This window comes from Nicotiana tomentosiformis, chromosome 11 (assembly GCF_000390325.3).
Source record: "Nicotiana tomentosiformis chromosome 11, ASM39032v3, whole genome shotgun sequence".
NCBI classification, from domain to species: Eukaryota; Viridiplantae; Streptophyta; class Magnoliopsida; order Solanales; family Solanaceae; genus Nicotiana; species Nicotiana tomentosiformis.
Window position 1 is genome coordinate 96,016,746 of NC_090822.1, and position 72,089 is coordinate 96,088,834.

Genomic DNA, 72,089 nt, shown 5'->3' on the forward strand with positions numbered 1-72,089 from the left:
ACTAGATTTTCGAATTCAAAGTTTTAAAACTTTTTAATGGTTGTCAATGGAATTTTTGTGATGATTGTATTTAGTGAATTTGTAGTTTTTGAAAATATAATTAAGTAATAACCTCTCTAAGTAGGGTAAATAATTTTATAATACAGCCTAAATAGGTAAAAAATTGTTAACTTGTAAAGCACAAAATACGAACCAACAAGCACACTATACGTATTCTACACTGCTCTAAGATAATTTCTCATTCTGTATCCTTATTCTACACTGCTCTAAGTTGCATATGTTAAACTTTATTCTGTGAGTGCCTACCATCTATACGTACTGGTTCCTATAGAATTAGAGTATGTATGGAAGAAAAATGGGGTCATAGCTAACTTTTGTGTCCATAAACCTAGACGGAAAGTCCAGAGGCGGAACTAGAATTTAAAATTTATGGGTTCTGAATTTGTTATCGAACTCATAGCTCTTCTTAATTACTGGGTTCGCCATTAAATATTTATGCATATTTTTTAATATTCTAATACAATTACAGGGTTAAAGCAAAAGCTATATTGGGTTCGTTCGAACTTGTAGCGAATGCTCTCCCTTCGCCGCTGAGCGAAACTCAAAGGTAGTGGTAGAAACTGAACGATTTTGAAGTGAAGCTCACAGTTCACGGGAAATTAAAAGTGTTAAACATATATTAATTTGTTACCATAATAATCAAATTGTAATTAACATCCAAGGATGTGGCCTATTGGTCAATGAGGTTTTAGGAGAATCATGAGGTCTCATGTTTAAATTTCAGCGAAAGTAATAAAAGACCAGGTGATTTCTTTCCATCTGCTCAAGCCTTGTGAATAGAGTTACCTTGTAATTATGCTGATGGGAGATAGAAGGTACTCGGTGAAATTAGTCGAGGAGCACGCTACTGTCATAAAAAGAAAATCAAATTGCAATTGAAATAACTAATTTTAGCATCCAATGTAGAATAGTTTCGATATTAATACAATTCCTCCATGCTATGATTCAAAGAGCTGATCACTTCTCATTGAGATTGGTTTGCACGTCATTGTTTGAAGCATACACTTCACCATGAAGCGTTAACCTCCCGCTTCACATCGCCTCATCATTTTAACCGATGAAGCATTGACTTTTAATAACATTATGCTTGCCTTCTAAAATGCAATCGACTGTGGGATATTGTTTTTTAGTTGGAAGTAATTTGGTGTCTTTGGAAGGCAAAAAAAAAAAATGAGGTTGCAAGATCCAGCGCAAAAGCAAAATAGTGGATCATGTCAGTGGCAACTTGTGAACTCACATGGATCGAACAACTGCGAAGAGTTGAAGTTCGAAGAGAATAGTTATATGAAACTTGTGTGTGTAATCAAGATATATGAATATTTCATATTGCATGGAATGGTGCTTCAAAGAACCAAACACAAAGATATTGATTGTAACTTTATCAAGGAAAAAGATTCTCTTGCGAGACATTATGGCGATGTTCGCAAAATATTGCAGACTTATTCACCAAGTCCTTGTTGTTCCCTGAAGTACATACACATGTAGCCAACTTGTATGCAATTGTCTGCACCTGCCTGAGGGGTGTTACTGTTAGATAACTATATAAGTAATTGTTCTTTGATATAATATGGTAAAGAGTGTAGTAGGTGTTCCACACTGGATACTGTAACTATGTATGTTGAAATTTTTGAAAATAAGATGAGACAATCCTTCTCTTCACGTGTTCTTCCAATTTCCATTTTATTCTCATGATATTTCTCCTCTTTAATTCTCCTTAATGTACGAAAGGTACTGCTGTAGTCAGATTACAAAATTTTGGATCTTTCTCTTTTCCTTTGCTGGTGCAAGTGTAAAACTTGATGATCCAAGCAATCCATCTTGTTATACATGTGGTGGAATTGGTTTCTGGCATCGGAAACTCAATGGTGGACTTCGATAGCTTCATACTTACGGACAATAGAGATAGAGATAAGAGAATTGAAAATGGATATCAAATGTCACTTTCGGGTCTAATTTTGTAAGTTAGGTTATGTTATTTTCTTTTGTCAAAAACGATTGGAAGTTTGAATAAGTATGATTTCCTTGATAGAGTGCTCGTGCATTACTCTAACTCAAACGAGGTAGGGGTAAGGTCTGCATATACACCACCCTCCTCAAACCCCACTTGTGGGATCATACTAGGTATGTTGTTGTTGTCGAGTGCTCGTGTATTAAGCAAGATCTAATTTTAATTAATTAAACAATTTAACCTCCTTGATTCGACCTAGTGCCACTCGACTAAATAGCTGGTGCTTTGACGCTGCATCTCTGATGAATGGCCCATACAATTAATTAGAATGACAGAGAAGATTCGAAGGTGCTGTGAGGTTTGTAGCAATCTATCCTTTAATGATGTCGTTGATGGATTCTTCTATTGCACTCGTTGCGGCTCTCAAGCGAATGACATCATTGACACAGGTGTTGATGATGACGACCTATTCAATGATGGGGGAATATACTCTGCTAGTCAGCGCCATCAATATTCTCAGGTCAATCAACCTGAACTCTTATCTCAGGTAAAACTTACCCAGCATTTAAAGACTTAGAAAACCTTAGATGAATATGACGAGCATAATGGAGGTGATGGAGTTGGGCCTGCTGTGCTTAGTGATTTTGGATCGTCTCAAAGCTCTTTGACTTATACAGACTATTATTCAGAGATCCAGTTGAGGTATATTATCGGGGTACAAGTTATGATCCAGTTGCAGTGCAAGGCTCTGGTGGAGAAATTTTACATAAGCCCTCTGATTGTTGCGCTTGCTAGGCCTATTTGATTGAGACTCGTGGCACATGAAAAGGTATGAGTCATGAGTGGGCAGACAATGTCATTCACGAATCAGAGTCTCAAACTCAAGGTATTATTTTGATTATCTTTATACACACAAGGTTGGAAATCAGGATATTTTCATTCTGTTCTTGTTTCCCTATGATTTGTTAACAACCATTAGTCACCGAAGCTGAAGTTTTATCGCTGAATTTTAGCCTAGCTAGCATTGCACGTTTGACTAAGTAGTTGCTATGCTTGTTGTCACTTGCATTATACCGAAACACAACTTGTAAAGTGCAAGACTACTGATTCAGCATAACTACTTGGTTCCTAGTGGGCAAACGTGTGTAACGAGAATGAAATGTCATTCTTGAGTGTTGGTCCTTCACTTTTGAATTAATTTATTAAACATGAAGGAACGACATGATCTGTCCTCTCTTACCTCCGGTTTATGATAGGTGGCTGGATTTATGACAAACATCTGAAATTCTGAATCATATACTCAGGCAAAGTGGGTTCATTAAGTTGTGTATGTCTTTAGTGAGAGAAATGAGTTGGGTGTGAAACTCTATGATACTCTGCAGGTTGAGTTTCCTTACTTCACTCAACTTTCCTTTTTTAAGGCCCAAATTTTACTTGGAAAGTGGGCAGTAACCATATGGCATAAATCTTTGAGCAGCAGGATTCCTTTACCTTGTTCTCTGGCTATCTCATAGGGAAGCAATCTTGCCGACAGACATATTGAAGGAAAGCTCCCATATTTTGCTGCTTTTCTTGATTTAGAGAAGCAGCTGGAATTGCCTCCAGTGAACTTCCATGCTATAGCTTCCCATGAGTGGTCTATGCCTCCGATCGAAGTTGTATTCATCAGATAATGAGTTCATTCTGCATGCCTTCTTGTGTTTGCATGATGTCTATACTGATTGTGATAATGAGGATTCTTTATGAGCTCAATGGTGGAAAATGGGGAATGATTTCTTCTTGTTCCAGTGGTTTAGCGTTTGCTGATGAGAATGGAGCTGGAGAATGTAGTTTCAGCTGCAATGCAAGAGGTGCTGCTGCTGCAGACGATTTTACTTCATGTGATTCAAATCCTCATGATAATACATCAGATGTGTATAAATCTACTTTTGATGTTTCTCTCAGTCCTATACTCATCTTTGTTTGTTTAATACTCCATTTAATAGCTGAATTTTACATTATTTTTAAATAAGGCTGGCAAAGCATCAGAAGATGGGAAAACAGACTCCCACACTTATAACGGTTTTCGACATAGTGGATCCAAACATGGCTGCAGCAGCACAGCAAAAGAAAGTGAACGGATGGTGGTGTTTGTAATGCAATTAATTGCTCGCAATGCCGCTTGGAGGGTAAGGCCTATTGCCCTAGTAAAGCATATGGAGATCGACCTTCAGCAGAGTCTTGGAATGAAACGGCATTGAGGCAGCTGAAAGCAGATATTGAAGAAAATCGATTTGTTTATAACCGACAAAGGAAATATGTGAAGAAGGAAAACGGTACATTAGGTATGCTAGAAAGAAAGAGGAAGGGGCTTATGTGTATGTTTACTTCGATCTTGTGCTAAGGTTGCACAAATAGATGTTAGGACTATGCATGTTGGAGTATTCGCTTTTGAGAAAAGATTGGAAATGCAAGAAAGAAGAACAGATTATTGCTTATTTAAGAGACTTGCTAATAGATTTTTGTGAATTTTGTCGCAATGAGTAACGAAAATCATCATGGATGAGCCAGTTTTCTTTGGTTTTGTCGAAAGCGTGTGAATTTTGTCGCAATGAGTAACGAAAATCATCATTGATGAGCCTATTGAATTTGCTATTGTCGCAAGCATAAGTTTTGATTTTGGAGTTCGTTACAAATATTATTTTAATTGTATACCCGTTTCATAAGAGATCCTTTAAAAAAGGGTGATGGTCCAAAGTCCAAACTATGACAAACAATTCAGATAATTATGGTGGTGGCGCAAACTGGACTTTTGACAGCAACGGCTCCCCTTGCCGATCAGAGGTTGAAGCACTGCTCTGTGAAGACAGCACCAAACCAAAGTCAACCTCTACAAAGTCACTTCCTTAGGGAACGTGACATGCCAATATTGCTCCCAAAACAGCATAAACAACCCCCCAGTTATCATTGCTGGCCCAACCAACCAAACTACTTCTGGCAAGGGCTTTACTTACAGTGTCCCAACACCTTGATGTCCCCACTTGGGTAACAAGCTTGCGCTACTAAGCTCGGCAATCTTAATGCCTTGTTGAGCACTTTATATACTGGCCCTATTGCTGGTTTGTAGACGGTGTGGTACAGTAGAAGGGGCTATTCGTTGCCTGGTGGACGTGAAATTGCCTGTTTGGCCAAATTTTTGGAAGCCAAAAGTTCGTGCTTATTTTACATGGTTAAGGTATTTGGCCAAGCTTTTAAGAAAAATAAATTGCTAATCTGATATTGGAAAAATGTTTTTTAAAGTGATTAGTCAAAACATAAATTGCTAGTTTCCAAAAGTATTTTTTCAAAAAAACACTTTTAACCAAAAAGAAAAAAGAAAACATAAACCCAGCATAATCCCACAAATGCGATCCAGATAGGATAGTGAGTACGCAGTCTTAGACCTTGTGCAGATAGAGATTCTATTTTCGATAGACCCTCGGCTCAAAGAAAGCATGACTTTTAACAAAAAAAAATACTTTTTAAAATAAGCACATTTTGAAAATTCGGCAAACAAGCTATTAATTGGAATAATTCTATTCCTTCTAAATTTTGAAAGCCTAAAATCTGTATTTTATTCGAGAGAAAAACAAAAGAATATAGGAGAACTAGGACATGACTCCAATTTCACTAAACATGAAAATACAAGCAAACAGTTTTCCAATAACTTTTTTAAAAAAAATGTGTGTAGAATTTTATCTTGATCTTTTTTAAAGTGGGGTCTTGAACGACACTGAAAGTTCAAGAATTCATCCACTATGGAACAAAAGCTTTACTATGATCATCTACATAAAATCTGTTCAACCGAAGATCCAAATTAAGTTATAAGTCATTGATCTCTTTCTGTCTTCTCTGTTAAATGGATTTCAAGCTCTTCTTAGTTTTTTTCTTTTTTTATTTTGCGACTTTTGTTGGTTCAAGGACGAATTTACTATTAAATTTTCTGTCCTTGAGAACACACAACTTCCACTATATTCCGAAGATAATTGAATTTTGTTGTGAAATGTTGGGCTCAAGTTTAGGAGCAATTTGAGAATAGACATTTTCTTTTGTAAGTGAACATATGAGATCATTTTCTCAAGCGGTTACAAGCTTAAAGGAATGCTTTGGAATGCGAGTTTTATATTCTTTTAGTGGTTTTTGACTCACTGAAATAATTAAGTTAAAGTTAATATTTCTATAGGAAATTTATGGGAGCATTACTACAATCTTGTGCTAAGGTTGCACAAGATGTTAGGGCTATGCATGCTGGAGTATTGACTTTTGAGAAAAGATTGGAGATGCTAGAAAGAAGAATAGGTTATTAATTGCTTATATTAGAGACGACTTCCTAATGATTTTGTTAATGTTTCTCAATGAGTAAAGAAAATCATCATTGATGAGCCAGTTGCCTTTGGTTTCGTAGCAATGTGTGAATTTTATCATCATTGATGAGCCAATCGGTATTGTCTCAAGCAGGAGTTTTGGTTTTGTAGTTCGTTACAACTGTTATTTTAGTTATATACCTTTTTCCACAAGAAATCAATAAAAAGTAATATAGGAAATCTATAGAAACAACACATGAGATCTATGCTCTTTTAATCGATATAATACAGGAGATCTATATGCATTAGCTTTTCGAGGAGGATATTGTTTTGCCAATTTATGATTAACTCTAATTTTAACTGGGATGATTGCATAATTACATATCTGTTTACTTAGAAGTCGTCATTCTATCTATCATGAGTGTCGGGGATATATTAAATATGCACTAAATCCAATTTCATATTTGATAATTTGAACATATTTTTGTGAATGTTATTTGATATAAAAATATATAGCATTTGATATTCTTTTATCATAATTATTATTAATTGCTTGATTAATTTGATAAGGTCCTTGATTAAATTTTGAGACTTGTCATCGTGATGGAGATCATGATAATGAGAGTGAAGTTTCTTATAATTTAATCTAAATTTGCTCTTGATTTTAGGATTATTAATTTGGACATTAGTAATCTGGTTTGATCAATATTTATGTGATCGTCTTTATGGGATAAAGATTAGTTGATCTCATTAACTAATCACATAAATAGAATATGCATATAGAGATATGATCATTGAACCGATTTATTGGATAATTTCTAATGGTTAGAATTACCATAAACTGTCAATAGGATATTCTTTTGAAGAATGTGATGTAAGAGTTTCCTTTGACCTGATATCATCATAGTAATTGATAAGTTATTTATTGTGCTTTGATACTAGACACATATGGCCCTAGGGCGATAGTTGAAAGGATATTGGGTACGATTAAATACTTGTAGAATTAGTGATTGATCAAGATGAAATCTGTCAATTCTTGGTAATGATTTTAAGCTCCATGTTGTCATGAATTATAACCGACCAAATTAATATCTTGGCCAGGGCGATTGAATGAAAGTAGAAAAGAGTTTCTTAGGTCATTCAATGGTCGATTATTTTTTACATTAACAGATAGTTGATCGCCTATTAGGATTTGACAGTTGAACCATATCCTAGGGTGATCCAAAGCTATAAGAACAGAAGGAATTAATGCATTATTCTTCTACGGGTTCTTGAGAGTAAATTGTATACTTCATGATATCCGGTCATTGAGGAGTGTTGCTAGACGACACCCTTAATTAGTATATTGATGTGATCAATTTACTACCGATTTAGTATTGATAACGAGTGTTCTGATCTTTGCTTAAGGATGAATTACTTTATTATTTGATAATTAAATTAAATAATTTAATTTAGTCAAATAAATTTAGTTATTAGTCCAAATGAAATATTGTTATATTCTTTGCTAGCACAGAGAATATAATTAATATTGTGAACAAATTGAAGTTTTATATTTGGAATACAAAATTAAATTATATCACTTGACTGAAATATATATATGTGTGATATATATTTGGTACTTATAATTAATATTTATTTATATATGTGTCACGACCCGAAATTTTCCACCGATGGGACCGTGATGGCGCCTAACATTTCACTTGCCAGGCAAGCCAACGTTAGAGAATCATTAAACCAATTCCTTATTTCCATTCAATAAATAACAATAATTAACTAAAATAAAATATAATACGTGCAAAATATATATAAAAAAACTATATTAATTACTACCACCCGGATCTGGAGTCACAATTCACGAGCATTCTAAAATTGTACTACAAGTAATAGTCTGAAAGAAATATAACTGTCTGAATGAAAGAAAACATTAGGACATAAAAAGATAGATGGGGACTTCAAGGTCTGTGAACACCGACAGATCTACCTTGAGTCTCCGGAAAGCGGACCAATAGCAAATCTCGATCAACCTGAGCCAGTATCAAAATCTGCACAGAAATTACAGAATGCAGCATCAGTACAACCGACCCCATGTACTGGTAAGTGTCGAGCCTAACCTCGACGAAGTAGTGACGAGGCTAAGAAAAGGCACCTACAAATCAACCCGTATAATTTAACAGTGTATACGCAAATAACAGGAATGAAGAACTAAACAGAAAATGTCGGGAGAGAAAATATACTGAGGGGAATAAAAGATAAAGAACTACAACAGAATGATCACCGGAGCAGTCAATATACCATGAATCAATAGGAATAGTGAATACAGTAAGGAAAAATGCACGGCATTACCCTTCGTGCTTTTACTCTCAATCTCACCATAAGATTTATAGAAACGGCACGGTATCACCCTTCGTGCTTTTACTCTCAATCTCACCATAAGATTTATAGAAACGACACGGAATCACCCTTCGTGCATTAACACTCACAATATGACACGGCATCACCCTTCGTGCATTAACACTCACAATATGGCACGGCATCACCCTTCATGAATTAACACTCACAATATGGCACGACATCACCCTTCGTGCATTAACACTCATAATATTGCACGACATCACCCTTCGTGCATTAATACTCATAATATGGCACGGCATCACCTTTCGTGCATTAACACTCACAATATGGTACGGCATCACCCTTCGTGCATTAACACTCTCCCTTACCATAATGCAATGCATAAATAATAACAAGGAGATAGAATAATAAGTACAAACCTTACTTCAACATTTGGTTCCATAATATCAATCTCAACTTTGAAATAAAAACTCAGTTATCACCAGAAAAATCCGTAAACATAATAAGAATGATAATTTGGACAACACTAGTATAACATGAAGCAATTTGGCATAGGAATGAGACAATATCAGAAAAACAGAGAAACATAGAAAAACAGGTAAATTGGCGGCGCATAGGTACTCGTCACCTCACATATACGCTGCTCACATGAATTTCACTTAGCAAATAATCTAAGGTTCCTAATTCCCTTAAGTCAGGGTTAGACACAATATTTACCTCGCTCTGAAGGCCACTTAATTCTCAATCACAGATTTTTCTTTGGAATTCACCTCCAAACCACTCGTATCTATTCAAAAATGACTCAATAATATCAAATATTGCTAAAGGAATCAATTGTATTGCATAAATTAAAATTTTTAATTTTTCCTCCAAAAAGTCAAAAAATCGATCCCGGGCCCGCTTGGTCAAAACTCAAGTTTCGGACCAAAATCTTTTTACCCATTCACCCCTGAGCCCAAATATGTAATTAGTTTTGGAATCCGACATCAAATTGAGGTCTAAATCCCCAAATTTCCGAAATCTCTATTTTATACCCTAACCCCTAATTCTACCATGAAAACTCTATCTTTTAGGTTGAAAATTCTAGAAATGTAATGGGTAATTGAAAGAAAATAGTTTAGAATCACTTACCAACAATTTGGGCGTTTGGTTTTTGAGAAAAATAAGTTTTTTGGCAAAAATCCCGTTTGGATTCTGTTAAGTGCTGGGCTACAGTGTTTATCGCGTTCGCGAGAGCACTGTCGCGTTCGCGAAGTGTATGGCCTACCAAGCCTTCGCGTTCGCGAGTCAGTGCTCGCATTCGCGTAGGCTACCCCTCCCTGGTCTTCGCGTTCGCGAGACATTGCTCGCGTTCGCGATGAAGAAAAGGCCGACTCCCCCTCCCCAGTGCCTAACGCTACGCGTTCGCGAAGGGTAATGCCCCCATCGCTTCGCGTTCGCGACCAAGCCTTCGCGTTCGCGAAGAAGAAATCCTCAGCTGCCCAGTTTACTCTTTGCTTTTGCGAGATTACCTTCGCGAACGCAAAGAAGGACATGCCAGAACACAGATTCTGCAAAAAAACCAGATTTCCAAAAGTCAAAACATCTCGTGGCCTATCCGAAACTCACCCGAGCCCTCGGGGCTCCAAACCAAACATGCACACAAATCTAAAAACATCATACGAACTTGCTCGCGCGATCAAATCGCCAAAATAACTCCAAGAACTCTAAATTTAGCACCAATTCAAATGAAATTCTCAAGAACACTTTAAAACTTCTAATTTCTCAACTGGACGTCTGAATCACGTCAAATCAACTCCATCTCTCACAAAATTTCACAGACATGTCTTAAATATCATAATGAACCTGTAACAGGCTCCGAAACCAAAATACGGACCCGATACTAACAATGCCAAATATCAATCAATTCTTAAAAACAAATAATTTCTAAATTTTTAATTTTCATCAAAAATTCATAACTCCAGGTAGGGACCTCCAAATTCGATTCCAGGCATACGCCCAGGTCCCATAATTCGATACGGACCTACCGGGACGGTCAAAGCATGGATCCGGGCCCGTTTACCAAAAATATTGGCCGAAGTCAACTAAAATTAATTTTTAAGGCAAAAATTCTTATTTTCATTAGTTTTCAACATAAAAGCTTTCCGGAAACCTGCCCGGACTGCGCATGCAAATCGAGGAGGATAAAAATGAGATTTTTAAGGCTTAAGAGCACAAATTTGAGTTCTAAAACATAAGATGACCTTTTGGGTCATTACATTCTCCACCTCTAAAACAACCGTTCGTCCTCGAACGGACATAGAAAAATACTTGGGCTGGTGAAAATGTGGGAATATCTACTCCGTATATCGGACTCGGACTCCCAAGTAGTTGCCTCAATAGGCTGATCTCTCCACTGCACTCGAATTGAAGTGCAACTCTTTGACCTCAACTAACGAACCTGCCGGTCTATAATGGCCACGGGCTCCTCCTCGTAAGTCAAATCCTTGTCCAACTAGACAGAGCTGAAATCTAACATGCGGGATGGGTCACCATGATATTTTCGGAGCATAGACAAATGGAATACCGGATGAAATGAGGTTAACCCTGGAGGCAACTCAAGTTTATAAGCTACCTCCCCCACTCTCTCGAGGATCTCAAGTGGCCCGATATACCTAGAGCTCAACTTGTTCTTCTTCCCAAATCTCATAACACCCTTCATGGGCAATACCCGAAGCAATATTCTTTCTCCAACCATGAATGCAATATCATGAACTTTACGGTCAGCATAACTCTTTTGCCTGGACTGAGCTGTACAAAGTCGATCCTGTATAATCTTGACCTTGTCCAAGGCCTCCTAAACTAAATTTGTACCCAATAACCGAGCCTCCCCCGGCTCGAACAACCCAACTGGCGACCTACACCGTCTACCATATAATGCCTCATAGAGAGCCATCTGAATGCTCGACTGGTAGTTGTTATTGTTGGCAAACTCTGCTAACGGCAATAACTGATCCCAAGAACCTCCAAAGTCAATAACACAGGCGCGGAGCATATCCTTCAAGATCTGAATAGTACGCTCGGACTGCCCGTCTGTCTGAAGATGAAATGTTGTGCTCAACTCAACCCACGTACCCAGCTCATGCTGAACTGCCCTCCAAAAGTGCGAGGTAAACTGCGTACCTCGATCAGAAATGATAGACACAGGCACATCATGAAGACGGACGATCTCACGAATATAAATCTCTGGCAACCACTCCGAGGAATAGGAAACTGCCACAGGAATGAAATGCGCTGACTTAGTCAGCCTGTCCACAATGACCCAAACTACATCGAACTTCTCTCAGTCTGTGGGAGTCCAACAACAAAGTCCATTATGATACGCTCCCACTTCCACTCAGGAATATCTAACCTCTAAAGTAAACCACCAGGTCTCTGATGCTCACACTTTACCTGTTGGCAATTTAGGCACCGAGCTACATAGGCAACTATGTCCTTCTTCATTCGCCTCCACCAATAATGCTGTCTCAAGTCCTGATACATCTTGGCGGTGCTCGAATGAATAGAATACCGAGAACTGTGGGACTCCTCAAGGATCAACTCACGAAGTCCATCCACATTAGGCACACAAATATAACCCTGCATACTCAAAACTCCGTCATCTCTAACAGTAACCTGCTTGGCACCACCGTGCTGCACTGTGTCTCTAAGGACAAGTAAATGAGGATCATCATCCTACCATTCTCTGATGCGCTCAAATAACGAAGACCGAGAAACTATACAAGCTAGAACAAAGCTGGGCTCAGAAACATCTAACCTCACGAACTGGTTGGCCAAGGCCTGAACATCCAATGCAAGCGGTCTCTCACCAACTGGAATATATGCAAGGCTACCCATACTGACTGACTTTCTACTCAAAGCATCGGCCACCACATTGGCCTTCCCGGGATAATACAATATGGTGATATCATAGTCTTTCAATAGCTCCAGCCACCTCATCTGCCTCAAATTGAGTTCCTTCTGCTTGAACAAATACTACAAGCTCCGATGATCACTGAGAACCTCACATGGCATGCCGTAAAGATAGTACCTCCAAATCTTCATCGCGTGAACAATGGCTGCCAGATCTAGATCATGAACAGGGTAATTCTTCTCGTGAACCTTCAGCTGTCGTGAAGCATATGCAATAACCTTGCCACCCTGCATCAATACCGCACCCAGACCAATACGAGATGCGTCATAATATACTGTATAAGATACTGAACCTGTGGGTAACACCAATACCGGTGCCGTAGTTAAAGCTATCTTGAGCTTCTGAAAGCTCGTTTCACATTCGTCTGACCACTTGAACGGGGCACCCTTCTGGGTCAATCTGGTCAACGGGGCTGCTATGGATGAAAACCCCTCCACAAATCGATGGTAATAGCCCGCCAAACCCAGGAAGTTATGGATCTCTGTAGCTGATGTGGGTCTAGGCCAATTCTGGATTGCCTCAATCTTCTTAGGATCCACCTGAATACCCCCATTTGATACAACATGACCCAAGAAAGCAACTGAACTCAACCAAAACTCGCATTTTGAGAACTTAGCATATAACTGGTTGTCTTTCAGAGTTTGAAGAACGATCCGAAGATGCTACTTATGCTCCTCTCGACTGTGGGAGTAGATCAATATATCATCAATAAACACAACCACAAAGGAATCCAAGTAGGGTTTGAACACCCGGTTCATTAAATCCATGAATGTTGCTGGGGCATTTGTCAGCTCAAATGACATCACTAGAAACTCATAATGCCCATACCGAGTCTGAAAAGCTGCCTTAGGAACATCGGATGCCCTAATCCTCAACTGATGGTAGCCAGATCTCAAATAAATCTTTGAAAAAACCTTGGCACCCTTAAGCTGATCAAATAAATCATCAATCCTCGGCAATGGATATTTATTCTTGATGGTGACTTTGTTCAACTGCCGATAATCTATACACATCCTCATCGATCCATCTTTCTTCTTCACAAACAACACAGGTGCACCCCAGGGCGAGACATTAGGTCTAATGAAGTCCTTATCAAGCAAATCTTGCAACTTCTCCTTCAATTCTTTCAACTCTGGCGGGGCCATGCGATATGGCGGAATGGAAATAGGCTGAGTGCCCGGAGCCAAGTCAATGCAGAAATCAATATCCCTCTCGGGTGGCATCCCCGGCAGGTTTGCAGGAAATACCTCTGGAAACTCACGAACAACCAGCACTAAATCCATGGAAGGAACCTCCGCACTAGAATCGCTGACATAAGCCAAATAAGCTAGACACCCCTTCTCGACCATATGCTGAGCCTTCACATAAGAGATAACCCTGCTGGCAGAATGGCCAAGATTCCCTCTCCACCCTAATCGAGGCAACCCCTGAAAGGCTAAGGTCACCGTCTTGGCGTGACAATCTGATATAGCATGATAAGGTGATAGCCAATCTATACCCAGTATGACATCAAAATCAACCATGTCAAGAAGTAAAAGATCTACACGATTCTCAAGACTCCCAATGGTGACCACACACGAACGATAAACACGATCTACAACAATAGCATCTCCCTCTGGTGTGGACACATACACAGGAGCACTCAAAGAATCACGGGGCACAACCAAATAGGAAGTAAAATAGGATGACACATAGGAGTAAGTAGATCCCGGATCAAATAGAACTGAAGCATCTCTACTGCAAACTGAAACAGTACATGTGATAACAACGTCAGATGACTCAGTCTCAGGCCTGGCTGGGAAAGCATAACACCGGGGCTAGGCCCCACCACCCTGAACTACGTCCCTGGGATGGCCTCTAGCTCGCTGGTTTTCACCTCTAACGGCCCGACCTCCACCTCTAACTGTCTGGCCCCTACCTCTGGCTGCCTGACCCCTACCTTTGGCTGGCTGAGCAGGTGGTGCAGCAACTGGTGCCGGAACCATGGCACGAGAACTCTGATATTGTGAGTTGCCCGTTGCCCGAGGGCAAAATCTAGCAATGTGCCTCGAATCACCACAAGTATAACATAACCTCGGCTGCTATGACTGCTGACCCTGAAACTGACCCTGTCGACCTAAATAACCACCCGGATAACTCTGGAGTGGAGGTGCACTAATAGGAGCTGATGGTGCACTATAGGCTAGCTGGTCGGAATAATGCATCTGAGGGCCACGACCACCTGAGGCACCGTGGGATGCCTGGAGCACTGAATGAAATGGCCTGGGAGGATGGCCTCTACCAAAAGTACTTATGCCTCTAGATGAGGCACCGCTGAACTTACCGGAATGACGAGGCCTCATGTCAGACCCCTGGCCTCCCTGAGTAAGAACTATCTCGACTCGTCTGGCAACATTAGCAGCCGCCTGAAAAGAAATCTCACTCCCAGTCTCCTTAGCCATATGCAATCTGATAGGCTGAGCAAGTCCATCATTAAACATCCTCACCGTCTATCTCTCGGTGGGAAGCAGAAGAATGGCATGACGGTCCAAATACATAAAATGGGTCTCATACTGAGTAACAGTCATACTGCCCTGCTGGAGACGCTCAAACTGACGACGACGTTCCTCTCTCAATGTGATAGGAAGAAACTTTTCCATGAAGAGCTGAGAGAACTGGTCCCACGTAAGAGTAGGCGACCCAGCTGGTCTAGTCAATAAGTAATCTCTCCACCATTTCTTGGCGGAACCAGTCATCTAAAATGCAGCAAAATCGAACCCATTGGTCTCCATTATATCCATGTTCCGTAGGACCTCGTGGCAGCTGTCAAGATATTCCTGGAGGTCCTCTGAAGGAACACCACTGTAGTGAACAGGAAAAAGCTTGGTAAACCTGTCCAATCTCCAAAACGCCTCAGAAGACATAGCTGGCCCATCTCCGACCTGTGCCGCAATAACTGATTGAACTAATCTGATTGGCTGAGCAACTAGAGCCTGATACTGGGGAGCTATCTGCTCCGGAGCGGGAGTGGTAGGAGTCTGGGATCCTCCTCCAGCCTGAGAGACTACTGGTTGCATAGGAAATGCGCTAGTCTGGGCCACACTCTCCATAAGGCCCACCAAATGGACCAAAGCGTGCTGAAGTACCGGAGTAGCAATGAACCCCTCCAGAACCTGAGCTGGTCCGACAGGAACAGTCTAGGCTGGAACCTCCTCATCAATCTCTATCTGAGGCTCTACTGCTAGGGCTACTGCTCGGACCCTAGGTTGAGCCCTGTCCCTGCCTCGGCCTCGACCTCTGCCCCGCATAGGAGCTATCACTGGAGGCTCTGGCTGTTGCTCAACTGAGGAAACAGTACGTGTTCTCGTCATCTGTGAGAAAATAAGAGTAGAAGAGTTCAATCAGTATTGAGAAAGCAAAATCGCACGACAGAGAAGAATAGAAGTGAAACTTGTTCCTAAATTTCATAGCCTCTGGAAGATAAGCACAGACGTCTCCGTACCGATCCTCCAGACTCTACTAAACTTGCTCGTGGATCAAGAGACCTAGGCAACCTAGTGCTCTGATACCAACTGCCACGACCTGAAATTTCTCACCGACGGGACCATGATGGCGTCTAACATTTCACTTGCCAGGCAAGCCAACGTTAGAGAATTATTAAACCAATTCCTTATTTCCATTCAGTAAATAACAATAATTAACTAAAATAAAATATAATACGTGCAAAATATCAAAAAATAATTGTATTAATTACTACCACCCGGATCTGGAGTCACAATTCACGAGTATTCTAGAATTGTACTACAAGTAATAGTCTAAAAGAAATATAACTTTCTGGATGAAAGAAAACAGTAAGACATAAAAAGATAGACGGGGACTTCAAGGTCTGTGAACGCCGACAGATCTACCTTGAGTCTCCGGAAAGCGGACCAATAGCAAATCTCGATCAACCTGAGCCAGTATCAAAATCTGCACAGAAAGTACAAAGTGCAGCATTAGTACAACCGACCCCATGTACTGGTAAGTGTCGAGCCTAATCTCGACGAAGTAGTGATGAGGCTAAGGAAAGACACCTACAAATCAATATGTACCATTTAACAGTGTATACACAAATAACAGGAATGAAGAACTAAACAGGAAATGTCGGGAGGGGAAACATACTGAGGGGAATACAAGATAAAGAACTACAACAGAATGATCACCGGAGCAGTCAATATACCATGAATTAACAGGAATAGTGAATACAGTAAGGAAAAATACACGGCATCACCCTTCATGCTTTTACTCTCAATCTCACCATAAGATTTATAGAAACGGCACGGCATCACCCTTCGTGCTTTTACTCTCATATCATGGCACGACATCACCAATCATGCATTAACACTCACAATATGGAACGGCATCACCCTTCGTGCATTAACACTCACAATATGGCATGGCATCACCCTTCATGCATTAACACTCACAATATGGCACGACATCACCCTTCATGCATTAACACTCACAATATGGCACGATATCACCCTTCGTGCATTAACACTCACAATATGGTACAACATCACGCTTCGTGCATTAACACTCACAATATGGCACGGCATCACGCTTCGTGCATTAACACTCTCCCTTACCATAATGCAATGCATAAATAACAACAGGGAGATAGAATAACAAATACAAACCTTACTTCAACATTTGGTTCCATAATATCAATCTCGAATTTGAAATAAAAACTCAGTTATCACGAGAAAAATCCGTAAACATAATAAGAATGATAATTTGGACAACACTAGTATAACACGTAGCAATTTGGTATAGGAATGAGACAATATCAGAAAAATAGAGAAACATGGAAAAACAGGTAAATTGGCGGCGCATAGGTACTCGTCACCTCACATATACGCCGCTCACATGAATTTCACTTAGCAAATAATCTAAGGTTCCGAATTCCCTCAAGTCAGGGTTAGACACAACACTTACCTCGCTCCGAAGGTCATTTAATTCTCAATCACAACTTTTCCTTTGGAATTCACCTTCAAACCACTTGTATCTATTCAAAAATGACTCAATAATATCAAATATTGCTAAAGGAATCAATTATATTGCATAAATTAAATTTTTTAGTTTTTCCTCCCAAAAGTCAAAAAATCGACTCCGGGCCCGCTTGGTCAAAACCCAAGGTTTGGACCAAAATATTTTTACCCATTCACCCTCGATCCTGAATATGTAATTAGTTTTGGAATCCGACCTCAAATTGAGGTCTAAATCCCCAAATTTCCGAAATCTCTATTTTTTACCCTAACCCCTAATTCTACCATGAAAACTCTAGATTTTAGGTTGAAAATTCTAGAAATGTAATGGGTAATTGAAAGAAAATGATTTAGAATCACTTACCAACAATTTGGGGAAGGATAACTCTTGAAAAATCGCCCATCACCGTTTAGTTTTTGAGAAAAATAAGTTTTTTGGCAAAAATCCCGTTTTGGATTCCGTTAAGTGCTGGGTGACAGTGTTCATCGCGTTCGCGAGAGCACTGTCGCATTCGCGAAGTGTATGGCCTGCAAGCCTTCGCATTCGTGAGGCATTGCTCGTATTCGCGTAGGCTACCCTTCCCCGGTCTTCGCGTTCGCGAGACATTGCTCGCGTTCGGGATGAAGAAAAGGCCGACTCCCCCTCCCTAGTGCCTAACGCTACGTGTTCGCGAAGGGTAACGCCCCCATCTCTTCACGATCGCGACCAAGCCTTCGCGTTCGCGAAGAAGAAATCCTCAACTGCCCAGTGTACTCTTCGCGTTCGTGAGAGTACCTTTGCGAACGCGAAGAAGAACATGCCAGAACACAGATTCTGCATAAAAACCAGATTTTTAAAGTCCAAAACATCCTGTGGCCTATTCGAAACTCACCCGAGCCCTCAGGGCTCCAAACCAAACATGCACACAAGTCTAAAAATATCATACGAACTTGCTCACGCGATCAAATCGCCAAAATAACACATAGAACTCTAAATTTAGCACCAATTCAAATGAAATTCTCAAGAACACTTTAAAACTTCTAATTTCTCAACTGGACGTCTGAATCACGTCAAATCAACTCCATTTCTCACCAAATTTCACAGACATGTTTTAAATATCATAATGAACCTGTACCGGGCTCCGGAACCAAAATACGGAGATACTAACAATGCCAAATATCAATCAATTCTTAAAAACAAATAATTTCCAAACTTTTAATTTTCATCAAAAATTCATAACTCAAGTTAGGGACCTCCAAATTCAATTCTGGGCATACGCACAGGTCCCATAATTTGATACGGATCTACCGGGACCTTCAAAGCATGGATCCGGGCACATTTATGAAAATGTTGACCGAAGTCAACTAAAATCAACTTTTAAGGCAAAAAGTCTTATTTTTATTAGTTTTCAACATAAAAGCTTTCCGGAAACCTGTCCAGACTGTGCACGCAAATTGAGGAGGGTAAAAATGAGATTTTTAAGGCTTAAGAGCGCAGATTAGAGTTCTAAAACATAAGATGACCTTTTGGGTCATCGCATTCTCCACCTCTAAAACAATCGTTCGTCCTCGAACGGACATAGAAAAATACCTGGGCTGGTGAAAAAGTGGGGATATCTACTCTGCATATCGGACTCGGACTCCCAAGTAGCTGCCTCAATAGGCTGACCTCTCCACTGCACTCAAACTGAAGGGTAACTCTTTGACCTCAACTCACGAACCTGCCGGTCTAGAATGGCCACTGGCTCCTCCTCGTAAGTCAAATCCTTGTCCAACTGGACAGAGCTGAAATCTAACACGTGGGACGAGTATCCATTATATTTTCGGAGCATAGACATATGGAATACCGGATGAACTGAGGATAACCCTGGAGGCAATGCAAGTTTATAAGCTACCTCCCCCACTCTCTCGAGGATCTCAAATGGCCCAATATACCTAGGGCTCAACTTGCCCTTCTTCCCAAATCTCATAACACCCTTCATGGGCGATACCCGAAGCAATATTCTTTCTCCAACTTTGACTTGGAAAGGAATTAAAATACCATTTTAATTCTTCTTTTTCCATTCACTTATATATAGAGATATATTTGTGAACTTAAAATATATATGAAATCCTATAAGGTGTATGTGTTCCCCAAAAAATCAAAAGAAAATATTATTGCGAGAAAATTGTTTCTTGTTCTTCTACCTTTGAGTTGAGATTTTTGAGAAAATTTCAACACAATATTTTTTGTTCAATTTGTTCGCGGTTTTTATTGATCAAAGAGTTGGTAGTAAAGATCGATCTCGGTGTGGATACGTATAGAGTCTTCGCACTATCGAAGAATATTTGAAACGAGACTCTTTTCACCAGGTACGTCTTAGATCCTATCTTTGACATGTAAATTAATTTTAAACACGAAAAGATCTTCCTAGGATTGTTATCGTCTTCCGTTGCGTGTTATGAACACCCCCCGTAATCCTACAATGAGAACATCTTAAAAACCTTATATGGTTGATAGACACCCATTCTTGTTTGGTTTTGACATCTAGGCCCCTCTCTTTCACAGAATTTCAGCTACACGCTTATAGTTGTTGAAATACATTAATTTAAAACCTTTTGGCATTCGTAAATATACACGATAGATAAAGTATGCCATGACATTTTTTTAATTCTTCCTTTTCCATTCACTTATATATAGAGATATATTTGTGAACTTGAAATATATATGAAATCCTATAAGGTGTATGTGTGCCCCAAAAAATTGTAACGACCCGACCGGCTATTTTGAGTATTTACGCTCCTTTCAACTATTTAAAATCTTGAATAACTTCCTACGAGGTATCATGACTTGTGTGAATTATCGATTTTGATTTTAAGGTATTTCGGGGTTAGCTTGGAAGAATAAAATTTCATGTTGGAAGCTTAAGTTAAAATAGTTGACCGGATGGTGACTTATGTGTAAATGACCCTGGAATAGAATTTTGATGATTTCAATAGCTCCATATGATGAGTTTGGACTTAGGAGCGTGTCCGGAAAATTATTTGGAGGTCCGTAGTGGAATTAAGCTTAAAATGCCGAAAGTTGAATTTTTGGGAAGTTTGACCGGGGAGTTAACTTTTTTATATCGAGGTCAGAATCTGATTATGAAAATTTTAATAGCTTCATTATGTCATTTATGATTTGTGTGCAAAATTTGAGGTCAATCAGACTTGATTCGATAGGTTTCGGCATCGAATGTAGAAGTTGAAAATTTCATAAAACTAAAGTTTCAAGTGAGTTCGCATAAGACCTAACTTAAAATGAGCATAACTATCAGGACACGAAGTGTTATATCGTGTATTACCTATAAAATGAAATATATTTGAGTCTAGTTTCTAACGCTTCAAACCGTTCGTCATTTGGACATTCCTACAAGACGTTATGACCAAATTACTAAAAGCTGGAAAAATGCAATTCTGCGACCAATTATGCAATCGCAAAACAGTTATGCGATCGCAAAACTGCTTCTGCGACCGCAAAAATAAGTCGCAGAATGGACCAGAAGAGCCCAAATTTGGGAACTGATTGTGCGATCGATTTTGCGGCCCGCATACCTATTCTGCGGTCTATTATGCGACCGTAGACCTGCTTTCGGAGGGTTAATTTTTCTATTTTCATAACCCGACCCCATTTTAATAAATAGGCTTTGGGGCTCATTTTGGAGCAAAAATCTGACATTTTTAGAGAGAAGGGAGAGTGTTCTAGAGAGAGGAAGAAGCTCAAGTGCTTTGTTCATCAAGATCATGTTCAAGCTTTGAAATCCAACAAGGAAATATCACAAGATCTTCACCCAAGAGGTAAGGTTCTAACCCCTAGTCTTCAATTTCGAGTTTGGGTAAAGATGGGTGATTAAGAGTGATCCTTGGGTGTAATAATATCATTTATACATATCAATAAGGTTTATGGAAAGATTGTTGAGTTCAAATGGGTATAGATTGGGTTGAAAATTGTAGAAATCTTTAAAAACTTTAATTGAAGATTTGAGGGTCGAGTTGATGTTGGAATTTGGTGAAATTTATATGGTTGGACTCGGGTGAGGACGAGGTTTGTTATTCTGCCATTTTTGACTGGTTTCGAGACGTGGGCCCAGGGGTTGGGTTTGAGCTAAATTTCAGATTTTTATGGGAAATTAGTATTTTTCTTATAGAATTAATTCCAATAAATGTTATTGATTGAATCAAATGAATTGTGGATAGATTCGAGGCGTTTGGAAGCCAATTCACGAGGCAAGGGCATAGCGAAGTAAAGAATTACACGATTTGAGGTAAGTAACACTTCTAAACTTAGTTCTGAGGGTATGAATCCCCGAATTTGGTATGATATAAATTGTTTGGAGGTGGCATACACGATAGGTGACGAGCGCGTGGACGTGCACCATATAAATTGTATCTTGAATAAATCATGTGCAGTTGTAAAGATTAAAGAATCATGTTATTATCTGAACATATGGCACATGTTAGAGGAATTAAGCTGAGGCTAGTAATAAAGATCATGTTTAGGCTATATGCCGATATTTTAGTACCCATGGGGTCGTGATGCTGTTGAATTAATTATTCTAAAATATATATTTCACACTCAGTAATAATTGTCCATTGTGAGGATATTTATGGGATTGAGCTACGCAATGCAACATGCCATTTGGCTTTATATATGTTATTATTAAATGGATCGGGGCTGCCCGCTTGTAGCATGCCAGAATGGCTTTATACATTATTATTATATGGATCGGGGCTGCCCGCTTGCAGCAGGTCTTATAGGCTTTACTATTTTTGGATCGGGGCTGCCCGCCTGCAGCAGGCCTTATAGGCTTTGTTATTATATGGATTGGGACTGCCGCCTGCAATAGGCCATATTGGCTTTGTATTATGCTTGGGCTGAAGGAGCCCCTCCGGAGTCTGTACACACCCCCAGTGAGCGTAGATGATCATCGATATTCGGGATGGACTTCCCAGGGCATGGACTTGCCTAACTTACTGCTTATATATATATTTGGGATGAATTTTTTCAGGGCATGAACTTGCCTTACTTATTTGTATTGTAATGAGTTATGTGGATATGGATCTTGTCATTATCATTTATATTTAGGGATAAATTATCCGAAGGCTGGATTGGCCTTATACGGTACTAGATGACTGATTGTCAGTCGATGTGCATATATATATACGGGTTGGAACACTCCTTGGATGGATTGGCCATAAACAGTACTAAGTAACCGGTTAATTTATGACCACTATTTACTTGAGGTCTTTCTACTGAGATATCATATGCCTCATATCATGCAGTATTGATCTATTTCACTTGTACTGAGTTTACTGTTGAACTTGAAAGCATGCCTATATTTCTGTACCATTATTTTTACTGGACTGTACCTGCGTAGCTCATCATTTCTTTCAGCCCAGAGGTTAGTCTTATTACTTATTGAGTTAGTTGTACTCATACTACACTATGCACCTCGTGTGCAGATCCAGGTGCTTTCGGACACGAAGATTGTTAGATTTCAGAGTACTATCAGTTGGAGACTATCAAGGTAGCTGTTTGGCGTCCGCTGACCTTGTCTCTCTTTCCTTCAGTTATTGTATTGTTATATACTTTCAGACAGTGGCTTTTTATCAGTCAGACATTGTATTCATATTAGATGCTCATATACTCAGTGACACCGGATTTTGGGAGTGATATATTTGAAATTTTGAGATTTCTTCCGCTGAATTAATTATTTTATTTTCAAATTTAAAAGAAATGGTGGTTTATTGGGATTTTTGGCTTGCCTAGTATTGAGATAGGCACCATCACGACAGGTAAGATTTTGGGTCGTGACAAAAATCAAGAGAAAATATTATTGCGAGAAAATTGTTTCTTGTTCTTCTAGCTTTGAGTTGAGATTTTTGAGAAAATTTCAACACAATATTTTTCGTTCAATTTGTTCGCGGTTTTCATTGATCAAATAGTTGTTAGTAAAGATCGGTCTCGGTGTGGATACGCATAGAGTCTTCGCACTATCGAAGAATTTTTTAAACGAGACTCTTTTCACCAGGTACGTCTTAGATCCTATCTTTGACATGTAAATAAATTTTAAACACGAAAAGATCTTCCTAGGATTGTTATCGTATTTCGCTGCGTGTTATGAATACCTCTCGCAATCCTACAATGAGAACATCTTAAAAACCTTATATGGTTGATAGACACCCATTCTTGTTTGGTTTTGACATCTAAGCCCCTCTCTTTCGCAGAATTTCAGCTACACGCTTATAGTTGTTGAAATACATTAATTTAAAACCTTTTGGCCAGCGTAAATATACACGACAGATAAAGTATGCCACGACATTTTTTTAATTCTTCCTTTTCCATTCATTTATATATAGAGATATATTTGTGAACTTGAAATATATATGAAATCCTATAAGGTGCATGTGTACCCCAAAAAATCAAAAGAAAATATTATTGCGAGAAAATTGTTTCTTGTTCTTTCTACCTTTGAGTTGAGAAAATCTCAACACAATATTTTTCGTTCAATTTGTTCGCGGTTTTCATTGATCAAAAAGTTGATAGTAAAGATCGGTATCGGTGTGAATACACATAGAGTCTTCGCACTATCAAAGAATTTTTGAAACGAGACTCTTTTCACCATGTACGTCTTAGATCATATCTTTGACATGTAAATAAATTTTAAACACGAAAAGATCTTCCTAGGATTGTTATCGTCTTCCGCTGCGTGTTATGAACACCTCTCGCAATCCTACAATGAGAACATCTTAAAAACCTTATATGGTTGATAGACACCCATTCTTGTTTGGTTTTGACATAGGCCCCTCTCTTTCGCAGAATTTCAGCTACACGCTTATAGTTGTTGAAATATATTAATTTAAAATCTTTTGGCCTAAGTAAATATACACGACAGATAAAGTATGCCACGACATTTTTTTTGACAAACTATTTTCTATCCACATCATTTTAGTTCCTTCAAAACAAGATTAAAAAGGTGATGGTTCAAACTATGGCAAACCATTCAGACAGTATGGTGTTGGCGCAAACCGGTTTTTGACAGCAACTACTCTCGTCGCCAAACAGAGGAAGAAGCGCTGCTGCTCTGAGAAGACAGCAATAAGGTGTGCTACTAAAGCACCAAACCAAACTCAACCTCTGCAAAGTCACCTCTTTAAGAGGGACGTGACATGCCAGTATTGCTCTCAATACTGTGCTGCAAGTATTGCTCTCAATAACTCGCCCACTGCCATTGCTGGCCCAACCAAACCACTTCTGTCAAGGGCTTTATTAATAGTGTCCCATCACCTTAATGCCCCCACTTGGGTCACAAGCTTGCGCTACTAAGCTCGGCAATCTTTCTGTCTTGTTGAGCGCTTTATATAGTGGCCCTATTGGTGGTTTGTAGACGATGTAGGACAGGAGAAGGGGCTATTCGTTGCCTGGTGGACATGAAATTGGTGTTTGGCCAAATCTTTTGGAAGCCAAAAGTGCTTATTTTAGAGAATTGAGGTATTTGGCGGAAAAACAATAAATGTTTCCCGTAGTAGCATAAATATTTAACCAAAGCTAAAAAAAGTAAGCCCCCACCCCCACCCACCCCTCATTTTTATGCACTTTTGAACCTTCACAAATTGCTAATCTAATATTGAAAACGTGCTTTTTAAAGTGATTAGTCAAAACATAAATTGTTTGTTTCCAAAAATATTTTTTTTGAAAAAGTACTTTTAACTAAAAAAAAAAAAAAAGAATCCCACAAGTAGGATCTGGGTAGGATAGTGAGTATGGTGTTATATCTTGTGCTGATAGAGTATCTGTTTTCGATAGATCCTCCTCTCAAAACAAGCATGACTTTTAACAAAAAACACTTTATAAAATAATCACATTTTGAAAATTCGGCAAACAGGCTATTAGTTGGAATAATTCTATTCCTTCTAAATTTTGAAAGCCTAAAATCTGTATTTTATTCGGGAGAAAAACTAAAGAATATAGGAGAACTAGGACATGAGTCTAATTTCACTAAACATGAAAAGGCAAGCAAACAGTTTTCCAATAATTTAATATATAAAAAATGTGTGTAGAATTTTATCTTGATCTTTTTTAAAGTGGGGTGTTAAACGACACTAAAAGTTTAAGAATTCATCCAGTGTGGAACAAAAGCCTTAGTATGATTTATCTACATAATATCTGTTCAACCAAATATCCAAATTAAGTTAGTCATTGATCTCGTTCTGTCTTCTCTGTTAAATGGATTTCAAGCTCTTAGTTTTTTTTATTTTTTATTTTGCGACTTTTGTTGGTTCAAGTCTGAATTTACTATTAAATTATCTGTCCTTGAGAACACACAACTTTCACTATATTCTGAAAATAATTGAAACTTGTTGTGAAATGTTGGGCTTAAGTTTAGGAGAAATTTGAGAATTCACCTAGTACGGAGACATTTTCTTCTATTCAAATTGTAAGTGAACATATGAGTTTATTTTATCAAGCGATTCCAAGCTTAAAGGAATGCGAGTTTTCTATCCTTTTAGTGACTTTTGACTCACTGAAATAATTATGTTAGAGCTAATATTTCTATAGGAAATTTATGGGAGCATTACTACAGTCTTGTGCTAAGGTTGCACAAGTTGATGTTAGGATGCATGTTGGAGTATTGACTTTTGAGAAAAGATTGGAGATGCTAGAAAGAAGAATAGGTTATTGCTTATTTAAGAGATTACTTCCTAATAATTAAATTTTATCGCAATAAATTGGTAACCTGGTGCATTAAGCTCCCGCTATCCACAAGAGTCTATTGTATGCAGCCTTACTCTGTATTTCTGCAAGAGACTGTTTTCACGGCTCGAACTCATGACTTCCTGATCACATGACAGTAATTTTACCAGTTACGTCAAAGGCTACCCCTTCAATGAGTAAATAAAATCATCATCATGAGCCAATTGCTTTTTGTTTTGTCGCAAGCGTGTGAATTTTGTCGCGATGAGTAAAGAAAATCATCACTGATGAGCTAATTGCCTTTGGTATTTGTCGCAAGCAGAAGTTTTGGTTTTGTAGTTTGTTATGAATGTTATTTTAGTGAGTTTTTGACCAATATTATCCCTTGTCTTTGAGGGTAGGTCTAATTTGGTCCCTCAAATATAACGCTGAGCATATTTAGTCCCTTAAGTATGCTAAAGTGGAGCACCTTTAGTCTCACTGACACAATATGTTCAAAAACTAACGATATTACCCAACTCTGATTCATGAAGCAAATCTTCTGCTCTGAAGCAAAACGTTTCCTCTCCTTTTATTGAATAACACAAATTATTACTTTAATTCCTCATTTTTAGATAATGTCTTCTAAAATTTTGACCTTGAAAATATCCCCTTTTGTGTCAGTTTTCAATAAGAAAATGACACTGTATAGTCGCTATAAAAATAATAGCCGAAAAAATGTATAAAATTTGTATACTTTTTTGTATATATATACATTTAAAAATTTCGATTGAATTTTCCAAAAAGAAAAGTTAAAATTTGAAGGAAAAAAATAGAGCTGCCAGGATTACTTCTAGGCATATTATTGAAGCAAACGAATAACCATGTTGTATTATCACTTTTAACTCGTGCCAGAAACTATATACATCTGGTAACGGAAAAAGTATTTAAAATTTGTATATATATACACATTTTTCGGCTATTATTTTTACGGCTATACAATGTCATTTTCTCATTGAAATCTAGCACATAAGAGGATATTTTCAAGGTCAAAATTTTAGAAGACATTATCTAAAAATGAGAAATTAAAGTGATAATTTACGTTATCCAATAAAAGGAGAGAAAACGTTTCGTTTCAGAGCAGAAGATTTTCTTCATGAATCAGAGTTGGGTAACACTGTTAGTTTTTGAACACATTGTGTCAGTGGGACTAAAAGTGCTCCACTTTAGCATACTTAAGGGACTAAATATGCTCAGGGCTATATTTGAGGGACCAAAATAGACTTACACTAAAAAATAAGGGACAATATTTGCCAAAAACTCTTATTTTAGTTATATACCTTTTTCCAAAAGAGATCAATAAAAAATAACATAAGAAATCTATTTGTCTCCGTTCCCTCATTTATTGTTTCTTCTATACTCATTTGTTATTATGTAACTTGTCGGGATGGTTGATTTGGTTCCGAAAATATTTCTTAAAAGGTGATGGTCCTAACTTATATGGCAAACCATTCAAACATTATGGTGGTGGCGCAAACTGGTCTTTTGACAGCAACGACTCACGTTGCCAGCCAGAGGAAGCAGCGCTGCTCTGAGAAGACAGCAAGAAGGTGTGCTACTAAAGCACCGAAACCAAACCTCAACCTCTACAAAGTCATCTCCTTCGGAGGGACGTGACATGCAAGTATTACTCAAATACTGCATAAACACCCAGTTATCATTGCTGGCCCAACCAAACCAACTTCTGTCAATGGCTATATTTATATAGTGTCCGCATCACCTTAATGCCCCCACTTGGGTCACAAACTTGCGCTACCAAGCTCGGCGTGCTTTACATCTTGTGGAGCTCTTTATATAGTGGCCCTGTTGGTATTCTGTAGACGGTGTGGGATAGGGGAAAGGGCTATTCTTTCCCTTGCCACATAAAATGGAATAATTCTATTTCCTCACTAAAAAGTCAATGTCTGAGCATCTAAAGCAATAAATAGTAATAATAATAACTTCAGTATCTCAGGCAAAATATCCAGTATCCACTATAAAGGATTCTATGAATTCCATTGCTTTAATTAGGGTCAATGGATCTTTAAAAACTGACTAAACCGATATTGAACCGTATCGAATTGATTATGCTTTTTTTTAATAATAAAACCGTAGGTTCTAATAGAAGCTACGAAAAAGGGCCAAAAATGCCCCTAACGTATTGAAAATGGCTCAAAAATACCCTCCGTTAACCTTTCGGTCCGCAAATGCCCCTTACGTTTATTTTTCGCTCAAATTTACCCTTATATCTAACAGAAGGATCAACAATACCCCTAACTTATTGAAAATGGTTCAAAAATACCCTCCGTTAACCTTTTGGTCCGCAAATTCCCTTAACGTTTGTTTTTGGGCTCAAACTTACCCCTATATCTAACAGAACTAACCTGGTCAATTTTTTTACTTTAACTTCGCCATGTGGCATTTTCTTAATCCGCCATGTATATTATTTGTATTAAATTAAACCCACATGTATCTTTTAAATATCCAATGACCCTGACCCGCTCCTATATATTTGGACGGTCGGCTCAAAATAATTACATTCGTTAGTTAAATATATAAAAAAATATATTTATTATACATTAATATTTTAATATATATTTTACATGATATTATTTTTAGGAGAAATTATACGGTATAATTTTTCCTATTAATTATGATCTATAACTCGAATTTATTAAGCAAATCTGACAATGGAACGACAATTTTTGCTAATATTTTAGGTCTATCGTTATACATTAAAACACTATTAGTTCTCATTAAAAAGATCATGTGAAGTCCATTAATGTGCTAAACAGTTGGATATGTATATAATTAAAGGTTTTAAATAATTTCCTTTCCATCTATTTCTTTGCTTCTCCTTTAGAATCATATAAATAGAACATTCTCATTTTTATGTTTGCAAATTAAAATTTATATTTGTTAAACTTGTTAAGATCTGCAAAATTTGAAGGGAAAACTACATCGTATAATTTCTCCTAAAAATAATATCATGTAAAATATATATTAAAATATTAATATATAATATACATATTTTTATATATAATCATTGTATATTTTTTATATATTTAACTAGCGAATGTAATTATTTTTAGCCGACCGTCCAAATATATAGGAGCGGGTCAGGATCGTTGGGTATTTTAAAAGATACATGTGAGTTTATTTAATACAAATAATACACGTGGCAGATTAAGAAAATGCCACATGGCGAAGTTAAAGTCAAAACATTGATTAGGTTAGTTCTGTTAGATATATGGGTAAGTTTTAGCCCAAAAACAAACGTTAGGGGTATTTGCGGACCAAAAGGTTAACGGAGGGTATTTCTGAACCATTTTCAATATGTTAGGGGTATTGTTGGCCCTTCTGTTAGATATATGGGTTGGTTTGAGCCCAAAAACAAACGTTAGGGGCATTTACAGAGGGTATTTTTGAGCCATTTTCAATACGTTAGTGGTATTTTTGGCCATTTTTCGTAGAATCTATAATCGTACCGAATAATTACAACAACAACAACCTAGTATAATCCCACTAGTGGGGTCTGGGGAGGGTAGGGTGTACGCAGACCTTACCCCTACCCTGGGGTAGAGAGGCTTTTTCCGATAGACCCTCGGTTCCCTCCCTCCAAGAACTCCCCACCTTACCGAATAATTAGGATATGTTTTTTTTTTTGAAATAAATCGAAAAAATACCGAATTGTACCGAATACAATATATATTAAGCTTAAAGATAACAAAACATTAAATTCTTTTCCTCGGCCCTTTGGAATATAGAAACGACTACAAGACAACCGGTGATTAACACTCATCCCAACTATCAAACATATTATGCTACTCGTATTATAATTAAATTAGTTTCAGCATCTTAAATAGCCAAGGTATTCCGGCGATCATGAGTGACAACTAACAAAGTATTAGATATCTTTCCTCGCGTATGCTTTAGATTTCTCGATTTAATCTTCTAATAGACTTTATTCTTGAATCCAAACTTGATTCTTTCTCGTATGATTTATATTTGCTTATCTTTGCTTAATTTATTTTACGTTGTTGTAGAATAGTGGGATTGATCTTTATTTCATCACAGTTTAAAACATAAAAATGTCTAAAGATTTTCACCCAACTCATATGCAAGTTTGCATATTATGACGTTCTAACTTCTACTGCAACTCTTATATGACATTTAAGATAATAATTAACCAAAACATACCGATACTGAAAGAAAACCGAGATAATTGGTATAGTTTCGAAATGTCTAATTTGGTTGTACAAAACAGAGTAACCAAAAATTGATATGGTATAAAATTTTTAAAATAACCAGCCAAACTAAACCATTAACAAGCCTAGCTTTAATGCAATCATCTTTTAAGAGTATTACAACTAAGACATCACTCGAGGTCTCAAAATATAACTTATCAATTTGACTAGACATTTCACCTCATGTACACTGCACACTGCTCTGCTCTCTCTTGCAAAATGGTAGTATATAAAGGCATCCTTTTCTTTTAATTTTTTGGTTTTTCTATAATAATATATTAATGATGTTGCTACCATCACCATCTCTTTTGCCTACTCTAAAAGGAACTCTTATTTCCATTCTGGAAGTACAAATTGGTCTTACTTATAATTTTAATCGACAAAATGAATGCCTCTTCTAGCACAAAAACACCTTTACCCCCCCCCCCCCTTCCCAACCCACCTAGGCGAGACGATGAGTTATAGCTCACTCTAGTTCAGAAGGTATATTTAATAACACTTCTTGGCTCCAACCATACTCAAAATATGCTGGTCCTCTCAATCAGGCAGGCGACTTAGCTGTCTAAATCTTTTCAGCGGCAGCAGCTGCTGCTGAAGCTGCATCACTGAAACCCAACTGCTGTAACTCGGAGAAGAAACCATCCATATCGGCTGCGCCTATCTTATATGGGCTGTGAGCAGAGCTAGGAAAGGAACCATTAGTTACTTCTTCCTTGTATTGTAGAAGAGCTTTATTGATAACATCTCCAACTTGCCCGAACTGCTTACAAAACTTAGGAGTAACCTGTAAAAGGTTTAGACATTAGTTCATGGAATATACTTCAGACAAAAAGCACTAAGAGTAAGAAAATCAAAACTGACTTCAGAGTAAACTTAATTGTACTAACCTTGGCATGGTGTGGGTGTTGCATCATCCCAAGTAGATCATGATAAACTAGTACCTGCATTTTTAGGACATGCGATTAAATAATCTTAACTGTCAACTCTAAATTGTCGAAATGATTGTTCTACTGCGGGAGAGTGAAGAAATTGACAAAGCATGCTAATATCATGACACAGGAAATGTAGGAGTGTCATCCTCCATGAGTGGCTTCACAATTTCATCACATGTAATTTCATGCTATTGTAATGAGAAGAGACGAAATGAAGTGGCAATGTCATTCTAGGTAAATCATTCGTCACAGCAAGTCAGATAAACACAGATAGCACAGCTACTTCAAATGATTCACCAGACATTTTATCCAACAGCAGCAGCTTATTTTGTGGTATAAATCCATGCACTCTAAAAAACCAAAAAGGTTTTGCAAAGAGGTGCTCCCACTGTTCAAACTTTTGTACTTAGATTGTCCCAAAATTGTCTATACTTTCCTAAAAAGGCAGCTTCAGAAGTTCTTCAATATTTAATCGTTTAAAAAGAGTGCTTCCGAACTTACTTTTTATACTTAAAAGATGTTCAAATTCTTCAAAGTAAATTTATCTACACTCTTGAACTCATTTTCATATAAAAATATATTAAAACTTTCAACTTTCACATTAGTAATAATATCTAAATAATGGGACACTTAAACCCAAGAGTTAAATGTTTGGACTTCCAACTCTCGGTGAGTCATTAGAAGTATTAGTTTCAAGCATTCATGTTTTCTAAGAACTATATAGTACTGTTTGAACTCCATTTCTCTCTTTGATTTTATATACAACAACAACTACTCAAGCCTGTTTTCCAAACTTCAAATTCTCTATTTCAAGTTTGACGTTGAAGCAATGGACCCGATGGTAAAACAAACACTTAATATCTACGGGCAAACGGTCCGACTAGTATACACTTTTGGACTATGCGTCGGTACACCATTTCCCTTTTAATTGGTGTGCGTATGTAGAAAGTGATAAAAAAATCACTCGAAAAAAATTAGAATAAACTTATTACCACAACATAAGAGGAAAAAAAGTAGAAAGTGTAAAAGAATTGGATTAAAACATTTTATTAAAACAATATAATAAGTGAAAAAATGTAGGAATTCCAACCAACCTGACCACTGCAGAAAGGCCCAGCACCAATTCCAATAGTGGGGATCTGAAGAGCAGATGTTGCTGCTGCAGCCACAGGTGCAGGCACACATTCTAAAACAACAGAAAAACAACCTACTTCCTGCAATGCCATGGCAGTTTCCACAACCTGCAAAATACATAAAAACAAGTATAAATGCATGCCTTAAACATACGAGTGGTGTACCCAATCAGCTTTTAATAGGTATACCTTGACTGCGCTATCAACATTTCTGCCTTGAGGCCTAAATCCTCCAAGTACACTGATTGCCTGTGGTGTTAATCCCACATGCCCCATTACAGCAATCCCGGCTTCAACAATAGCTTTAGCTGCTGTAATTCTAGATGGCGCCCCACCTTCCAACTTAATTGCATCCATACCTCCTTCCTTTAGAACTCTTACAGCTGTATCTACTGCCTGCTCATAGTACAATACCACCAATCCATTCACATCCCATTGAAACTTAACAAGAAAAGATCACCCGTGCCCCGATATGAAGAGGCAACATTTAATTGATTGTCGTATGTGCAAGTAACAACCATCAGATGCAAATGCGAGTTCAATAGCGACGTCCTCAAACATTTGAATAAGACAGATAAAGCAATATCTTCAAAAGTTCATTGCTGAAAGCTGTGTTGTCATGAAGTTACAATTCTTGACTTCCTAAACAGGAGTAGCTTATTTCATTTTTATACATGCAATCTGGTTTAATTTCTAGTAGTATGTTAAACAACGCAATAAAATTTGTTAGCAGCAGTTGAAATGAAGAACCAACTGTTCAAGAAATATTAATGTTCCTTCAATTCAATTAGAAGCAGTGAATAATCAAACAGAATTTTTGGATTAAAAAGTTAGCAATTTCACTTCCTAAAGAAGCAATTGACCCAGCACCCAATAAAACTATAATTAAGTTACACAAATTTTTTTTTTAGCATAACCTGACATGGCAGATATAGAAAGTGATTGAACCCAAATGCAAAAGAAAAATGCAAGGAAAATTATAAATCCATCAAAATGAAAGTTCTGTACAGAATTGAGCTATAAACGAACACTTGATGAACATTGGAACCAGAAAGTAAAGAAAACTGTTTCTGGTTTCCTGTTTATTCACCGGATATCCCTCTCAAACAGATAGTAGCTAGATCATCACAGACACATGGAAGCAATTGAACCAACTGAATTATATCGCAAATCATAAAGACATAAAAGTCAATTCTGGAAATAATTTAAGCTGGAAATGATCAAATAATGAGTACCAAAAGAACCATATTCATTCTCCACTCTCCTTATTCTTTATCCAATTTCTCACCACTTCAAATAAGTAACAACGTAACATCACATGACTCAAGAAAAAGCATTATTTTACACCACTAATAACAAACGCGTAATAGAGTTCAATCAAAACTTCAATTCTTGGGCAAAATTGAGTAACATATCATCATCACCTTATTAGAAAAAGCACCAACGAACTCTCTTTTCTCATAATTCTCTTTAATTGTTTATCCAATATCTCACCACTTCAAACAACCAAACAGTCATAACCCCACAAATGCATAAAAATCAGCCGCAGTGACAATTCTCATACAATATTGAGCAACAAATGATTACCCATTGGATTTAACTAATATACACTGACAGAATATACCATACAAAACTTGCTTTGAATAATCACACAATTATGTATAATTATAGGTCAATTTAACCTGATGGTGTAAAAAGAATTACACAAAAGTTAAAACTTTTACCTGTTTAGTACTAGACTCATAAGTACCAAAAGGTAAATCACCAACAAGAAGAGGCCTTTTAGCACCTCTAGCAACAGCTCTACAATGAACAAGCATCTCATCAAGTGTAATAGGCAAAGTGGTGTCATGCCCATGAACCACCATAGATGCTGAGTCACCCACAAGGCATATATCAATTCCAGCCATATCTATATGAACACCTGATGGGTAATCATAACCCGTCACCATTGTTATAGGCTCCCCCTTCTTATGTTTTTGCCTTAGACTCGTTAGAGTCACTCTTTGATTTGGATTTTGGGGTTTTGGCCCACCATATACAGTGTTTTCTGGAACGTTACTCATGTACCTCAATTTTCTGTAATGGGTTTGCACATTTTTTCTCACTGAAGAAGAAATAGTTCTTGAAATTGAAGGAAAAAATACCATTTTGAATAAAGGGTGTAAGATGTGAATGATTGGATTGTAGATATATAAGCATGCAAGGATGGAGAAAGCAGCCCCTATTTGCGCCAACCAAAAAGGACTTAGCTGTGGCGTGGCTGAACCTGGACTATCCAAAAAAGGACCTGAAGTGAAAATTATCAAACACTTTACTAGGAATTTGAAATTTTCGAGACAAGTTCGGTTTAAACTGTTGTACACTGCCGGTGAAGTTGTTCATCGACGGTGTGGCGATTGAGCATACCGATGTGAGTTTAATATTGGTGATATTTTCTTTTTCAAGATTATTCCGAGAGAATACAAAGATTATACTAAAATAAGTAAATAACACAATAATGAGGTTGGGACCAGTAGGAACAATAATCCACATATAAAATTCAATATATTGTTAATACAATGCTTGATTTCATTTATCCTTCCTACATAAAACAAATTAGCATTATTCAATATAATGTTTGTTCCACTTTTCTTTTCTTTTTTCACAATAAACGAGGGAAATGCTTTTGAATTGTTTATTAACATGTGCATCCCACTAATTAACGTTGGCGGTCTTTTGGCAGAGGCGGATATAGGATTTGAACGTGGCGGGTGCCACAATTTTTTTTAATATACACCTTAAAATAACTAATATAGAGTTTGTTCGGTTTGCTTATCTGATTTATTTATTTTTTAGTTTATTCAGGCAGTTAATAGGCATTTTTTATTTATAATTAGAAAATTATATTTTTTTCCCAAAATATACTTGCGAGATTTCACTGGGTATGTTGTTATTGTTGTACAAAAATTACATCTTAGACATCAAGAAGCAAATATAATTAGCATTTTAAAGAAGGAATCACACCTTTATTATTAACAATACAAGTAAAATTAATATTTTTACTAGGAAACTGCATCTTTTTTTGTATGCTAAAAGTAAATTTGCAAAAGTAAAATAACATCTTTAATAAGGGAATTCCACCAATCAAAATAAGAAAAATAAAAAAATATCTTCAATAGATAAATTATATACCATAAGTAAATGTAGAATTAGATAAACTACAAGATCCCAAAAATTAAAATAAAAAATCTCATATTTTTCTAAGCAATACTTGCAAAATATTCATCATAATTTAATAGTAAAGACAGTTAAATTATATTTAACAATCATAGAATAACATAAATTTTTATGTTATAATAAAAAAATAAATTATAAAAAATTAATTTGATCTCAATCCAAAATTCCTATCAAGACCCAAGTTTTTGATTTTGCCAAAAAAAAAGATTTGAATTAAGAGAAATTGTTATTTTACGGTATTTTAAATATAGGAGGCTCTTTTTTTTAGTGCCTTTGCTAAAGATTAGAGATAAAATAATAGAATAGAGAAAAACATATAAAAAATAATAAACGATAAATAGGAAATTGGGAGGTAGCCAAAAAGTAAAATGATTGGGACAAAGGAAATAAAAAACACAACAAAAAAGGAAAGTTAGACAAGGTTCAAGATAAATTTGAACTTGAATTTTGCGCATGTGACCGGTCATGACACCTTTGTCTGGTTTGCGCGATATGATAATTTTACTGATCCGCCACTGTCTTTTCGACATTGAAAAACGTTTATTGGTGGACCATCCAACGCATTTGGATCTTTTTGGAAAAGTAGTGGTCATTCCTTTGCATCTATATATCATCTTCTTTTGCAACTGAATCAAATACTATAAAGTGAGCTTCATACTAAACAGATATTCTCATAGCTTTCACAAAAAAAATGTCTGTTCTTGCCATTCTATTCATTTGTCTGTGCATGATATTATCCAACTTCAATGGGAATATTACTGAGGCAAAAACATTCTCATTTAAGGAAATAACTGTCAATGATATTCAAATAGCTTTCAAGCAAAACAGACTGAGCTCAAGGCAACTTGTTGAGTACTATCTAAGACAAATTCAAAGAGCTAATCCAGTTCTTAAAGGAATCATAGAAGTGAATCCAGATGCACTATATCTAGCAGGTATCGGTCAAGTAACTTTTGGACGGGTTAATAACTTGTCGAACATTCATTGATTCAGTCCATTTTGACCTGTCTAAATTCAATCGATTTGACACTCCTAGCTACTTGCAGATAAAGCTGACCAAGAACGTAAAGCGAAGACGCCAAAATCACTATCCAGGCTACATGGTATCCCTGTTCTTGTTAAGGATAATATTGCAACTAAGGATAAGCTTAACACAACAGCTGGATCTTTAGCTCTTCTTGGATCCATTGTACCAAAAGATGCTGGTGTAGTTAAGAAGTTGAGGAAAGTTGGTGCTATCATACTTGGCAAGGCAACTATGACTGAGTGGGCTGCTTTTAGATCTGGAGAGTTGCCTAATGGTTGGAATGGTAGACTTGGCCAAGCTCTGGTAAGTCATAGGTCAAATAAAACTTGATTTGTAAGAGGTGTTAAATGTGCGGGTTGTGTCAAATTTGGGTGACTAAAATGAGTCAAATCAATAAACACGTCGTAACTCGAATCACTCAAAGTTTATTTGGGTCAAAATGAGTTAGATAAAGATGGGTCAAATAATTGGTCATAACCAATCCGGCCAACATGACTTAACTTACTTCCTTTTATATTGGGAATTTGCCTTTTGAAAATAATATGAAGGCCAATGTTTTTCCTTAAATTATTAGTAGTTAAGTTCTTCAAAATTTACACAATCTTTAAATTTGATCATGATGAAACCTGTTTGGGTTTGGGTTCCATTTTGACACGAGGCGTTGCACTAATTTGCTATTTTGATCCGTTTTGCCCCTATAGTTCGATATATCATTTCTGGTTCAACTTTATAGATCAAGTCAATAAATGGGCCATAATCCAACTCTTCTAAACTGGAATAGGTTGGGCAGGTTAGTAAAAGATACATTGATTTTGCCACCTCTGTGATTTGTTAAGATACAAAAGATAAGAATGAAAGAGAAACAAAGATTTAAAGTATATAATTGAGGAATTTTCATAAAGCGCTATAGTTTAAAGCCTAGTAAATATAGTTTGCCTAATTATCACTCGTAACTATTGTTCAATTGTTACCAGCTTGTGTCAATTGTATTCGTTCGCAACGAATACAACCTATGTCAATTGTATTCATTCGCGCAATGAATACTGCCTGTATCAAACTGTATTCGTTCGCACAACGAATACAACCAAGGTAAAATAGAGGGGTGTATTCAAAGAATACAACATGTATCAACTATATTCATTCGCGCAACAAATAAAACCAAGGCGAAAAGAAAAACCTAATGCTCTTATTGAGAGTCAAATTCAAGACCTCCGCTTATCAAGCAGACACTCTAACAAACTAAGCTGCGAGAGCTTGTTGCTCTCTTATTTCAGGTCAAAATAATTGATCTCTTGTTTCATGGATTTGCTATAAAATTCAAATATAGTCACGAATGATAAATTTGCTGAAAGTATAGTTACAAAAGGTAAATACAGTGTATATGTTTGACGTTTAGTGTGTTTTACTCATGTTTTTTCAGAATCCTTATGTAGCAAGTGCTGATCCATCAGGATCAAGCACTGGTTCTGCAACATCAGTAGCAGCAAACATGGCAGCAGTAGCACTGGGGACAGAAACAGCAGGTTCCATTCTATCTCCGTCAAGTGTTAATTCTGTTGTTGGAATCAAACCAACTGTAGGCCTCACCAGCAGGGCAGGTGTTGTCCCAATTTCACATAGGCAAGACACTGTTGGGTATGTACAAATTTAAATCTTAAGTTTCATTTAAAAAACAAGAGTTTGTTTTGCATACTTGTGTCTATAAACATGAACCTTTTTGCACTCCTACATCTTCTGAATGATTTTCTCCCTAGTTTTTTTCTCTTCGCGAAACTATTCAATGCCACAGTTTGGAACAAATGTGATAATTTGATGGGGTAAAATGAGAATACTTGCTTTCAGTGGCGGATCCACAGCAGTGTCCAGATGTGGCATCATTGCCTCTTCTTGTTGAGGGTCCTCTGGAACTGCAAAGGGTTTGGACTAACTAGGTGAATCGGGTCATTTCACTAGCACAGCTAGTGAAAATGAGCTAGCTAAGCAAACCCCCTTTACTCACCTCAACAAAAAAATGAAATCTTTCTCCTTTTCGTGTCATAATAATAAGGTAGGTAAGTGTCCAACTCTCAATCAGGAGCTACTGCTTCAAGAATTCAGGAATTAGGCGTTGTAAGTTCTGAGTTGAGAAAGTGAACGTTAAAATATGTATATCTACCTCTATCTGTTATTATTTTCTGCACAAATTTATAAATTTTGACTCCAAAACCTCTATATTCTTCCGAATCTGCCAACTCGCTTTTGGATCCACCAATACTTGCTTTACAAGCAAAACATTTGCTCTTCTGTAAGTCATCCGCTAAATTAAGTCTGTGATCTCCCAATTTATCTATTTAAGTGAGTGAAGGAGAAAGAAGAATAAAAAGTTGATGTTTTAGATAATGAGAAGAAATTTGTCAAAAGTTCACATTGTGTTCAAGACCTAGTGTTTTAGTAATTATCTTGCAAGAAGGTACCTGAAGCAGAAAATGAAAATAACAGAGAATATAGTGCAAACTATTGTAAGTACATTAGAGGTGCAAAATGAAAAAAACTTAAATGAGAAACATGAACAAGGACATATCGAAGATGTTTTTGTTTAATGCATTTTTCTGCATTGAACAGGCCAATCTGCAGGACAGTATCTGATGCTGTTGAGGTTCTTGATGCCATCGTTGGTTTCGATCAAGATGACTCGCCTGCAACGAAACAGGCTTCCACTTACATTCCTCGTGATGGGTACCGGCAATTTCTCAAGGCTGATGGGCTCAGAGGTAAGAGATTGGGAATTACAAAGGACCTTTTTATCTCAGATGATATCAAAGCTTACCAAAACCATTTTAACACCTTAAGGTAACCTTTCTATTCTCACTAGCATATCCATAGTTTAGTACTGTTACTGAATATCCTAATAGCAATGCACTTTTTTCTGGGCTAAATTGAAGGCAAAAAGGAGCAGTGTTAGTTGACAACCTGGAAATACCTAACATCAACTTGGTCTACACTGCTATGTTTGATGCTCAAGACATAGCACTGACCGCCAAATTCAAGATGGACCTAAATGCATACCTTAAAAAGTTAGTCCACTCTCGAGTCCGATCATTGGCGGATGTTATTGCCTTCAACAAGATTTCAGCTTCGGTAAGTACCGTCAATCAATTAACACCTCAGTATTAAACAATGTTGAGGTTAGTTATACGAATCCTTGTAACTATTCTGTTATACTTGGGCCAAATGCATTTAAATGCTGTTCATAGATCAAGGCATTTCTACAAGAGGTTGTTTCCACGGCTCGAACCCGTGACCTCCTGGTCACATGACAATAGCTTTACCAGGTACGCCAAGGCTCCCCTTCATGTTGTTCATAGATTATTGGTCTTTTAAAACTAGGCGTTTTCCTTTTAAATTCCTCACTATTCCTACAGTGGAGTTCAAGTCGCTAAGCAAACTAAAAGACTCATAGTAAACACTAGACTTGAGATAAGTGCAACAACCTCAACTAAGGTTTAATCCAACTATTCCAACATCGCCTATATGAGTCCCTTGTTCTTAGCTAACTTTACATCTTTTTATAGGAGATTTTTGGTCGTTTAAGAGAACTTTTATGATTTTGGTTATTCCTATCAAACCATCTTACATGGCCTTCTCTCTATTGTGCACTCTCTTAGATGTAATCATTTCTAGTCTTATTTAATCTTATATGACCGTGTATTCATCTTAATATTGTATCCCTACCACATTCATTATGTGGATATGTTGGGCCTTAAGAGGCCCAAGCTAGCTGCTCTCACCAAGTCACCATCTTTCCATATTGGCTAACGCTGATTTTGTTTTGTGAATGATATGCAAAATACTCGCATTAAGTTTCAAGAAAAACTTAGCACTAATAGACTCCTATAGATTCAACAGGTTAACCCATTGGTACTCTTATTTTGGATGTTGAACCTAACATAATTCTATTCTTTCTTACTCTACATAATGTATGCAAATATCTACTCAAAAACATTATCGCCTGCCCACCCTGTAAAAAGGCAAAAAATCCACATATGACTTAACATGTTAGTCACACGAGTCGTGATTGAAGCTCTCCGAACTAAGAGATATGTCATCCTTTGTAATCAATTGTTAAAGGAACTTTAACTTTCATTAGTTAATCAAAATTATTTACTAGGTATCATCACTAGAAGTAGAATGGAGATCTATCGTGTTTTCATTCTCTTTCGTTCTTTTTTGGTGTTAATGTAGGAAAACGTCAAAAAATTTGGTCAAGACACAATGTTGGAAGCTGAGAAGACAAATGGAATAGGGAAATTGGAAAGGGAGGCACTGAAGAACATAACAAAAGCATGCAAATATGGGTTTGAGAAGATGATGAAAGATAATAAATTAGATGCTTTGATGTCACCTGGTGCAGGCATTGCTGGTCTTCTCGCAATTGGAGGTTATCCTGGGATCAATGTACCTGCTGGTTATGATAAAAATGGAGTTCCATTTGGGATTTCCTTTGGAGGACTAAAGGGTTCTGAACCTACACTCATTGAGATTGCATATGGCTTTGAACAAGCAACTCATATCAGGAAGCCCCCTCCTCCACATCCTCGCTAGGAATTACATATTCAATTTCAATCTAAAATGTATCCACGTCTCAAGTAATATTATCTACATCTATCTGCAGTTTTACCAAGCATGCAAGAGCTATTTTACAATAGAAATCACATGCTTTTGTGGAATCTCTTAACCATCATCCTATAGCAAAAGAAATAATCAAAAGAGGTAGCGACATTGTCCCACATCCCCACCCTCTCAATCGCGGATTCTAACACAAGGATAACTGCAGAACTGAAAAAGTTACTGCTCTGTAACAGAGTCGGGATGTATATGTACTTTCCAAATGTCGCTTTTTCTCCTGTCTTGGTTGTATTTCTTCTTTTCTTGGTTGTTATTGCTATGTGCTTTAGGATTGTGTCACTGTGTGAACAAGGAATGACTCGTGGCAAGGGTTGTCATCTGCTTCCTTTTGTGGCTCTACTCCAATTCTACAATATTTCCCGAGACCCCATTTGTGGGATCATAATGAGTATGGTGCTGTTGTTGTCCAATTTTACAATATTTGAAAATCTTTGTCTACCTTGCCTCTGTTATCTCTGTTAGTGATGTGAATGATCAATTCTAGACAAAGAACAATTTTATTCGCCTTGCTGCAACAACAACAACATACCCAGTATTATCCCACACCGTGGGGTCTGGGGAGGATAGTGTGTACGCAGACCTTACCCCTACCTTGTGAGGATAGAGAGGTTGTTTCCAATAGACCCTCGGCTCAGGATAGTATAAGTACTACATTAATGAAATACAATATAATGTGAAACACAGTAAATCAGTTAATCTTTGCCATAACTTGTATGAACATAGGGTGTTATATTGGTGCATGGCCCAGTCGCTGAGTTTGTTTGCATCCATGGCTGAATGGTTAAAGCGCCCAACTCATATTTGGCGAATTCATAGGTTCATTCCTACTTCGAAATTTGCTATGAATCAATGGAATCTCATCATCCATACATAACGAATTGATGTGGTATATTCATGTCATAGTGAACAGTAAGAACTAGCATTCTTATCGAAACTTTAACTCGTGGGGAAGAAAATCGATTTAAAGATGGAATCACAAAACAGTTACCACCAATTAGATAATGTGCAAAACAGCTGCTCCACTATTAGGAAATGTCTCTCATTTTTTCAGCAGCTCATCTTCTCAACTATAAAGCATCTTCCTGATGCTCTTGGAGTTAGCAACTTCTCACAATTTCTTATTGTATTAAATGGTATGCTGTACGCCTAGATATTCTAGTTTTGAGTTTTGACCTCTACCATGGCTTGACAGTTAGTTGCCAAACACAGAGATATTCTGCTTATTGATCTCATTTCCCTTTAATATAGTCTTTCTGCTTGATCTTGGGTTGACTCTTTTACAAGGACATGAATTCAGATTTTTGCTTTCCTTTTTAGTAATCAGCACACATCAGACATAAATCAGAACACCTTAGTAAAAGTCATGTTTTATTCGTATGAATATTTTTCAGATTCGAAACAGATTTCATGTACACAATTCAGCAATGAGAAAAAGGAAGTAGTCAGTGAGTTATTCATTCAAGGCTCACAGCTGGGAGGAATGCAAATATCCCAACTTTCTGATTTTGATCGATGAAAAGCTTCATTTTTCAGCTTGGTAATTGTTAGACTTCATCATATTGCTGATGTAAAGGCCAATTCCAAGAACCAAAAGAGCAATCAGAGTCATGTTCATCACTTTCCTTGGCATCTTCAGCTTCTCAGCTAAAGCAACTCCAGTTCCCATCTTTGCATCATTTTCATGTTTAGTGTCATAACTTGGTTTGTTTTCATCTTCAACATTTTTACTTTTCTCAGCAGGAGTTTTCTCTGGGAGATCTTTAGCTTCTGTTGTTTGTTCATTCGTTTCAGGACTCGTGATCTTTGGTTCTTCTTTTTCTGGTTCTTTTGCCGCGGCATTATCAGCATTAGCCTGCTTAGGCAATTCTTGGCTTTTCGGTTGTTCATCGTCTTTCTTTTGAGCCTGTTGTTCATGATCTGCTGGTTTCTTGGGCTGTTGAGTATCAGGGGTTGGCAATTCTTGGCTTTTCACTTGTTCTTCGTCTTTCTTATGAACCTGTTGTGCATGATCTGCTGGTTTCTTGGGCTGTTGAGTATCAGGGGTTGGCAATTCTTTATCCTTTTTCTCTGCTGAAGTTATCAGTTTTGGTTGTTTAACATAAAGAATGCAATTTTCAAACTTTGCACTGATTTTGTTTTTGTCACAATTTTCTGAAATAGGGAAGTCCTTCTGGAAACGAAGCCAATTGTTCTGTCCAACTGGCCTTTGTCCACTGATCTTCAGAATTCCTGATTTGGTCAGTTGAACCCTCACTTGTTCCTTCTTGAAACCTACAAAAGTTCAATGTTTTGGTAACAGACTATCAAACAATGTGACAAAGGCCATAAAATAACCTACACTGAAATGTGACATTTTCATCCAAAGTATTTCAGCTGGAACAGCCTGGTCGACCCAATAATGATATTGAAGGTGGACATTTTCTAGAGAAAAAAAAAAGGTGTCTTGCTACTACGAAAAGCACAACACAAGCACCCTGTTTCCATTCATTTTATCTAAGAAAAAAAATTAAATATAGACCACGACCCCTAAGTATCATAAAAAATTGAAAAACTTTTTTTTTCCTGGTCCGGTCAATAAAGTCATGAAACTCTTCATTTTTTTATTTTTTATGTTCCCATGAAAATAATGACATTGTTCCCAGGAACATAAAGTATCTGCATTCTTATTTTTTCGAAATATTATATAAAAAAGGTTGTATAATTTTCATTTCTTTGTTCAGAATCTAATATTAGAGAGTACACTCATTTCTTAAAGTCAGGGTTAATTTCACTGATGGTCATCCAACTTATCATTTATTTCACAAAAGTCACTTAACTATTTTTCATCACTTAAAAGTCACTCAACTTTACATTTGTAATTTAAAAGTCATTCTAGTTCAAAACCTACAAAATATCCAATAAAAAATATGACATGGCATTACATTTAATTAAAAAATCTAACAATAATGTCACATAAGCTTAAATAGACCATATCTAAGTTAAACTCATTTCTTCTTCGGCCCGATTTGACCTATAACCAAAATGAGTTTTAATAATTTGACAATTAGAAGGAAAAGAAGAGAACAATTATTTTGTGCTAAAAATATCTTACTTAATTTGTTATGTAATAATCCTAATACCACCACCTATAATTTCATTAAAAATATGAATAAAACTAGAACATAACCAATTTTTGCATCCTTCATATCATTTTATAATTTTTCATGAAGTTAAAATACTACCATATCAATCTCACATAATAATTAAATGTACCATTAACAGACAAGAACAACAAGCTAATAAGAACCTATTTTCACAAATTACTATTCCATTAAAGTCAAAATATTGCTTATTAAGCAATACTAAAAGACAAAAATATTGCTCAGTAAGAAACACCCACAATAAAATTGTATAGTAGAAATTGTCAATATACACCACAATCGTAGACAACGTATAGCGATAATTTGGACAAAAGAAAGAGACAACGTATTGTGTCATTGATCGTAAAAGTACTACCAAAATCTAAAGATAAATTCAAAAGACCTAATTTTTCTTAAATTTCTTAGATTTCTTTTTCTACAAATTAACCACAAAATCAAAGTGCTAGTCCAGTTAATTGTTCAAATATTAAAAACTCATTTTGGTTTTAGGTCAAATTAGGCCGAAGAAGAAATGAGTCTAACTTAGATATGGTCTATTTTTATGTGGCATTATTGTTAGATGTTTTAATTAAATGTAATGCTATGCCATATTTTTTATTGAATATTTTGTAAGTTTTGAACTAAAATGACTTTTAAGTTACAAAGGTAAAGTTGAGTGACTTTTAAGTGATGAAAAATAGTTAAGTGACTTTTGTGAAATAAATAATAAATTAAAGTAAGATAAACTTTTCCACCCGGCAAAATCCAAGCATACCCCACAACAAAAATTGTCAAGAGAATGAGCATTGAGTTTAACTTAACCTCAAAAGTTAACTAATGATATGGGAATTACTCGAGACAGAGACAATAACTCATTTTCTCAATCAAACGCTTAACAGAAACATATAATCAATGACAAGGAAGATGAAATAGTAAAAGTACTGCACCTGTGAGATTAAGGAGAAGAGTATCAGAGTCTTGCTCTTGAACCAACTCTGTAGTTGGCACAAAATCTTCATACACTCGAGTTGGCACAGCAGGTGCAGCTCCTTTTGGATCCATTTTCTGTGTTTTTTCCTTTCTTTTGCTAATATGGTAATTTGTAATCTCTTGTTTATGCTTTCTTCTTGTTGTGTTGTTGGTACAGAAGAGATTGAATATATTGGTTATATATACACAGGAAAATATTGTCAAGAGACCTTTCTTTAGATGCTTTAGACTGTTTTCTTTCAATTTAAATATTCCTTAACTTATTTCCATGCCTTTCTTTGTTTATAGATGCCTCTGGCTTTAGGAGTTTTCTTCTTGCATAGGAAACCAATAATTTTGAGAAATTAAACATATAATTTGAGGGTCCACTTTTTTTAAAGCCTGCTTGTTGAGGACTAATTATTCTTCCCCTTTTCAGTTAACACACTTGTCATAATTATTTGATAAATGATGTAAATATAGTTTTTTCAATTATATGGCAAATATCACTTTTAGCCTGCGGTTGAAACTATTTACATTCTATAGCCGTAAAAGTATATAAAATTTATATATTTTCTTGTACATAACATATAGAAATACATCTATATAAAAAAAATATTTTTCGATTATTATTTTGAGAGTGGTTATACAATGTCATTTCTCTTTTTTTAGTTTAAGGAATTCTTTGTCATATAATTGAATATTTGTTATGATTAAAGATATTGATTTATCAAAAAATGTTAATTACATCTGGTTACACATTAAACAAGACCTAATTTTCTTAATTACCACTATCTTTTTTTTCCTTTTTCCTTTTCCTTTTTCCTCAATTCCCACTTTGAGGTCTTAAAAGTTAGTATTCTTTATATTTAAATTTTCGAATATATTAATTCCCTATTGAATTTTTATTTTTATTTTATAAGAAAGCTTTTGTTAGGGACAAACTTTGTCTAACGTAGAGAAGTTGGTATTATTTCTTTCGCATGGGAAAGGGAAGTTTCTTCAAGAAATTGCAGGAATATATTCTTTGGCACGAGAAATTTTGGAATAATTTTTAGTATGGGCTTTCTCAATTCTTCCCTCTCCTTTCATTATTTTTCTATTTCTTTTTTTAAGTCTAATTTATTCATTCTCTTTATCATAGAATAATACAAAATCTTGTAAAATTGACCCCATTGGTCTATGTCAGGCTGCTAATGGGGTTTAAAATAATAAAAAATGAAAAATAAAAAGAGGAGAAAGAGCAATTCTTGTTGATTACTTACTTTGGCAGGTAATCAAATCTTCTTTTTCTTTTTTAATTCTAATTAAATCAGTTTTTCGACATTGATAAGCTAGGGCGGCCCAATCTCATCGGAGGCCTAAAGCAAAATCTTAATAAGAGGCTTTAATTTTTATATATATATATATATATATATTATTTAATGAACGTCGTTTTTAAAAAAATTAGACAAGTGAGGATGTAGAATTAAAAAAATGAGAACTTAATTTATAAAATACAAAAAATTAAATAAATTTAACGTTGATTGCATCACAACTGAAATGGGAGAACCAAGAAAATATACGTGACTCTTTTGTTTTAGTAAGTCTCTTTCTATATTTGATAACAATTCAACTTTAGATTTTTCTTTTTATCATTAATGAGATGATTTCTAGCCCAAAAACTTCTATGATTTATTTAAGATTACAAGTTTAAAAAGTCTTCCTTTATTTCATAAAATCCATGTCCAGTCAAACACTTTCATATAAATTGGGACAGAGAGAGTATAATTTATGTAAGAAAAATAAATAATAAGTTAGATTATTAGATATAGTTACGTGACCAACTAATGAATAGAGAAATATAATTAAGTAAAAAAGTAAAATAAGATTGACAAAAATTATTTTAGTTATATTAATTAGAGGAAGAAATCGAGTTATTAAAAATTAATATGACAATAAAGAAATAAATTTATCAATAATAAAAAATAATTATATAAATAATATACTACTATATATAAAGAATACTAGTAATTTTGGATCCTTAAATTTTTTGGGCATAAAGCAAGTGTTTAGTTGGGCCGCCGCCCATGTTGATAAGAACTAATGTGATTTTCAAGTCGATGGATAACTTTTTAGTGGTAATCTAGACTTAAACTAATATTTTTTCATTAACATATGCCACGTGGTTATGTTACTAGTTATACCTTTTGTGAACTTCTTTGAATTACACCTATGCCTCTTGAGAAATTCTGTTCAATATTTTAAAAGATTGAAATGCGGGAAAGACGTTTTACTTAGTATTAGCTGAGAAGTAAGTTCCAAAGCATGGTCTGCGAGCCCCATGAATCTTTAAATTGTATTGTTTTATAAATTAACAAAATAACGTAATAATGCAAAAAATTAAAAGGCTTATAAAATTATAAGAGAGAATTTGTAAGAATCTTAAAAGAATATGTAACATACTAATTTAAGTATAAATAATACTCACAATTTTTTAAAGTTTGTCATAGCAAACAACTCAAATATATCTCCTTATTCATCAAAACAATATATGGAATAAAATATCATTATTCAATGAAAACTATTTTCAAGTTACACATTGTCAAGAAAAAAAAAGTAGAAAAAAATAATCGAAACAATAGTCATTTCAATATTCACTTTCTAGTTTGGATGTTATTGAAGAGAACTTTTAATGAACCAAGATTAGTTAAAGAACTTTGAGTATGCTCAAGAGTTGGAACAATACCTCGAATTTTAGTGCCACAAAATGCATCACATTTATGGAACTGTCCAACTCTATACATGCCGGACAATTTCATAAATGTTGAGCTTAAACATTTATGAAATTTGCGTCTCTTGAGCTTAAACAGGAACATTTTTATTTACCCTCAAAATCGGATAACAATTGAATTTATACGTAATTTTAAGGATACGTGATCTAACTTGATACAAAATGAGAAGTCACATTAAGATTGAAATTAATGATAAGAAAAGTAAATGCAAACCACACAAGTTGAACAATCTTGGCCTTGAAGGTTGATCACCCTTGAGTCGAAAATACTACAATCGATGTCGGAACAAAGTAATGAGATAATAATAACTAGAAATGATAATTTATTGCTTTGAGATGCGAGTTATAATGTGTTTTACAAATAGGCTTGTCGAGTTGATCTCGGCGTGGTATTCTTCCACCGCCGATCTCATAAGTTGTACGATTTCTCCCGAGTTGAACTCGTCGTCTTCGACCGATGACCCCAAGTTAGCGAGGGCATCAGCCTCGCTATTTTGATCCTGAGGTACGTGTTGCAAAGTCTATTTTTTGAACCGATGTAATGTCACATGTAATTTGTCTAAGTATCTCTGCATTCGTTCCTCTCTGACCTCGAATGTTCCATTACCTTGGTTTACCACAAGGAGGGAGTCGCACATGGCTTCGATCACCTCTGCCCCTAAGCTCTTGGCTAGTTCAAGGCTAGCAATCATGGCCTCATATTCGGCCTTTGTTAGTCAATTTCACAGTCTTAATAGATTGTCTAATTATATTACTTTTTTGTGGCTTTAGTACGATGCCAAGTCCGGACCCTTTTGCATTTGAGGCACCATCCGTGAAGAGGGTACAAATTCTCGAGGAAGTTCCTGAGTTAATCAATAACTCTCTTTTGACCTCGGGTATTACAGCCGGTGTAAAGTTGGCCACAAAATCTGCCAAAATTTGAGACTTAATGGAGGTCCGAGGTCAATACTCGATATCGTACCCACTTATTTCTTTGGCCAATCGGCCTGAGAGTTTGGGCTTATGCATAACGTTTCTCAATGGGTAAGTAGTTACGACAAATATGGGGTGACATTGGAAGTACGATTTTAGCTTCCTAGAGGCACTTAGCAAAGCGAGCGCCCGTTTTTCCAGGTGAAGGTACCTAGTTTCGGCCTCACCTAAGGTTCTACTAACATAGTAAATTGGAAATTGCGTACCTTGCTCTTCCCGAACTAGGACTCCACTTACCTCTATTTCCTAGACCGCCAAGTACAAGTACAGTTGTTCGTCCGTCTTTGGTGTGTGAAGTAGGGACGTGCTCGATAAATAACTCTTGAGTTCCTCCAAAGCTTGTTGGCATTTTGGGGTCCACGAGAAGTTGTTATTCTTCTTCAATAGTGCGAAGAATCGGTGACTCTTGTTGGATGACCTCGAAATAAATTGCCCCAAGGCGGCTATTCGACCGGTTAACCTTTGCACAACCTTTACGTTGTCCACGACCATAATATTTTCGATGGATTTGATTTTATCGGGATTGATCTCGATTCCCCAATTTTATCCCATGAATCCGAGGAACTTACCCGACCCCGCTCCAAACGCACATTTTTCTGAATTCAACTTCATGTTGTGTTGTATCAGTATGCTGAATGTTTCCTGCAAATGTCTCAAATGGTCCTCTGCTCGAGAGACTTAACTAACATGTCATCAATGTAAACCTCCATTGGTTTTCCTATTTGTTTCTCGAACATCCGATTTACTAAGCGTTGGTATGTGGAACCAGTATTTTTAATCCAAACGGCATTACATTATAACAGTGTGTGCCATATTTAGCGATGAAGGAAGTTTTTTCCTGATCACCCGGGTCCATCCGTATTTGGTTGTACCCGGAATAGGCGTTGAGAAAATAGAGGGTCTCGTGGCCGGCCGTGGCATCGATCATACGGTCGATGTTGGGCAAAGGAAAAGAGTCGTTGGGACATTCTCTATTCAAATCTTTATAGTCTACATACATTTTTAGTTTATTCCCTATTTAGGGACTGCTACTACGTTTGCTAACCAATTCGGGTATTTGATCTCCCGAATAGACCCTATTTTAAGAAGTTTAGATACCTCATCCTTGATGAAAGCATGCTTGATCTCGGACCGGGGTCTCCTCTTTTGTTTAACTGGGTGAAACTTCGGGTCCAGGCTCAGCTTTTGAGTAGTTATCTCCGGTGGGATACCTGCCAAATCGAGGTGGGACCAAGTGAAATAATCTTCGTTAATTATAAGAAATTGAATGAGCTTTTCCCTGAGCTTGGAGCTTAGCCCAGTGCCCAAATATACCTTTCGATCGGGCAAGTTTTCTCGCAATATGACTTGTTCCAGTTCTTCGATTGTTTTTAGTGGCGTCGAAATCATTGGGGGCTATAAAAGATTTGGGAATCCCATAATAATCATCCTCAACTTCCTCTTGTTTGTCCGAATCTGCCGAAGATGGTATCAGTGATTACTATTTTGCCCCTTTTTTGACCACCTGGTTTGGGCCCTTCGATGTTGAAACTGTAGATGCCGGTGTCACCTCTTCAACCGCGAACATTTTTTTTGCAGCCAGTTTTTCCCCGTAGACTATTTTAACTCCGTCAGGTGTTGGTAATTTCAATGCTTGGTGCAGCGTCGAAGGCACCGCCCTCATGTTGTGGATCCATGGCCTTCCGAATAGAGCGTTGTACCTCATGTCCCCTTCGATCACATAAATTTGGTCTCTTGGATGGTCCCGACGGTGTTTACTAGTAACGTTATTTCTTCTTTAGTGGTCTGATAAGCCATGTTGAATCCGTTTAGAACTCGAACTGCAGGCACGATTTGGTCTTGCAGACCGAGCTGTTCTACGACCCTTGATCGAATGATGTTGGCCGAGCTACCTGGATCAATTAACACACATTTAACCCAAATTTTATTTATGAGTACAGATATTACCAGTGCATCATTGTGGGGTTGCACGATCCCTTCCGCATCTTCATCATTGAAAGATAAAGTTCCTTCCGGTATGTAGTCTCGAATTCATTTCTCCCTAGTACTGGATACTTTGGTGTGCTTCAACATCGGCCACTATGGGATATCAACTCCTCTGATGATCATGTTAATGACGTGTTGAGGTTCTTCTTGTTCTGCCTGTTTGTTAGAATCCCTATTAATGATTCTTGGCTCGGTCGCACAAGAACTCCTGAAGGTGCCCATTGTTGAATAAACGAGCTACTTCCTCTCTCAGTAGTCGACAATCCTCTGTTCTGTGACCATCAGTGCCATGATATTTGCATATCTGGTTAGGATTCCTTTGGGTTGGATCGGACTGTAAGGATCGAGGCCATTTGGTATCCTTGATGCACCCGATAGATGATACAATGGCGGCAGCATCGACATTGAAGTTATATTCCGATAGCCTCGGTGCGTCTTTGGACCTGTCGAAGCCATTTTTGGTCATAAGTCCCCGGCTGCTTTGACCTCGGTCATTTCTCCTTTCGTTTCTCATGGAGTTTTACCCAGACCCACTGCTTCTCTGACCTCCGCTATACGGTTGATACCGATCCCTATTTGGCCTCTGTTTGCGATCGATATCTCTCTTAACTCTGTCGAGGGTTCTGACGGGATAGACAGACCCCAAAGGGGCCCCGAGTTGATTATCTTCGACTCTAATTTGTTATTGATACCGGTTATGCACGTCGGCCCATGTAACATCGGGGTATTCTATTAAGTTTTGCTTCAGCTGCTGTGAAGCCACCGAGCTCCGAATATTAAGTCCCTGAGTGAAAGCTTGAACAACCCAATCATCAGCGACCGGCGGTAGATCCATTTGTTCCATTTGAAACCGGGACACAAACTCTATGAGAATCTAATTATCCTTCTGTTTGACTTTGAAAAGGTCAGATTTCCTAGTCTCGACCTTGATGGCACTTGCATGTGCCTTTAGAAAGAATCTGCAAGCATAGAAAATGAGTCAATAGAATTAGGAGGTAAATTGTGATACCATATCATAGCTCTCTTCGACAGGGTCTCCTCGAATGTTTTCAACAGAACAAACCCGATCTCATCGTCCTCCATGTCGTTCCCTTTGATAGCACATGTATACGAGGTTACATGCTCGTTTGGGTAGGTCATTCTGTTATACTTGGGTATTTCGGGCATACGGAATTTCTTGGGGACCCTTACTCAACATAGGGTCCAAAAACCCGACATACCCTTTTTTTAGAGCGTATAAGGGGAAAAGAGCTCTTGCATCGTTAGCCGCTTTTCAGCATTTCCTGCCTGAGTTGTTGACCATCACCTGACCTCACACGGGAGGCCCCGCGCCGAGTGATTCTCCCCCAAACAACTCTACATGTGATGTTCCGAAAACAGAAACATGTGATTTAGTAAATTAGAACCCATTGTGGGGTGCAACCAGGGAACAACTATCAACTAGTTTGAAAAGTTCTTCCATTTAGTAATGGAAGTCATCCGTTGTCACTTTCTAAGGGTATGGTAGAGAGGCTTGAGAAGGTGGACAATCCTTCAGTGAAGACCTAACGAGAGGCTGAATTCAAACACACCCAAAATCCACAAGAATCGTACGAACATCTATGGAGCGTAGCAAGGAACCTTGGCTTCAGCTCTCGTCACCTCACTCAATCCTACAGCGGAAACTCGAGTCGAGGCGCTGCAAGCGAGCAAAGAAGCACTTCTTGTAACCAAAACAAAAACCCCATGGATCAGCAAAGGCTTGTTCTGGACCACGCCGCTAGATTGAGACTGCCACCTTCCTATTTGAGTAAGGAATGAATATCGGACCCTACTGACGTTCAACCGACGACCGGGCCTAGTGGTGCTTGCGGCTTTTCCTATTTCGGCTTGGATTGAAAATACTGGACAGGAAAGGAAAAGAAACTGTCCAGTCTGCGATTGGAATTCCAGCGGGATCAGCAGGTGGTATCTCGTTACCGGGCGCTATATTGTTATTTTCACCTTGGTGACCGGACTCGTTGTCAACATGCAGAGGTGCTGATTGAGAGTTTGACATTTTTGTATTTTAGTCTAGAATCAAAGACACTTCGAAGAGCAAGTGTAAAGCAGTGTGTGTTATGGAGATTTGTATCAAATAACTACTATTATCCTTAGCCCCACAGTGGCCGCCAAACTGTTTACCCTCAAAATCGAATAACAATTGAATTTATACGTGGTTTTAAGGATACGTGATCTAACTTGATACAAAATGAGAAATCAGATTAAGATTGAAATTAATGATAAGAAAAGTAAATGTAAACCACACAAGTTGAACAATCTTGACCTTGAAGGTTGATCACCCTTGAGTCGAAAATGCTACAATCGATGCCGGAACAGAGTAATGAGATAATAATAACTAAAAATGATAGTTTATTGCTTTGAGATGCGAGTTACAATGTGTTTTACAAATAACCATACCCTATTTATATAGTAGATGTGTCCTACTTTAGGTACAACTCTATATAAGGTAAAAAATCTCATGATTTGCTAATTAATCTGTTTCATTGATACGTGCCGAGATTCTCGCCGTGATGTGTGACCGGTTACGGATATTTCGGCCTTCCGTTATTTGGTTCGATGATGTTCACTCGAGCTAATTCGGAGTCAAAGTCAGTTCCGGGGTCACGGACTCGATAATCTTTGAAGGCGCATGTTCTACTCCCGTACCTAGGTTCGATGGAATCCATGGCCGATCTTCAATCCATTATGTTTCATCCCCGATACGCCATGCAATAGGCGAGCTCGGTTTCTACCGTATATAATTTTTGTAAACTTTTACAGTGGATGACCGTCTAAATATTTTTTTAAATTATTAAAATATTTTGCCTGTTGAAACAAAAGTAGTAATATGTCGATAGATAAAATCGTCAAAATTTCATCAAATATTTACCGACTAGAAACAGTCAAAATATTCCAAAACTCAACAGTTCCATCTTGCACCAACGCAATCTAACAAGTCCATAGAAAATTTCTGATGAGTACCTTCTTTCTATCGATTTTTTTTTCAACGAGCAGTATTTCGATAGCTCTTTGCTATTGAAACGCCATTGGTAGTTTAATCACCTTTCCGACAAAATTTCCAGAAGTTTAGTAGTGTATATCCTTATCCTGTTGGAAAATCATATAAATCAGTCAAGTCGAATTGTTTAGGTCATATATGCAATCCCTAGTCTATATCTAAACTTTATTTCTTAAAATTTTCTAAATTTATTTGAAAAATCTAACTATTAATTAGGATATTAGAAGCATTAAACGCAAGGTTAGATAAACAATGCACTCTTTAATAAAGAATCAATAAACTATAGTAATAAAATTCAAGTTTGTACAATAAGATCCATCTAAACCCTAGAGAAAAGGCATTTAGTACGTAACAACAATAACAATAACAACAAACCCAGTGTAATCCCATAAGTGGAGTCTTGAGATGGTAGTGTGTACGCGGATCTTGCCCCTACCTTGTGAAGGCAGAGAGGTTGTTTCTGATAGACCCTCGGCTTAAGAAACGCTAAACATGAAGCAACCAACAGTAACAACAAGAAGAAGAAAAAAAAAATAAAGACACTAGGTGTAATAACAAGGATCTAAGAAAGGAAATACAAGAATACTACTAGCAGTACTGGTAAAAATGACACAACATGGAATAACAAAGATATAGGAACACAAAATTGTAAGAATAATACTAATACTACTGGTAAGATTAGGAGAAACTCTCGACTACCTATCAACTTTCTATCCTAATTTGCGACCCCCACACCTTCCTATCGATTGTCATGTCCTCGGTAAGCTGAAGCAATGTCATGTCCTGCCTAATGACATCTCTCCAATACTTCTTTGGCCTACATCTACCCTTTCTTAGACCCGCCATGGTCAACCTCTCACACCTCCTAACTGGGGCATCGATGTCTCTCCTCATCACGTGCCCGAACCATCACAGCCTCGATTTCGGCAATTTATCTTCTACAGGGGCCACTCCCACCTTGTCCCAAATAGCTTCATTCATAATCTTATCTTTCCTGGTATGTCCACATATCCATCTCAACATCCTCATTTATGCTACTCTCATCTTCTGGACATGGGATTTCTTGACTGGCCAACATTCAGTACCATACAACATAGTCGATCTAACTCCCACTCTGTAAAACTTGCCCTTAAGTCTTGGTGGCACATTTATATCACACAAAACACCATATGTGAGCCTCCATTTCATCCACCCCGCTCCAATACGATGTGTAATATTTTCGTTAATTTCTCAGTTGCCCTTGATAACCGACATAAGGTACTTGAAACTATCTCTCTTGGGAATGATTTGTGTATCAAGGTTCACGTACAATTCTGTTTCATGCGTCCCCTCATTGAACTTGCACTCCAAGTATTCTATTTTCGTCCTACTCAACTTGAAACCTTTAGACTCTAGGGTTTGTCTCCAAACCTCCAGCCTAGTGTTAATTCTGCAGCGCGTCTTGTCAATTAGTACTATATCATCTACAAATAACAAATACCATAGCACCTCCCTTTGGATGTGTCACACCAACACATCTATCGCTAGAGCAAATAAAAATAGGCTAAGAGTATATCCCTGATGTAACCCCATCAACACTGGAAAGTGTTCTGAGTCTCCTCTCACAGTCCTCACTCGAGTTTTAGCACCATCATACATATCTCTAATCACCTAAGTGTACGCTACTGGGATACCACTTACCTCCAAATATCTCCATAGAACCTTCCTCAGAACTTTGTCGTAGGCTTTTTCTATGTCAATAAACACCATATACAAGTCTTTCTTCCTCTTCCTATACTGCTCCAGCAGTCTCCTTATAAGATGAATGGCTTCTGTAGTCGACCGCCCGGCATGAATTCGAACTTGTTCTCAGAAATAGACGCACTTCTCCTCAACCTCCTCTCCACAACCCTCTCCCAAACTTCATAGTGTGACTCAGCAGCTTGATACTCATATAGTTGTTGCAATTCTACACATCACCTTTATTCTTGTATACCGAGATCATCAAGCTCCACCTCCATTTAGCGGGCATATTCTGCATCCTTAAAATGACATTAAATAATTTAGTAAGCCGCTCCAAGCTTGCCCGACCCGGGTCCTTCTAAAATTCCACTGGAATCTCGTCCGACCCCGTCGCTTTACCCCTGCTCATCTTATGCATTACCCCCTCAACCTCCTCAACCTTAAAATGCCTACAAAAATCAAAATCATATTGGCTCTCTGAGTTCTCCAAATCACCAAGCACGATGTTCCTGTCCTCATCCTCGTTCATAAGTTTATGAAAGTATGTCTGTCACCTAAGCCTAATACATGTCTCATCCACTAATACCTTGCCTTCCTCGTCTTTAATGCACCTCACTTGATCCTGGTCCCGGGCCTTCCTCTCTCTAATCTTAGCTAATATGTACAGCTTTTTGTCACCGCCTTTACCCCCTAACTCCTCATATAGATGCTCAAACGCTGCAGTCTTAGCCTTAGCCGTCGTGACCGCAAATATTCCCTCTTTCTTAGCCTTCTTATAGCACTCTCTATTCGTCCTTCTCGACTGCGCTCTCCACTAGCTTCATATATGCTGCTTTCTTGGCTTTCACTTTTTTCTTGAACTTCTTTATTCCACCATCAGTCCCCTTTGTGGCCTCTCGCTTATCCATTTGTGACCTCTAACACCTCTCTAGCAGCTTCCCTAATACAGTTTGCCATCGTGGTCCACATACTACTCGCATCCCCACTGCTCTTCTAGGCCCCAATAGTTACCAACTTCTCCCCAACTCATGAGCTTTATCCTTAGTCAAGGACATAATTGAAAACAAAAAAATATATGGAGAACTCATTTAACATCATCACTCTTAAGTATGAAATAAAAGAGTGAGAAGAAGGGATTTTATGATACAAATCTTGTTTCCTCCACGATTCTTCAGACTTTTAAGCTTTATTGCTATTCAAAAAATGGAATTTTGTGCCTTGGACATGTCATTGAATTTATCGATTTATATTTGTAGCTGAATATATTAAATGTGATGTATTCAGAGAAATAATTCGAGATTCAACATGAAGGCCTACCTTATATAATGGTTTTGCGCGTGGATACAAATTTCTAATCTTTTTTTCCCCTTCAAATCATCTAGCTTCACTTCTTTCTCGGTGTAATATTTTTCTTATTAATTTTCCAAGTACTCATTGCCTTTCATTTCATTAAGGCTTAAGCTCTATCAAACTAAACAATATGTGTCAATTAAAACAAATTTATGTTAAAAATCAAACAAAACTCATTTTAAAGTTTGCATGTTTAAGTCGATAGATAAAGAAAAAATTATCATCATATTTGGCTCATCTACAAATTGTAAATTTTGAATGTTCCTCAAATTTTCATCAAATCTTATTTAGGCAAATATACATTTACTTGTTTTATATAGTTAACGAAAGATCAACTAAGAAAATTACATGTACTTTGATAAAGTTTTAAAATAAATAAATAGTACAAAATATGGAGCAACTTGTTTCGTGCCGATGTTTCTTAAAGTATGTTAGAAAACTCCAAATCATGATTATGTATTTGAAAGAATGCAGTAAATTTATAGCTATTTCAGAGAAAAATTCTCTTTTTATGTATATTCGTTGATCAATATACACTGGCATTTATACAAATAGAATGTACTACCTAGGTATCCTGTGTGTATTTCCTATTGGCTTCTTTCATATCTAACTGTACAATTGCAGCCGGAGGAAAATACAAAATAAAGGACTATACTTCTATACAAAATATAGAACTATCTAGAAGGAAATTTAGGCAACATTACTCCTAAATCCTGTCTGTTCAATCATATGCTTATCAACGCCCACCTGTGATACCACATGTCTTTCACTTGGATCAAACATATTTGGGCCTAGCTTCAGCTTTTGTATGACTTTGCTTTATCACACCTTTGGGCTTAGGCCTGTCTTTAGAACCTTTAGATTGATTTCCAGAAATAGGCCCATTATCATTTTTAATATCCCCCCCCCCCCCCCCAAAAAAAAAAATTGGTGGGGACAATATGCACGCCCAATTTGCCCAAAGTGAAATTAAACCAGAAAGATATTCGTTGACGGACAAAATGACAGTTGAGCTCGACATATTTTGTCTGTTCATAGAATTTGAGACTTTTTTGGCAATATGGATCGCATCCTATCTATCGGAGAAGACCAAAGCTGGAAGCGAAGGTGGAGCTCCAAGATCTGAAAGCAATCGAACTAAATATGTAATCTCCACAATCACATATCTCATTGATCGATACTCGGCTTCTGCAGATGAAAAGGAAATCGGTTTGTTTCTTCGACTTCCAAGAAATTGGAGATCCTCCGAGGTTGATAAAGAAAACACTGATGAATTTTCTTGTATTAGGGCAAGATCCCCAATCTAAATCATAAAAAGCTAAAAAATTTAAAGATAGATTCTAGCTCGTGTAAAGCCTTAAACCCGGATCATTGAGAAGATAACGCAAACAATAAAAAGTTGCATCGAGGTGAGGAAGACGAGGATCATGCATGTATTGACTGAGGTTTTTTACAATAAATAAAATATCTGAGCGAGTATGAATAAGAAAAATTAATTTTTTAAGTATGCAACGATATAGAGTAGGATCTAGAAGTTGTTCCCCTGAATTGAGAAGAAGCTTGAAATTGGGATCAAGTGGAGAAGACGTTGCCTTGAGTTCCAGACATCCAAATTCTAATAATAGATCAAGGGTAAATTTTCTCTGACTTATAATTAATCATGTAGATTCTCGTAGAGTTTTCATGCCTAGAAAAAATGAGCACTTCCCAGATCTTTAATTTTAAATTCAGCATCTAAAAAATGCTTTAAATCATTGAGTTCTGCGTCATCATTGCCAGTTAATAATATATCATCAACGTAAACTACAATTACAGAAATGGTACTCTCAGATTGCTTAAAAAATAAGGAGTAACCATTCAAAGAGTGAGAGTATACCTTAAAATTCAGAGCTACAGTGAGTCGTCTAGCATACCATTGTCAGGAGGCTTATCGAAGTTCATAGAATGATTTTCTAAGTCTGCAGACATGATTAGATGTAGGAGGTTCTAGGCCAGTAGAGAATTTCATGTATACCTCCTCCTCTAGGTCACCATGCAAAAAAGTATTATTGACGTCTAATTGGTATAATCCCAATCTCTCTTTACTGTAACTGCCAAAAGATATCGTATGGTTGTCGTCTTAACCACTTGGAAAAAAGTTTCCGTGAAGTCAATCCCTTCCCTTTGTGTGTCTCCTCTGATCTCCAATTTTTATTTAAGCCTTTTTACACTTCCATCAGACCTATACTTTACCTTATACACCTATTTGCAAGGTAAGGCCTTCTTACTACTTGGAAGTTTAACTACTTCCGAGGTTTGATTATTGACCAAATCACCAATTTCGTTATCCATAGCTTTTTGCCAATCAGAATGCATAATAGCTTGAGAATATGTGTTAAGTTCAGTAATATTATAGAGTGAATATAAAATATTTTGATTGGTGGTGGAAAGTGCAGAAAATAAAATAGAAGGTGGTGAGATTTTAGAATCAAAACAAAAATCTAAAATATTAGTATAAAATATTGCATTAACCACATAGTCATTAAGGTGAGCCGGAAGTTTTTGTGTGTGTTTTAAGATCTTCTGAGTTCTTGAAGAATAGGAGAGGCTTCTACTGAGTCAGGATCAGGAAAAATATAATTACGTGGTGATAATCCGAAGAGAACTAGATTCAGTTGATGAGGACTCTAGTAAAACTTCAGGAGCAAGAATTGTGATACCATATTGTGCTGAATCCTTAGAAATAATAGCAAGTTGCTCAAACCTTATTTCAGGACTATTAAGATTGAAAATAGGGAATTCAGGTTGCTTAGGAGCAAAGGGATATAGGTTCTCATGAAAAACAATATTCTAAAAACTGAATTCTCCTTGGTTTGTAGATTAAGAACCTTATAGCCCTTCTTTCGAAAAGGATATACCAGGAAGACACTGCCCCTGGCTCTAGGATCTAATTTGCTTTTGTTGTATGAGAGAGTGGATACATAACATAAACAACCAAAGTAATTAAGGTGTTCATAGGAAGGTTGCTTTCCAAAAAGGATTTCATAAAGAGTCTTGCATCCTATAATCTTAGAGGGAAACCTATTATTAGGTAAGTTGCTGTAAAAAATAATCTCCCCAATATTGAATGGCAAATATGACTGAAAAGTAGTGCCCTACAAGACTCTAAGAGGTATTTATATTTTCTTTCTGTCTATTTTGTTGTAGAGCGTAAACACATGTGGTTTGATGAATGATTCTTTTGGTAACAAATAATTTTGAATGTATGGGACACCTCCCTAATTCTAAAGCATTGTCAGATCTAATGATCTTTATCTTTGCATTAAACTATCTCTCTGACATACTAATGAAAGATTTTAAAATATTGAAAGCATTGCTCTTTGTACTCATCATGAAGGTCCATATTCTTCTACTAAAATCATCCACAGCAGTTAAGAAATATTTATATCTTTGGTAAGTTGGTGCTCTATAGGGCCCCAAGTGTCTATGTGAATTAATTTTAAAACATGTTTGGTTGAAATAGAGCTCGAAGGAAATGGTAACTTAGATTGTTTGGCAAGGGGACAGATTCTACACGGATCTGAAACTTTGTTATTTACTTTCAAAGAAATAGTTTTAATGTTCTTCGTATTTGAATAAAGAATGTGCCCTAGCCTGATATACCATTAAGATTCATATGAAGCATTATGAAAAGAAGAATAAGCTGAAACTAAAACGGATTGAATTCGAAATACATAGTTCCTTAATAGTGGCCTAAGGTAGTCAAGTTTGACTTGAGTTAACATTTTGAATAAACTATCCCGAAACTAGATTTTGATAGTTCCATTAGGTTTGTACGATAATTTTGAACTTGAGAGTGTGTTCGGATCGAATTTTTGGTGATCCGGAAGCGTTTCAGCGCTTAATGTTGAAAGTTAGCGCCTTGAAGGTTTTAGAATTTTTAAATTTGTTTTGAAGAAGAAATTGGTGTTATTGATGTATGTTTATGATTCAAAGCCTGAAAATAGGTTCGTATGATAATTTATGACTTGTATGCAAAATATGGCGTCATACCGAGTTGTCTAACTATGATTCGATGCGTTCAGAGCTAGTTGAAGAAGTTTAAAGTTCATAAGATTATTAATCTGGTTTTAGGGTGCGATTCTTAGTTTCGATATTGTTTTATTCTTCTGAGACTTAGAGCAGGTCCATATCATATTTATGAACTTGTTGGTGCATTTGGACGGGGTCTCGGGTGGCTCATGTATGTTTCATACCACCCAGAGTTAAGTCCAAAATGAAGAATTTGCTGGTTCTAGTTTCCTTCTTCGCGAACACGGAGGTTGTCTCGCATTCACTATGAAGGATTGGGAGATGGGCCATCGTGTACTTCGCGTTAGCGAAGGCTTGGGACCAGTGGCCTTTGCATTCGCGATGGAAGTCAAGCGTTCGCGTAGAAAGAACTAGGTCTGAAGGCCAGCTGATCATTTCCCTTCGCACTTGGGAAGGGAGGAACGCGTTCGCGAAGCTTAGGCTGGGTTGGCCTTCGCGATCGTGAGGACAAGGACGTGTTCGCAAAGAGTCCTTTCTGGGCATGGCAATTTTTTCCTTCGCGGTCGCGAATAAGGGATGTGAAACTACCTGACCAGCATTTTTGAGTATTAACATTCCGTTCAGCTATTTGGAGTCTTGATTAGTTTCGTATGATGTATTATGACTTATGTGTATTGTCGGTTTTGGTTTTCAAGTGTTTCAAAATTTGTTTGGAAGAATGAATTTCATGTTTAAGTTGGAAGAGTTGACCAAATTTGACTTTTGAGTATTTGACCCCGGATCAGAGCTTTGATGGTTCCTTTAGGCTCGGATGGTGATTTTGGACTAGGGTATATTCCCGAATTTGCATTTGAATATTTCTAGAAGGTTTCAGCACTAATCGGCGAAAGTTGGAAATTTGAAGGTTTGGAATGTTTATAAATTTGATCGAGAATTGACTTTGGTGATATCCCATTCGGATTTTTTTTTCGAGAATTGAAATAGCTTCGTTATATCATTTGGGACTTGTGCGCAGAATTTGAGTTCTAACCGAGTTGATTTGATATGTTTCGACACGCGTTTTGGAAGTTGAAAGTTCAAAATTTTATTTAAGTTTGAATTGAGGTGCGATTTGTTGTCTCGATGTTCTTATGTGTGATTTGAAGCCTTGAGTAGATCCGCGTTATGTTATGGGACTTGTTGGTATATTCGGATGGGGTCCCTGATAAGTGGGGATTTTGACTACTTATTAGCGCATTTTAGCTTTCGTTTTAGTCCCAAAGCGTTTAGTTGTCTTCGAGAAAACTGATGAAATGTGCTTAATTGCAGGAATATTAGAAGATGAAATCCCGAGATCAAATCCAACTCAAGAAGGAGTAATCTGAACCCAAGGACAAAAAAAGACACAAAAGCTCAATTGTACGGACCGCAGAATATCATTTGCGGCCGTAGGTTATGAAGGAAAATCCATCAAAGACTGGTGCAAAGTGCGGTCTGCACATGAATTGTGAGGCCACAGAAGCTGGGTCAGGAGCAAAGTTCAGAGAATCTGTATTTCAAGTCCATCAAATGTTCGGACCGCACAATTATTATGCTGCCGCAGAAGACAGGCTATGCGGCTGCAGTTATAATTTTGCGGACCGCAGAAGAGCAAGATGCGGCCGCAACAAATCTGCAGACCGCAGAAAGAGTGCAGTGTGGTCGCAGTTCAGAATTATGCGGTCACAGACTTTTAATCATGTCAAGCTGAAGAAAAATGCGGACCACATGGAATTGTGCGGTTGCAGAACCTCCAAAAGGGAATTTTTGTCCGAAATTTCCAGCCCTGTATAAATAGACAAGTTTCACATTTTTAGGTTAAATTTTGACATCATCTGCTATAGTAGTTGTTTCCTTTTACTCTTTTTAGTAGTTTTTCATATTTTGAGCTATTTGAACATAGATTTTATCATTTTAATTAGCAATATGAGTTTAATTATCATTTCTTCTTCTTTTTCTTTTATTTCAAGCATGTGTAGCTAGATCTTTACTAGGATTGTAACCCAACCCTAGTGTGTATACTTAATGGGCGTTTAATTTAATGCTTGTTTATGGTTGGGTGTTTATTATTTAGCCTTGTTCTTGCTTTTATTTGTGAAATTAATGGTTGCAAACATTAGTTCATGCCTATTTGACTTGGTCTCTACTTGAGAAAGAGAGACTTAGTCTAGAAAAACTTGGCCAACAAGAAATTGGGTCAATCGAGAGATTGACAATCCCAGTTAAAGGGTTGAACCTAGAGATAATAACAACCCGACTTGAGCTTTTATCAACCGTTTTGTTCAATACCCAATTGTACTTGAGAAATCCAAATTGGACAAAATCACTCTCTGACCGAGAGGTATTGAGTGTTGATGGCTATAATACACCCTGACCAATAAAACAAGCTTTAAAGTTTATATCCCAGTAGGCAAACACCTAGGTGAAGGTCATAGCCCTAGGCCTTTTTACAACATTTGAAAAACAATAAAAATAATTTCCTAGTTTTATTTCTTAAATTTCAACCGTAGTTTAATTTAGACTTTAAAACAACCCAACCTTGTGGAAGTGCAAATTTAGATATACAAACTCACACGCTATGATATATACTACTAACTCCCATACATATAGCTCCATGCGGAATTCGACCCAGACTCTTGTTGGGTATTATTATTGCATCAACCGTTTTCATAACCTCGAATTGAGGTGTGAACTTGGACGAGATAAATTTTTGGCGCCATTATTGGGGAGCTAAAAACAGTGTTAGCTATATAATTAGGTGTGTTTTTAGGATATCTTCTTTTCCTTCCTTGTTACTAATGTGTTGAGAAATTATAGGCGCAATCATGACAAACAATGAGCTCGAAAACTTACCTTTGAGGGATATGGATGCTGAGGATGATCAAATGGAGGAGGTCACTCTTGAACCTCAAGCCAATAGACAAGGCCGACCGCCTCATGAAAATGTCCCGTTCCACCCCCACCTCCACCACGAGCGGCTCCACACCGAGTGTTGCCGAATGAAGGGTATGCAAGTGCTATAGATTTTCCCCGTATTAGGGCGGGCAACTTCTAAATAACCAACGTGATGCTCACTTTGCTCGAGCAATGAGGGTTCTTCACTGGTGCACCGGGTCAAAATACATATAAACACTTGAAAGGGTTCGTAGATACGTGTTGGGGGAGTAAACAAATTAATGTCTCCGAGGATGCTTTGAGGCTAAGGCTTTTTCCCTTATCTCTACGGGGGAAAGCTTTATATTGGTTGGAACGTTTGCCAAATCATTCCATTCATACTTGGGATGAACTAGCGGAGAAATATATTTCTAAGTACTTCTCTCCCGGGCACATGGCTATTCTTCGAGATGAAATTCTAGTATTCAAGCAAGAGCCCAATGAACCACTACACGAGATATGGGAAAGGTATAGAATAATGGTGAAAGAGTGCCCTAACAACGATATGACGGAGAACATGATTCAACAAACTTTCTATCGGGGGATCAATACCACCAACCAATGTGTAGTGAATCAACTTGCCGGTGCGAACTTCATGACTATGCTTTATGCGGAGGCGTGTGATATCTTGGATGAGATGGCGGGTACTTCTTTGGCGTGGAAATCTCGGGCTAATGTTCCACAAGGTAACCCCAATGTGATTCACCTTCACAAAGAATTGCATGACCATGGGCAAGCCATAGTCGTGTTGACTACCACCATGAACCAATTGGAAAAGGCTCAACTTCAACAAGTGCAAATCCCGAGGCAAGTCAATGTAATGGAGGGAGTAAATATGATGGAGAACAAGCGAAGAACAAGAAGTCCACAGGTGCAAAAAAGAGTGGACAATTTTGTGCAAGATGATAATGGATTTGATCAAGATGGTTCTTATAATGACCAAGAGCAAGAGGTACAATATGTGAACAACTTTCAACGGCAAAGAAACAACTTCCAAGGCCCTAGTCAACAACAATGGAGACCTTCAAATAATCAAGGCAATTGGAATTCTAACAACCAAGGTAATTGAAATAGTGGAAACAATCAAGCAATTGGAATAACAACAATCAAGGCAATTGGAGTGGAAGCAATAATCAAGGGAATTAGCATAACAACAATAACCAAGGTAATTGGGGAGGCAATAATCAAGGCGGGTGGAATAACAATAAAGGAAATCGGGGGTCGGGTGTTCAAAGGCACCCGATATATCAACAACTGAGCAACCCACCTCCTTATCCTTCCATAGTCCTAGTTCGTCCAACAATGACATGGTTCGTATTGAGAACATGTTCAAACAAATGATGGAGAAGAATGCCGATTTCGATGCCCAACTTACTTCACATAATACATCGATCCGCAATCTAGAGGTGCAAATGGGTCAAATCTCTCAAGCTTTAAATTCTCATCCTAAGGGGGCACTACCTAGTGACATTGATGGTGAACCCGAAGGGTGGGAACAATACGGGGCATGCCATGGCCTTTACTACAAGGGGTGGAAGAGGTAGGAATGCACCCACCTCAAGTCAAAGGCCAATTGTGGATGATGAGCAAGTGGTAGAAGAAGATGAGATCCCGAGCAATGTGGTACAAGCAAATGATGAAGTTCTGATTGATATAGATGACATGGTGGAAGAGACTCAAGAGGAAGTGAACCCGTCTGGGGAGCATGTGATTGACATACCGTAACCGGTAGTGCAAAAGGCTAAGGAATCATTGCCTAAGCCTCCTCCTCCATATCCTCAAAGGCTCGCCAAGCTAAATGTCGAGAATAATTAAAACATTCATTGATATGATAAACAGTCTCTTGATAAATGTGCCATTAGTTGAAGCCTTGGAGCAAATGCCCAGATACGCAAAGTTTATGAAGGATTTGGTAACAAGGAAGCGATTGATGAATTTTGAAACTATCAAAGTCACTCACCAAGTGAGTGCAATTGTGCATTCGATGGCTCCTAACTTGGAATATCCCGGTGCTTTCACAATCCCTTGCACTATTGGAAGTGCTGAGTTTGCCAAAGCTCTTTGTAACCTTGGGGCGAGTATCAATTCGAGCCCCTATTCAGTTTTCAAGACCTTGGGAACTAGGAAACCAAGACCCACATCTATGAGATTACAAATGGTCGATCGTACAATGAAGAGACCATTGGGGGTGATTGAAGATGTATTGGTTCGTGTTGATAAGTTCATTCTCCTGGCGGATTTTGTTATTCTTGATTGTGAAGTGGACTATGAGGTGCCGATTATTCTTATTATACCTTTCTTTGCTACGGGGAAGGCTCTTATTGATATGGAAGCCGGAGAACTCACTTTTCGGGTGGGTGATGAAAAGGTGGTGTTCCACGTGTGCAAATCTATGAGGCAACCGAATAGCAATGAAGTGTGTTCTTTCGTGGACTTGGTGACCGATGTGATTATTGATGATACAAGTGTCATGGTTAATGTGGGTGATATGTTGGAGGCCGTCTTGCTCAATTTTTATGATGAGGAGATGGATGGCTTCATGGAATGTGTTAATTCTTTGCAAGGAATGGGGTCGTACGCCTATGCACCCAGAAACTTTCCTTGGATCTTGAGAATAGGAAAACTCCTCCTACAAAGCCTTCAATTGAAGAGCCTCCGATCTTGGAGTTGAAGCCATTGCCTCTACATCTTAGGTATGGCTGTCCAACGGGACGGGACGTCCCATCCCGGTCCCGTCCCATCCCGTCCCACTTAATTTGAAACGGGATGGGCCCATGTTAAACGGGACACGGGATGGGACGGGATGGCCATTTCGTCCCATTTATCCCGTCCCGTCCCGTCATGTCCCGCCCGTCCCGTCTGTCCCGTCCTGCCCGTCCCTTCTGTCCCGTCCGTCCCGTCCCACCTGTCCCGTCCCGTCCCGTCCCGCGTCCCTTTTTTTTGAATTATAGCCGTTGGGCAACGGCTATAATTGCAAAAATAGTCGTTCCCAACGGCCAAAAAGGGCCATATTTGGCCCCCACTCCCACCAAAACACCCCCTACCCCCAAACTTTTAATATAATCCCTAAGTTTATTAAATTATACTTTGACCCTATTTTCTACTATAAATACCCCAATCCTTCTTCATTTCTTCCCACAAAAATAAATTATTCTCTCTCAAATCTCTTACATTCTATCTATATTATTCTCTCAATTTTCTCGCAATTAAGTGATAAGTTTCAAGTATTTGGACAAATTTTTGGAGCAACTTTCAAGCTTCAAATTAATTTATCAAGTATTTAGAGCAATATTTTGGGCAATTTCTTCAAGTTTTAATATTTAATCACGGTGCACTCGTTCCATCTCCTAATTTTAATATATATTTTTTGCGCATTATTTTAGTGCTTAATTTTTGTGTTTACTTTACGTGTTCTATTTTCGTATTTCATTTGTGTTTTTAATTTTTGTGTTAACTTTTTAAATTTAATTTCGTATTTAAATTATGGCACCTAAAAATGTATTTGGCGTATGTAAAAAAACTAGTAAAAAAAGTAGTAAAGGTGAAAGTAGTAGTAATCCTAATCCTAGTCCTAATCCTAGCCCTTCTCCTATAATTAGAAAACATATAGATGAAATGACTCATGTTGATGAAACTTCATTTTCCCAACCCCCGCATGTTATAATATTAATTTCGGAGAACAACTAGATCATGAAACTTTACAAAGACAATTTGGCAATGATATTTTTATTGAGGACGAAGAAAATGAGGATGAAGAAAATGAGGAAGAAGAATTAGATGAAACACCCACTAGTCCTGCTTTTCAAGGTTTTCCTAAGACTACAGTTAGAATGGTGGAGGGAGCGTGGCAAGGCTTTTCCAACACTTTTCATAATGACCCGAGATATCCTTGCTATTCAAGCATCATCAGTAGCATCAGAGAGTGCATTTAGCGCGGCAAGATTTTAAATCGGAGATCATAGACATTCATTAGCGGAGGACAGCCTAGAGATTTCCGTATTATTCAGAGATTGGATTAATTCAGAAAGAAGAAATCTTGGTTTTGAAAAATTAACTACTAGGGAAGAAGAAGAATACAATGAGATACTTAGCACTAGGAGCGATGACGGCATGGAACTCATGAAACATCAATCAACATTGCCAATTCCAGAACAATGTCCGAGAGAAATTATAGATAAGTTACAACGAAGTTATATAGGAGCTTACAAATATTAGTATGATAATTTTTTATTGGCTACTAAGAGGCCTAGTTCAAAGTTCAAACAGAACCCTTCCTAGAAGGTGGCTGCATAGATTAGGTGCTCTTCAAAAGAATTATATTTGTATGTGAGATTTGAAAGTTCTATTAATAAAATAAAAGGCTCTAAGCGTTGAATTTGTTTTATGAATTGTCTTACACTCTTACTTAGTTACTTAATGGATTGAAATTATATTAAACAAATTATAACTCTATTATATATTTATAATTGCTAGAATATTTTATTACAAGTCTTTTATTTTAATATTTTATAATTCTTTACTTAGTTTCCTAATTCTCGTTTAATTTTTAAATTTATTGAATAAGTCAAAAAACTAGATGTTGCAAACTTTAAAAACTTAGTCATTGCCAAAAGAATATCTAAACTCAATGCTTAAATAATTTTTTTTAAAATGGCACTTAAGGCCCGCGAACCCGTCCCGTCCCGTCCCATCCCGTTTGTTAGCGGGACGGGATGGGCCTACCGTCCGTCCCGTCCTGTCCCGTTTGTTAGCGGGACGGGATGTGCCTACCGTTTTATCCCATTTGTCCCATCCCATTTCGTCCCGTCCCGCCACCGTCCCGGCTAAATGTCGTCCCATCCCGTCCCGTTAATTTTGTCCCGTCTCATCCCGTCCCGTTGGACAGCCATAATCTTAGGTATGAATTCCTTGGCCCTTATTCTGTCCTCTTGTTTGACTAACGTGCATGTTGACTCTACATTGGCGGTGCTCCACTAGAGGAAGAAAGCTATTGGGTGGACTTTGGCGGAAATTCGGGGAATAAGCCCCGCATTTTGCATGCACAAGATTAACTTGGAGGAAGATGCCAAACCCTCCATTGAACATCAAAGGAGACTCAATGAAGCCATGCAAGACGTGGTAAAAAGGGAGATTATCAAATGGTTGGATATCGGGGTGGTCTACCCTATTTTCGATAGTTCGTGGACTTCTCCGGTGTAATGTGTCCCGAAAAAAGGGGGGCATAACAGTGGTCACCAATGATAAGAATGAGTTGATTCCCATAAGAACGGTGACCAGGTGGAGAGTGTGTATGGACGGAAGCTAAACAAAGTCACGAGGAGAGACCATTTTCCACTTCCCTTCCTTGACCAAATGCTTGATAGGTTGGCCGACCGTGCTTTCTATTGCTTTCTAGATGGATATTCGGGCTAAAACCAAATCCTTATTACCCCGGAAGATCAAGATAAAATAACTTTCACTTGTCCCTATGGCACTTTCGCTTTCAAGCGGATGTCATTTGGCTTATGCAATGCACCTGCGACTTTTCAACGGTGTATGATGGCAATATTTACGGATATGGTAGAAGACTACCTTGAAGTCTTCATGGATAATTTCTTGGTAGTCGGGGATTCCTTTGATGATTGCTTGGAAAATTTGGATAAAATATTGGAAAGGTGTGAAGAAACGAACTTGGTGCTAAATTGGGATAAATGTCATTTCATGGTCGAGGAAGGCATTGTCCTTAGCCACAAAAATTTAAAGAATGGCATAGAGGTCGACAAGGTGAAGATAGAGGTGATTTCTAAACTTCCACCTCCAACTTCACTGAAAGGCGTGAGAAGTTTCTTGGGTCACGCAGGGTTCTATCGGTGCTTCATAAATGATTTTTCTAAAGTGGTGAACCCATTATGCAAGCTCTTAGAGAAAGATGCTAAATTTCACTTTAATGATGATTGCATGAGAGCCTTTGAATTGCTAAAATTCAAGTTGATAACTACTCCCATTATCATCGCTCCTAATTGGAGTATTCCTTTTGAGCTCATGTACTAGCATCGGTTGGGGAAGTTTTGGGGCAACGTATCAACAAGATTTTTTATCTGGTCTTCTATGCTAGTAAGACCATGAATGATGCCCAAGTTAATTACACCGTTACTGAAAAAGAGCTCCTTTCCATTGTGTTTGCAATTGAAAAATTCCGCCCATACTTGATGGGTGCAAAGGTTATTGTTCATATGAATCATGCGGCACTTCGCTATCTTATGAGCAAGAAAGATTCAAAAGCTAGGTTGATGAGATGGGTGCTATTGTTGCAAGAGTTTGATATTGATATCCAAGATCAAGAAGGGAGTGAAAATCAAGTGGCGAACCACTTGTCTCGTTTGGAGGAGGAGGGGAGGTCGCATGATGGCCTTGAAATCAATAACTCCTTCCCCGACGAGCAACTCTTGGCTGTTTTAATGACGGAGGTGCCATGGTTAGCCAATCTAGCAAACTTTCTTGTGTGTGGAATCATCCCGGATGAGTCTCTTCAAATCAAAGGAAGAAGCTCAAACGAGATTGTCAAGATTATTTTTAGGATGAGCCATACCTTTTCCGAATTTGTACGGATGGGGTAATTAGAAGATGTGTATCGGATGTAGAGCAAATTGTTATTCTTGAGGCTTGACATTCTTCGCCTTATGGTGGTCACCATGGCAGGGCAAGAACGGCGGCCAAAGTACTAAGTTGTAGTTTCTATTGGTCTGCTCTTTACAAAGATGCAAGTGATATGGTGAAGCGATGTGATGAATGCCAACGGGTCGGTGGAATTTTGAAGAAGAATGAAATGCCTCTCACTACCATTTTGGAGATTGATATCTTTGATGTATGGGTTATTTAGTTCATGGGTCCTTTTGTGAGTTCTTGTGGAAACACCTACATCTTGCTCGCAGTTGATTATGTGTCTAAATAGGTGGAAGCCGTTTTCTTTATCCAACAATGAAGCGAAGTGTGTGGTTGCGTTCTTGAAGAAGAATATTTTTACAAGATTTGGTACTCCGCGGGCTATCATAAGCGATGTAACTCACGATTGAAAATGTTTCTCGGAAAGCTAAAATCTAAATGGAATGGTCCCTTTGAAATTATGGGGGTGATACCTTTTGGTAAATTGGAATTGAAGAAAAAAATGATGAAGTATTCCGAGTCAATGGTCACCGGGTGAAGTATTATTTGGGACAAGCTGATGATGGCCACATGGTGGCAGTTATTCATTTGAAGTGTTGGTAATCTGCGTCGTGCCGCGGCGTTAAATCAGGTGCTTCTTGGGAGGCAACCCATGTTTTTTTTTCTTTCTTTTCTTCTTTTGTAGATAGGTGTTATTTTTGTGCTAGCTAGATTTGAAGTGTGTTGCAGGAATGAGTGTGCTTTTCAAGAACTGTGCTCAGAAAAATTGGCTAAGTATGGGAAAAGTGCAGACCGCATAATTGTGGGTGCTACAGCAGAAAGGAACTGCGGCCGCACAATTACAGTGCGGACCACAAAAAGTGAGTTGGGAAATTGCAAACTCTCTGAAGTTTGGTCTGTCAGAAAAATGGCCAAAGTGCGGCTACACAATAAAATATGTGGTCCGCACCAAAATTCTGTGGCCGCACCACAAA

The 72,089-nt window shown here is 37.6% G+C and overlaps 3 protein-coding genes across 5 annotated transcripts; 1 reads left to right on the forward strand and 2 right to left on the reverse strand.

The window, feature by feature from the left end:
* Positions 1-31,023: 31,023 nt before the first annotated feature.
* Positions 31,024-35,115, reverse strand: LOC104108171 (3-methyl-2-oxobutanoate hydroxymethyltransferase 1, mitochondrial-like). Its single transcript, XM_009617158.3, has 5 exons — positions 34,390-35,115; positions 32,855-33,061; positions 32,627-32,773; positions 31,488-31,541; positions 31,024-31,384 (listed from the first exon to the last, which is right to left on the reverse strand). Exons 1-5 carry the CDS (start codon positions 34,813-34,815, stop codon positions 31,163-31,165), a joined length of 1,056 nt encoding a protein of 351 aa, XP_009615453.1. The 5' UTR covers positions 34,816-35,115; the 3' UTR covers positions 31,024-31,162.
* Positions 35,116-36,514: 1,399 nt separating this feature from the next.
* LOC104108170 (probable amidase At4g34880) lies at positions 36,515-42,014 on the forward strand. Of its 2 annotated transcripts, XM_033659163.2 has the most exons (7): positions 36,515-36,819; positions 36,931-37,214; positions 38,332-38,546; positions 39,513-39,740; positions 39,833-40,028; positions 40,145-40,222; positions 41,133-41,185. In XM_033659163.2, exons 1-6 carry the CDS (start codon positions 36,576-36,578, stop codon positions 40,205-40,207), a joined length of 1,230 nt encoding a protein of 409 aa, XP_033515054.1. In that variant the 5' UTR covers positions 36,515-36,575; the 3' UTR covers positions 40,208-40,222; positions 41,133-41,185. The 2 variants fall into 2 exon arrangements, with proteins under 2 accessions (XP_033515054.1, XP_009615452.1); XM_009617157.4 differs by lacking the exon at positions 40,145-40,222 and having other exon boundaries at positions 36,517-36,819; positions 41,133-42,014.
* Positions 42,015-42,927: 913 nt separating this feature from the next.
* Positions 42,928-45,937, reverse strand: LOC104108169 (protein RESTRICTED TEV MOVEMENT 2-like). Of its 2 annotated transcripts, XM_070188018.1 has the most exons (3): positions 45,643-45,934; positions 43,573-43,847; positions 42,928-43,479 (listed from the first exon to the last, which is right to left on the reverse strand). In XM_070188018.1, the coding sequence occupies exons 1-3, from the start codon at positions 45,755-45,757 to the stop codon at positions 43,099-43,101; spliced, it is 771 nt and encodes a 256-aa protein (XP_070044119.1). In that variant the 5' UTR covers positions 45,758-45,934; the 3' UTR covers positions 42,928-43,098. The 2 variants fall into 2 exon arrangements, with proteins under 2 accessions (XP_070044119.1, XP_009615451.1); XM_009617156.4 differs by having other exon boundaries at positions 42,928-43,847; positions 45,643-45,937.
* Positions 45,938-72,089: the final 26,152 nt, after the last annotated feature.

Excerpts from the sequence above, each read along its gene's own strand:
- LOC104108171 (XM_009617158.3), bottom strand. The coding sequence starts at position 34,815 with ATGGTATTTTTTCCTTCAATTTCAAGAACTATTTCTTCTTCAGTGAGA. Across the intron at positions 33,062-34,389 it reads ATGAGTCTAGTACTAAACAG|GCAGTAGATACAGCTGTAAG; the intron begins GTAAAAGTTTTA and ends TACTATGAGCAG. Across the intron at positions 31,542-32,626 it reads GGCCTTTCTGCAGTGGTCAG|GTACTAGTTTATCATGATCT; the intron begins GTTGGTTGGAAT and ends CTAAAAATGCAG.
- LOC104108170 (XM_009617157.4), top strand. The coding sequence starts at position 36,576 with ATGTCTGTTCTTGCCATTCTATTCATTTGTCTGTGCATGATATTATCC. Across the intron at positions 37,215-38,331 it reads GTAGACTTGGCCAAGCTCTG|AATCCTTATGTAGCAAGTGC; the intron begins GTAAGTCATAGG and ends ATGTTTTTTCAG. Across the intron at positions 38,547-39,512 it reads CATAGGCAAGACACTGTTGG|GCCAATCTGCAGGACAGTAT; the intron begins GTATGTACAAAT and ends TGCATTGAACAG.
- LOC104108169 (XM_009617156.4), bottom strand. The coding sequence starts at position 45,757 with ATGGATCCAAAAGGAGCTGCACCTGCTGTGCCAACTCGAGTGTATGAA. Across the intron at positions 43,848-45,642 it reads TCTTCTCCTTAATCTCACAG|GTTTCAAGAAGGAACAAGTG; the intron begins GTGCAGTACTTT and ends GAACTTTTGTAG.